This window comes from Barbus barbus (genome assembly GCF_936440315.1).
Source record: "Barbus barbus genome assembly, chromosome: 10".
Classification (NCBI taxonomy): Eukaryota; Metazoa; Chordata; class Actinopteri; order Cypriniformes; family Cyprinidae; genus Barbus; species Barbus barbus.
The window spans coordinates 16,264,869-16,336,957 of NC_136738.1; the positions used below are offsets into that span (position 1 = coordinate 16,264,869).

At 38.6% G+C, this 72,089-nt stretch overlaps 1 long non-coding RNA gene across 1 annotated transcript; it reads left to right on the forward strand.

Annotated features, from left to right (window-relative positions):
* The first annotated feature begins 33,197 nt into the window (after window positions 1-33,197).
* On the forward strand, window positions 33,198-42,262 carry LOC306876211. Its single transcript, XR_013784806.1, has 4 exons — window positions 33,198-35,713; window positions 35,879-35,923; window positions 36,111-36,148; window positions 41,698-42,262. It is a non-coding gene; the product is annotated as an uncharacterized lncRNA (long non-coding RNA).
* Window positions 42,263-72,089: the final 29,827 nt, after the last annotated feature.

Here is a 72,089-nt window from a genome sequence, read left to right on the forward strand (position 1 = left end):
TTAATTTGGTTTAAGCCAGGTTTCAATCAGGCAGAGTACATCAAAATTATTATCTGTGATCATTTCATTTACAATAACTGCTTTGGGTGCGATTGATCTAATATTTAGGAGCCCAAGCTTTAAAAATAGTTTTTGTTCATTTATTTTGCATTTTTAATCACGATCAGATTTTTTCTAGATCCTGCATTAAATTTATATTTTGACCTCGCTATTCGGGGAACAGACACAGTCTGTATAGATTGGACAATGCAAGTACTTCTATATTTTAAGTGGGTAGAACAAAAGTCATCATAGCAGTTATCTGAGAATTGGCTTACTAGTCAGATGGAGCGTAGCGTCCTGGAGATGTTGTCCGACAGGAGTTCCGCTCCGACTCTGCAAGGAAAGGATATTGAAAAGCAAATTTGGTGTGTTTTATACTGTATATTGACTATTAATGTATTGCTCATTGCTACTATAAAATAAATAGCAAAACTTGAAGAAAAAAACAACAACTTTACATTTCTTGCAATGCAACTGCAACAGATAGATTCAAGTGGAATAATAAAATACAATCAAATATAAGAGCTTCAAGCTTTAGTTTCATCCTTGAGGATCTCATAGTCTAGAATAGATGAACAGGTGACAGCTGCAAAAGGAAGAAAATAAGATATTTCTGTCTGTCATGGTCATACGAGGACAAACGTCTGTTTCTTCATTTCAAGTCCATCAAGGTGTTTATATTGAAGCTTGTGTCTGTTTTTCTCTCAGGGTGATCCAAAGTATGAAAATTAATGTCATTTAATTTTTCCGACTATCTTTTCCAGCGCTCTTTCAATTACAACCTTCAAATCTTCAATTGAAACTAAAAAAAATCTCTGAAATCTCTCTTCCTTTGCAGTGTCTGTGTGAATACATGGAAAGGTCAGAATTAAATTAGGAAAGCTATAACCATAGGTGGAGAAGAGAATGTCAAATTACTTTATAAAAGAAAGAAGAGAAGTAGAGAAAGAGGGAATAAGGGTTCCCTATCTGTCGGTCACTACTAGTTATGTCGTGATGATATTAGGGGATTCACTTGGGAGCCCCAATCACCTCTGATATTAAGAGAAAACGTCAATGAATATTGGCTAGTGGATTTTGCATACCTGAGCCACTCCCCGTGCATATGGGTATAAATAGGCGACAGGTGCATCCACTCATCAGATTTTTGCTTCGAAGCCAAGTGGATGAATGTGTTGATCTCCACAAAGCCTTTCATCATCTGTCTGGAAGGTGTTCTGGTTGGCCTCAGGGTGCGAACAGCAGTGTCCCTGTCTACAGCGATTCCGCTGGGCACTTCAACTAAAAGAGCAGATTTCCTAAAAGAACAAATCACGGTCGGTTCACGTCTTTTTAAATACGCTGTTCCGGACTGTCCTCTTGGTTGCGGTCGTTTCCTATCTTCCGTCGACAGCGAAAATCGTTGTCTTCAGTGTCTGGGCATCCAGCACGCTGAAGCTGCGTTCGTAGATGGTTTAACCATGGTAGCACTGCAATCGCGCCTCTCTCTCCTCACTGGGATGGGAGGGGCTCCCTCTGTCACTTCCGGCGCTGGCTTCTCTGCCATGAGCAGAGAACCATCGGCTAGTGCTCTAGGCGATCTGAGGATTACAGTGAGAGCCTTTCCGCCGGGCCAGTCCCCATGGACCTTTCACTCCTCCAGCAGCAGCTGTTCTGTGCGGATCCCCAGTGATTCTGCTGTGCCGTTTTACGGTGTGCTGATGAAGTCGCAGACGGCCCCTTTTTATGGCCAGAAGCGGTGCGTCTGCCTCCCCCATCCTCGCTACCTTCGATGGTGGGGCGGCTACGGGTGACGCTGACATTCCCCAGGCGGAGAGTGTGGTTGCGGTGCACCTGTGCTTACAATACGCTGCCACTTGGAGCAATCGTCCTCATCCTCATGCCGCCCCTGCCCTGCATTCCACGGCTATCCTGCGAGTACACCAAGCCAAGGCATTAAATGCACGAGGGTAGTACCAACCTGAGGTTGACGCAGGAGCTGCACTCCGAGACTAACCTTGCCCTACGGGCAACGGAAGTCACAGCACAGTCCCTTGGGCAGGCGATGTCCACACATGTGGTCCAAGAACTCCATCTATGGCTCAGCCTGCTGAGAGGGGCGAAGTCGACAAAGTACGCTTTCTTGATGCTCTCGTTTCCCAGGCTGGACCTTTTGGCGAGGACTGTGCCCAGCAGTTCTCGGCAGTACTGAAGCAGACCGAGGCCATCCAACACGTCTTGCACCGGCGTGATACAGCCACCGCTCCGCTGCAGGGCAAGCCCCAGTCTGCTCGTCGCCGTGGGTGCCCTCCTGTGTCCTCCAGAGCTGCTCCGCCCCGGACTGAATCATCACATAGGCCGGTGTGTCGAGCCTCTCGCGACACCCCCCGTGTTCCAGCTGGCCCTGATATCGTCCAAGGAGGCGATAAAGCGGCCCTGACACGGGCAACCCGGAGATGTAGGAAGCTGCTCGATCTCAGGAGATGGCGAGGACAGCGCCGCTCCTTCCCCCGAAGGAGGGCAGGGGGAGAATAATTTAATTCTGTCCCACATTCTCAAAGAAAGAGCAATTTCCTTTTCCTGCCTCCTCACTCTCATCCACGACGCCCCCTCTTGCCAGCTGCCAAGAGATTGAGGTTGGTAGACGAGATGCCTCCCCACGGGGACCTGGGGAGTTCGACGAGGATGTGTCAGAACACGACGCCTTCTGTACCATCAAGCTCTGCTCCCCTCCGCTGCACCACCGTGGGTATGTCGATTGTCCCTTTGGTTCCACTCGCACAGAGTTTGGGGGCGTGGCATGCGCTGCCCAACCCATCCTGCTGGCTCATTCGCACAATACGACTCGGCTATGCGATTCAGTTCGCCAGGCGACCTCCCAAGCTCAGTAGCACTCTCGAGACTTCGGTGGCAGTCCGAGACGCACTTGTCTTGTGCGAGGAGATTGCTGTCCTCCTGGCAAAGGATGCAATCAAGCCCGACCCTCCAGCTGAGATGAGGCAGGGGTTTTACAGCCCTTACTTCATCATGTCCAAGAAAGGCGGAGGCCTTCGACCAATCCTGGATCTGCGAGTCTTGAATCGGGCCCTGCACAAGCTCCCGTTCAAGATGTTGATGCAGAAGCATATTATCAAATGCATCCAGCCCCGGGATTGGTTTGCAGTGATCGACCTGAAGGACGCTTACTTTCATGTCTCGATCCTTCCGCGACACAGACCTACGGTTTGTGTTCGAGGGTCGGGCATGGCAGTACAGGGTCCTCCCCTTCGGGCTCTCCCTGTTCCCCCGTGTCTTTACGTAAGTCACGGAGGGTGCCCTTGCCCCGTTACGGAAAGTGGACATCAGGATCCTCAACTGTCTCAAGCATGGCCCATGCACAAGAACAGTTGTGCGATCACAGGGATCTGGTGCTCCGGCACCTCAGCCAGTTGGGGCTTCGAGTCAACTGGGAAAAGTGCAAGCTCTCCCCCATGCAGATAAACTCTTTTCTCAGAATGTAGTTAGACTCGGTGAGTGTGGTGGCGCGTCTCTTCAACGAGCGTGCCCAGTCCATGCTGACCTGCCTGAGTTCCCTCAGAGGCAGGATGGTGGTACCACTGAAACTCTTTCAGAAGCTCCTGGGGCATATGGCATCCGCAGCTGCTGTCTCGCTGCTCGGATTACTTCATATGGGACTACTTCAGTACAGGTTACACTCTCGAGTCCCGAGATGGCATGGCGCTGCAGCATAGTTTGCGTGACCATCACGCCAACGCATTGCTGCTCATTCAGCCCCTGGACGGACCTTGTCTTTCTATGGGTCGAAGTGCCTTTAGAACAAGTGTCTCAGCATGTTGTAGATTGATGCCTCCAGTATGGGCTGGTGCACTACATGCAACGGGCAGGCAGCCTCGGGCTTCTGGACAGGGCCTCGACTGCTTTGGCACATCAACTGCCTTGAGTTGCTGGCAGTGCTACTAGCCTTGCAGCGGTCCGCCCACTCAATGTCTCGTACATCAACCAGCAGTGTTATCTACGATCACGTCACATGCCACGTCTCCTTCTCTGGAGTCTGGCCTAGCGCAAGTCGCTGCATGCCGTCCACATTCCTGGGGGAGCGTAATCGTGCAGCCGATGTGCTCTTACAACAGCTCACATTCCCTGGAAAATGTTGATAACATTCTGACAACGATCCAGCTGTTCTGGAGTTGAGTCAGGGAAGCTCAGGTAAACCTGGTTGCCTTCCGCGAGTCCTCACACGGTCAGTTGTATGACTCTCTGACCGAGGAGCCCAGTGAGCCTTCCCGCACAAACACTGTGCAAGGTCAGCGAGGACGAGGAACAGTTCTTGCTTGTTACGCCACTTGGCCTACCCAGACCTGGGTTTCGGAACTCATGCTCCTCATGACAGCCCCTCCTGGTGCATCCCTCTGAGCAAGGACCGTCTTTCTCAGGGGCCCGGCACCATGTGGCACCCGTCTCCAGATCTGGGAACCTGGATGAGACGCTGCAGATGTGAGTGTTTTCCACCGGCAGTGGAAGACACTTTCACTCAGGCCAGAGCCCTCTCTATAAGGCAGGCTCTTGCCTTGGGGTGGAGTCTGTTCGCGATTGGCTGTTCGTATCACGAGAAGACCCCCTAAGATGCACGATTGGAGTATTGCTTATTCCTGCAGGGAAGGTTGGAGCGTATGCTGTCACCCTCCACCTTGAGAGCATATGTGGCTACTATCGTGGCCCATCACAATGCAGTGGATGGCGGGTCCCTGGGAAAGCACAATCTCATCGTGAGGTTCCTGAGGAGTACCAGGAGGTAAAATCTTCCCAGGTCACCCTTGGTGCCCTCCTGGGTTCTCTCTTTTGTCCTGAATGGTCTTCAGAGGGGTCCCCTTGAGCCGCTGGACTCAGTGGAGCTGAAGTTCCTGTCTGCTAGACAGCGCTCCTGACCACGCTCACTTCCATCAAGAGGGTCGGGACCTCCAAGCATTTTTGGTGAGCCTTTGAGTGCCTTGTGTTCGGGCAAGCCCACTCTCACGTTGTCCTGAGACCCTGGCCTGGATACGTGCCCAAGGTTCCCACCACGCCCTTCCGTGATCAGGTGGTGAACCTGCAAGCACTGCCCTCGGAGGAGGCAGATCCAGCCTTGGCGTTGCTGTGTCTCGTAAGAGCATTGCGCATATAGTGGACAGCACCCGGAGCTTTAGGAGCTCGGAGCAGCTCTTTGTTTGCCACGGAAGTCAGCAGAAAGGGAAGGCTGTCTCCAAGCAGAAGTTGGCCCACTGGATAGTGAATGCCATCGCCTTGGTGTACCAATCCCAAGGCGAGCCGTGCCCCCTAGGGGTGAGGGCTAACTCCACATGGAGTGTTGCCTCCTCCTATGTGTTGGCGCACGGTGCCTCACTGGCAGACATCTGTAGAGCTTGTGGGCTGAGCAACACTGAATAATTTCGCAAGATTTTACAATCTCCGCTTTGAGCCAGTTTCTTCCCGTGTGTTGGGTAACAGGTAAATGGTAGGAAGAGCTGGCCGCTGTCACGATTGCTGCGTCATTCTCCCTCACCCCGGGATACGAGCACCTTTTTCCTCCTCCAGTTCAGTTCCCCGGACGGCGAACCCTGGTGGAGTTCCTCCAGCACCCCCGGCAGTCAGACTGGGCGGAGCAGTCTGACGCCAGGCTCAGTATTGGTGTTAGCTTACCCGGGTCTCCGGTCAGCCCCTGTACTGGGCTAGGTGTCCATATGACTTGATTCCCTTCGGGTAATCCCATATGTGTATTCTTCCACGGTAAGGTTTCCCTCATGGTAAACCAGTGTCTTCCGTTAACAGAGCACTCTGTCAGGCTCTGCTGGCAGCCCTCCTCCCTACGCCTACGTAGGATCTACCCCAGAGTCCAGTCGTATGTAGTACTGCCCCAGGCCTGGGTCAGTCCATGTCAGTGTTTCCACATGTCACCTCCCTATGGGCAGGATGTGGCCTCTGTAGCGCACTTCTCCGGAAGGCCCATCATTACTGCTAAGCTGTAATAACAAATAGGAAAGACTTAAAGCTATCTTTCATTGAAGGTCGAAATCTCTTCCAGACTCTGTGGGGAAAGGAACAGCGGCTTGGCTATCACCAGCAGTGATGTACTCACCTCTGGTCTCTGCAGGTACCAAGATCAGCAAATCTGTGCTGGGGCGATGGGAAGGTTGCGACCTTTGCATGGCATCTGTCTGTCACGCGCTTGCTTGTCAACATTTGCATGCCTAAGGTTGTGACGGGGTTCAGGTTTTGGCGCTTTCCATGGACCCCTAATGTCGTCACAACATAACTCGTAGTGACCATCAGATAGGGAACTTCTCGGTTACGTACGTAGATGTTATGTCCCCATGCCACAATCTTGAAACCATCGCTGGGTGCCAGGGACACGTTCTCGGCTCCTCAGCATAAAACCTGATGAGTGGATGCACCTGTCGCCTATTTAGGTATATTTACTACTTTAGGTATGCAAAATCCACTAGCCAATATTCATTGGCGTTTTCTGTTAACATCAGTGGTGATTGGGGCTCCCAATTGAATCCCCTAATGTCATCACAACATAATGTCTCTGTTCCCTCCATCAGGGAACGAGGGTTACGTACGTAACCGAGACGTTACGTATGCCGAATCAAAGCAAAATCTTTCTAACATGAGTTATTGGCTCTCTTATATTCTTATGAATGTTTCACCCATTAAAGTCTGTGCTTCTTATTTGACTTGGTGTGTGTGCGTGTGTGTGTGTGTGTGTGTGTGCATGTGTGCGTGTGTGAGTGTGCAGAAATTCTACAACCAAACGCAAGTCTAAAGAAGCAAAATATTCATAAACTTTCTGGCATGTGTATGTGAAGCTTGATTAAACAGCAGCAAAATACAGCAAATAAATAATTTCCCAAAGCATATTTCCCTGTCTCCTTAATCTCTCCCTGCAGCAAGGAATAAGAGAGACAGACACTAGGGAGCAGAATTACTCCAGAAATGTAAAAGAAATGGGCAAGAATCCAATGGAAGAACAGAACATGTGGAGATCACAAATCTTGTCTCATTCAGTGAGGGAATCTCTTTATATTTGAAGGATATTCATCAAATAATAATACTACTAATAATAATAATAAAAAAATTGTATTGTAATATATAAAATGTAATTTATTCCTGCGATGGAAAAGCTTAATTTTTAGTAGCCATTACTCCAGTTTTCAGTGTCAAAAATCATTTGAATATGCTGATTTGATCATAATAAGAGCACCAATGTTGAAAACAGTACTATATGTAAACAGTATGTAGTACATATAGGCCTAATATATTCTGTATTCTATATAAAATAATCTACACAAACTGAAGGACCTCATTCATTTGTCAGTTATTTGTTGTATTCGTTAAACATGCTCTTGAAAGCATAGTTTGCTTCAGTATGTGTCATTCATAAAAGCTGTCATTCATAAGGTTGCTAGATAATGCGTGAGTAAGGATATAACAGCTCCTCCCTGTCAATCAGTGGTCTTATTGCTCAGTTTCCCCTCCAGTCTCCATCTCTGTCATGTTAGTTTGAGCACCTCTAGTGAAAGCCTGTTCTCTGCTCTTCACAGCACACACTCCAAAGCTTTTACCAGATGACAGCAAAGAAAAGGGTAAGAAATGAAAGACTGGACAGCTACACACACAAACCCACCAACAAAGAGATTGGAGCATGACCAAATGCACAAGGATGACGTTACACTATGTATGCTCCTTACACCAGTGCAAGTACAAAAGCACGTCCAAAATAAGCAGAATAAAAACCCTCCATCTGAAGATTAGGCTTCGAGGAATACAACACAAAAAGAAGAGAGAGAAAGAGACATCTGTGTGGGTTATGGGTTGCACAACATGTTCTCCTTCACCAAACTCCCATTTAGAGACCCATGACAGTCTCATATTTACAGTCTGAGGAAATACATCGACACCCAAGGGACCAAAAGCATATACACACCTGAATTTGTTTACGTTCTTAATGTGACATTTGTGGTTTGGAGGAAGGTTGTAGGTTGTCTTTCTATTTCTATGCTCAGCAGTGGAAGTCTGTGAGGGAGTTTTCCAACAAGGCCTGCTCTTAACACACTTTTAATGAACCCCGAAACCCTGATTATCTGGATCAAGTGTGTTCGATTACAGATATTAACAAAATATTAATCTTCATCCATTTTTGTGTACTACCAGAGCATTTACTAAAGAACTTACACAACTGTTCAAAAGTTTTGTTTTGTTTTGTTTTTTTAAAAAAATTACTCCTCAACAATGCATCAAATTGATCAAAAGTGGCAGTAAATACATTTATAATGTTACAAAAGATTTCTATTTCAAATGAATGCTTCTTTTGAACTTTCAACATATCGAAAAAACAAGAAAAAAAATGTATCATGGTTTCCACAAAATGTTTAGAATCACAACTGTTTTCAACATTGCTAATTAGAAGAAATGTTTTCTGAGCAGCAAATCAGCATATAGAATAATTTCTCAAGTATCATGTGATTCTAAATACTGAAGTAATGGCTGCTGAAAATCCAGCTTTGCCATCACAGGAATAAATATATTTTGAAATATATTAAAATAGAAAATTATTTTAAAATGCAATAATATTTCAGCATATTGCTGTTTTTACAGTATTTTTATCAAATAAATGTGAGCGCAAGAGACTTCTTTTCAACATAAAAAAAATAAAAATGACCAGCCCTAAACCTCATATGTTCTTGAATAACCTTGAATCATTTGAATATTCATTATGATTGGTAAGTTTGCAAATCAGATGAGCATTTATACTGTCATTTGTGACATTTGTGCTGTGATTAAATCTAGCATAAAAGGGGAAAAAAGCCACAATATACAGCAAGCATTTTTTGTTATACTGTGTATAAGTAAATAACTTATTAAAACAATAGGTTATTTTATCACTGATGCTGTTACAGTCTTTTTAATTAATGTTTGAGAAGACTCCCCTTGCTCCTTTGATGGACAGACACTGATTTTCTCTAACATGATCAATGTCTGTCTCTCTGTCTTTCTTGTTCAATGCAGTACAATGCAGTTTTAAATGTACTTAGTTTCAAATAATTAAACTTTAGTGGCTTTTAATCTTAGCATGTTATTTTATCCTTACTTGACAAATGACTAGTTTAAGAGTTTACTAAACAGGGTTTTCAGTAAATCCCAGTGTGTGTGTGTGTGTGTTTAGCCTCAAGTTAAATGGACTGGGTGTTGTTTTAGGCTGGCAGCTGTTGATCCTGATTTGTGAGAGTTAAGCTTTGATAAACGAATTGCATCCCCTCCAATACACCACAGCCACCAGTGCCCTGCATAAATCAATAGACATTACTGTCACCACCAATCACCCTCACCTCTGTTTCTCTCACATGTACTCAGGCCAGCATTTACTCTTTCCATGCTTGTGTTTGTGTGGGTGTGTGTAATCTCCGCCATCTCTGTGTGAAAATCAATTAATATTCAACTCTTGTTGTTTGAGGTTATTTTGTAGTCATAATCACTATATCCAAATATCTGCTAAACAGCCTTTCAGGATGTAACATTTAGATGGCTTGTTTACGTTATTTACTCTTTTTGCAGGTAGCATTGTTACACCAGTAGCTGGCAACAAATGACTGTCTTTATGAGTGAATCATTCATTCATTCAACTGTTTCAACCAAAAACCCAAATTCATTCAGGAATGAAGTATGATTCATTCAAATGATTCATCCAAATAAACAGATTCATTCTGTAACATCATATCTGTTGGTCACAAACCCTCGAAAATTGATTCTGTCGTTATTTTTAACTGTTTTCTTTGGTATAGCAAAAATCCACAAAATAATTGGCAATGTTGTTTCTAAAATGTTGGTGTCTTCTCTTTCCCAATTTATATAATGATGACATTGAGTTGTTTAAAGTTACAATGAAATGGAAGTAGAAACAAATAATTTTCTTCCATAGTGTGACAACTTGGTTTTATGCATCGGTTTCCGATTAGTTTTGGATATGTGGACTTTGCAAAAGTGAAGGCATATGAACATGAGCTTGTAGAGAAGATTAAATGATTGGAGAAGTCCTGCATACGTCACCAGAGAGAAGTTTGACATTTGAAGGTCCATTACATTAAACATTACATTTTCAAAAATTAAACATGGATAAATTGTTTACAATGCATATAGCAAACATTTAGAAAATACATAGGGCGAATTTTCATTTCAAGCCAACTGTAAAAATAGAACAATGCCAGAACAGATCAAATATCTTTGCACAAGCCCATAACCTGCCTTCTTGGGATTTTCAGTGCACCTGACCATCGCTGAAGCTTTCAAAACCATGTCAATGACAAGAAAATTGTCTTTTTTGAGAAACTAATGTTATTTAATATCCCCTATTAAATGGAAAATCATAAATGGAAAACACTCTTCATATTTTAGATAATGGTTCCCAATGTGGAACAGTGTAATTTGTTTTGAATGGTTTCTACCTAATGGCTCTCTGAGGTGTGTCTTGGGACACTGTTAATGGCTGAAGAGCAGGAAAGGAGAGGAGAGGACTGAACAGACACACTTTATAAAGCAATTAGAAGTGACTGCTCCATAAACAAACAAGTTATCTTCAGTAGAAACACAGAACTAGATATAGTGGACACAAAGAGGAAAACATCCAAATCATCTATTTGACCTTTGGAGATCTTTGAGCCACTTCGTTAGTTTTTACAGACAAACAACTGAAACGCAAAATATATAGGCCAATATATATATTTTTAATCAAAATCAAAAATACTTTTATGCACGCAACACATGTCTGATTCATTATTTATTGTGTCATTATTTATTTGTTACTGCTTTGAACAAAACCTAATCGATCCATCAATGAAAAGTGTGTCATTACAATGAATTGATGCTGGGCTTGAGGTGATCTACATGTCCTTGCCTGTCACAAGACTGGACTTTAATATGAATGAGCAAATACGCACATGTTAAGGGAAGTGAAACATGGAAGCCATCAATTATGCAGTGGGATGTATTTATATTCAGAAAACAGGAACATTGCTATCCATATATACAAGACGAGTTCAGATAACATGCCTTTAAGAATATATTACACTGAGATACAAAAATTCTTGACATGCTGAAAAGATAGCTGTAAAGATCTTTTACTAATATAAATTGATTGATACATTATCAAATTGTATTTTTGCTTGATCGATTACACACTCATTTTGATGAATAATGTATAAGCTATTTTGGCACAACTAACAAAAACAAATATCTGGAACCAGATGGTTCAGCTTGTTTAATGTATAAAATATTCTAGCAGTTTCAGCAATGTGGACAAAGTACCTATTTGTCAGGGTTTGTTGGCTGGCAAAAGCCAGCATGCAATCTTAATCATGCATGATTTTACAGTTGTCACAGTGTCACAGTCAAACACCACAATATTGGCAGCATTCGGTCTCTGAATTGTCATTACATTCCAGTGTATACAGGAAACAGCAGTCCTCGCCCAGTGGCCATTAAAAAACAAAAAAAACAACCCCCCCCCCCCCCCCCCCCCTAATTTAAAGTAAGTTCGAGGAAAGTTGGTTCAGAAAATGGTTTCATACTAAAGAATAAAAATAAAATCTATAAAAGGAATTTCATTTAAAATACATGCTTGTGTAGATTTTAATTGATTGTGGCAACTGTAATGCAAGAAGGTTTCATATGTGGTCTTGGACACCAGAATAAGATATCTATGTTTCTCTTTGGTAAGGACCATTTCCCACTGTGGCTAAAATATTCATCAGGCTTTGGCTGCATGATGGGATGTCTAGGGACAGATGGCCAGCACGGTTCCGCACAGAAGCCATGGGCGTGATTGTGTCCGGCCCGTGGAGCACGTTTGTGAGGTTTAATGGGCTGACTAATCAGAGCGAGAAATAGATGCATCTAAATTAGGCTCTGGGATCACTAGAGATCAGTCACACACACACACACACATAATGAAAATCCTTTGAAAAGCAGTTTGTAATGCAAGCTCTCAAAGCCTCACACCTATAAACAAAAACATGCACACTATTCTCATCCTTTAAGGACATTTAATCTGCATTCTAGAAAGAGACGTGCATGATTTCAATGTGCTGCAGTGTATTGTGATGTAATGCCCACACTGTTGAACAGGAGTAAAAGAAACCCAAGTCATTAGCCAGTTCAATTCCATATTCATCTTACGACTGTGAAAACGCCAAAATAACAAATAACTTGTCTCACAAAACCGACGCCACTTCACACTGCTCTCACAGCTGCTTTGACAAATGTCGCAGAGCTGTCAGTGTAACACAAGGCCACCGTAACAAGCTGACAAAGCCACATTTGAAAACCCACAGAAACACACACATTTCTCAGATGCCAAGAAAAAACCCTCTTGACACGGCGAGGTCCAAACTTCCGAGGAGAATGTATCTATAAAACCACAGACAGAATAATATTCAGTGCCAGAAACTCTGCATGAAGTCAAAGTTTAAAGGGGTCATATCAAGAGGAATCCAATTCTGCTTGATCTTTTGAAATCATTTGAAAATAGTTCATTGTACTATACTGTAAGTTTTAGGACAGCAAATTTCCATCTCAGTAAAAAAAAAACACATCTATTGACATTGACACATCAACACATGTCAGCACAACCTGTTCAGGGTTCAGAAACTTGGTTCATCCAGTCTCAGTCACGTAATTACAAAGAAATGGGGCAAATTCCAAAAGATCAGAATAAATAATGATAAAAGTAAAATGAAAGATAGTTTGTCAAACTATACTGTTCCTGGCTGTGTGTAGCACCTGCAACTCTTAATCACAGTACAGGAACAAATTGTATTTTTAGGAAGTTTCGAAACATTTCAGTAAATAAATAAATAATTGATGCATGGAAAAATTATAAAACTCATTTAAGCACTTTTCAAGTGTTGTCAGATCTGCATTAAAATGTGTAAATGAAACGCTCATATTTTATGTGGCTGGTCTCACATAGTAAAACATGATTTCTTGGCAATAGGAGGGGGAAATGGGAAACAGATTGTCAATACAAGAATTACTGGCTTTGCAATATATGGGCATATTAGATGCACAACCACAGCAAAACCCTGAGACTTACATCTCTCTGATCTCTCAATGACTTCCAAACAGGCCTATAAGAATTCAATCAATTTCTAAATTGATTTTTCTCCATGGACAATTTGCTTGGCTATTAGCGTGTCACCCATAACTATGTGCGGGATTTAAACCAGAAGGAATGTGTCCATGTGAGAGTGTTCAGACCCGTCTAGATAACCCCCCACACACACACACACACACACTTACCCACCCATAAAAGGCCATGTAATTTGGTTTCATAGGGAGGAACAGAGAATAATAAATGTAGAGTAAATAAAGCTTTCCACTATGCAATTGCCAATTATCTGGGGTGGATCCAAGTGTCTTAAGTATTAAAACAATAGCATTGAAACCCCAGTATGCAAAATCATCAAACAATTAAATATTCAACAGAAAAAACAAAACAAAAAAACATTTAAACTCCTGTGGTGGCAAGGCTGAAAAGAAACATTCTTATTATTGTCAATGTTCAGAACATTTGTGCTGATATTAATATTTTTCTGGGGGTTTTTTTTCCCTGGAATTTTGGATTATTTATTGCTGAATAAAAGTTTTTTTTTTTTTTTTTTTTTTTTGTTAAATCTCATAAACTTTTAAACATTAGTGTACAAATTAATACAAAAGCAAATAAAAACCATTAACCCATACACAGAGAATACATTCATTTTGAGAACAACATGCAAGATAATTAAACCCAAAGTAATACAAACTTCAGATTCATGAACAATTAATAGTGTAAGTGACAACAAACCCCCAACAGACTGTTTAAAAGACAGAGAGAGAAAGAGTGTGAAGCATGTTTGTGTTTGTCAGAGAGATCAGAGAAGAGAAGTACTAATGTGGAAACAATCCAAAGTAGCAAAAAACATCAGACGATGACCCGAGAATGTCAACCCAGCTTGATATTTCACTTTATTTGTGGCTTTTTTTGGCCCTGTAACCCCACTTATTGATTTTTCAATAGTGAGCATTAAGTCTTTTTTATCCTTGTCAATTTGAAAAGTAGAAGAGAAAAAGAACATTTCTGGTCTAAAAAGTTTATTACAGCACATGTTGACATCTGTGTTTGTGGGTATTTGTGTGTATGTGAGTACATTTAACTAGTGATGAATGTCTTTGTCTCTGTATGCGTTTGTTTATGGACTGCTTCAGTGCTTTCTTGAAGAACAATGTAAGGATATTCTTCCTATATTATCTAAAAAAATCTGAATATTGTGAAAAGTTCTATTTTTGTAACTTATTTCAAAAAGTGAAACTTTCCCATATTCTAGGTTTCCCATATTCTTTACATGTAAAGTAAAACATTTCAAAAGTTTTTTTCTGTTTGTTTGTTTGTTTTAATTTTGATAATTATTGCTTACAGCTCATGAAAGTCAAAAATCCAGTATCTCAAAATATTAGAATATTTACATCTGAGTTTCATTAAATGACCATCCCTAAAGTATAAATTCTGGGTATCACTTGTTCTCTGAAACCACAATAATTGTGAAGAATGCTGACTTGGCAATGGTCCAGAAAACATTCATTGACAAGAGGAAAAAAGGAACTGGACTGTAGCTCAGTGGTCCAAAGTCCTCTTTTCAGATAAAAGTAAATTTTGTATTTCATTTGGAAATCAAGGTCTGGAGTCTGGAGGAAGACTGGAGAGGCAGAGAATCCAAGCTGCTTGAAGTTCAGTGTGAAGTTTCTGAAGTCAGTGATGATTTGGAGTCCAGTGACGTCTGCTGGTGTCGGTCCATTATGTTTTATCAAGTCCAAAGTCAATGCAACCGTCTACCTGGAGAATTTGGAGAAACATATGCTTCCATCTGCTGACAAGCTTTATGGAGATGCTGATTTCCTTTTCCAGCAGGACTTTAGCACCTGCCCACTGTGCCAAAACCACTTCCAAGTGGTTTGCTGACCATGATATTACGGTGCTTTATTAGCCAACATGCCTGACCTGAACTCCATATGGAATTTATGGGATATTTTCAAGCGAAAGATGAGAAACAGTCAATCAAACAATTCAGACGAGCTGAAGGCTCAATAGTGTCTCAGCAGTGCCACAGGCTGATCGCTTACATGCCACACATCACTGATGCTGGAATTTGTGCTAAAGGAGCCCCGACCAAGTATTGAGTGCATAAATGAACACACTTCAAAGAACTTGAACTTCTGTTTTGCAAATCCTAGGAACTTTTTCACGATATTCAATTTTTTTGAGATGCACCTGTATATATAATTCCTTTACATGTTTTTATTTTGTCCTTGACAGTCTATGATTATATGTGACAAATGGTGCAGACCTCAAAGACAGCATTTCTAAAGGGAACGCTGGTGTTAAATACTCCACAAAACCAATGATACACCGCTGCCCTCTCCTTGACCTTCTGTCACACAGGCAGAGCATCTTCCACGAAGGAGATATCAGGTTAAAATAGCTGATGACATTTTCCCTAATGAAGTCGACATTGCTGAGTGGGAGTGGTCAGGATCACTCGGCAGTTCCTGCGGGCGACGGAACAAAAATGGCCACGCGTTAATTAGGTAAATGTCACACACTCAGAGATGCGGCAGACAACAGCTCCTGTCTACCTGCTGCGAGAAATATTGCCAAACCTTGAAAAGACGTGACCTCATTAATTTCTCCAGACGTCTCCATAGTTGCACTAGATATTTCACTTTTTCCCCACTCTCTTTCATGGCTGTTGTCTCACTTCTAAAGTACACAAAGTTTCTGTGACAGAGTGTGAAAGTTTCACACTTTACCAGGCCTGGCTTTCTTCTTCTCTTTTTTTATTTGTTGGTTTATTGTTAATCAAAAGGTTCCGTTAAACAGGATTACTCTGATGTGACCAAAGAGAGACAGAAAGGATTAGACTTCTTTCAGGACCTGCTGGAATCAATACAAAGACCAATCCATCCTTCTAAAGCAAATGTGTCACACGTTCATCCACATCCAATATCCAAGTGTGATATAATGAAACAACAAAGGGAAACAATTTTTGAACTGTAGAGGCATTCTTGGCCTTAGTTATACTTGTGTAAATAAAAAAATAAAAAAATAAAAAAAATAAATTAAACTCAATTAAATTAAATTAAATTAAATTGTAATTGTTAATGTTTATTACTATTATTATTGAATTAATCAACAACAACAACAAATTTTAAATGTGTATTTACACTCGTATGACGAATCACAGATAAAATGATGAGCCAAGAGAGCAGGACAGGCCAGGATTAGAAAAGAACAACGGTCAGAGAAGACAAATTGAGTTGATGTGAGGAGAACAGGGCAGGTGTTTGGTGAGAGATCAGTGTTAGCTTACAGATATACACACGTTAGCTAATGTAATCAGGCAATAGCAATGCTAGTATTGATACTACCAGTAATATAAACTAATGTGTTGATCAGGCGTGTCACACTCGTTAATATCCGACACTAACGTTACGTGATAGTGGTTTCTCATCACCGCAGGAGAGAGAGAGAGAGAGAGAGTGAGAGATATAAACACGTTTTTGATTCATAGGTGCTTGTGTGGGAAATACGAAGCCATGGTCACAGCTGAGGAAAGTCAGTGCTGCAGGGAGTTAGATACCGGGTCTTAGTGGAGAATGTGACCCCCACACTTGATGTGCATTGTCTGACTCTACACCCAGGCTTTGAGGCTTGCTGTCTGAACCCATATGTGCTACATATAGCCTATATGAAATTATTATTATAAAAGTTAACTCTATTTAGGCCATGACTACCTATAAGTAACACTTTTTGATGCCGTTGGTATAACACAATCAATAATGACATCATACAGACAAGTTGTCCGCTGGGCCTATGGTGTTCTGAGCAGCTCTTACCTGCATGTGTTGTGTCAGCCATTAGAGGATAGTTTATAGAAGAAGGAGGACTTTATAAAGGTTTTGAATGGCCCCATTTTGTTGACAATCAATAAAAACTAAATCACAATCAAGCAGAGCTGCATTTGTAGTTAATTCAATTCAGTTTTATTTATACAGCACTAAATCATAAATATTATTTAATAGCACTGTTAATACCCAACTCAAAACACAACATTTCAACTGCTAATATATATATATATATACAAACCCGATTCCAAAAAAGTTGGGACACTGTACAAATTACAAATAAAAAAAAGGAATGCAATAATTTACAAATCTAATAAACTTATATGTTATTCACAATAGAATATAGATAACATATCAAATGTTAAAAGTGAGACATTTTGTAATGTCATGCCAAATATTGGCTCATTTTGGATTTCATGAGAGCTACACATTCCAAAAAAGTTGGGACAGGTATCAATAAGAGGCCGGAAAAGTTAAATGTGCATACAAGGAAAAGCTGGAGGACCAATTTGCAACTTATTAGGTCAATTGGCAACATGATTGGGTATAAAAAGAGCCTCTCAGAGTAGCAGTGTCTCTCAGAAGTCAAGATGGCAAGAGGATCACCAATTCCCCCAATGCTGCGGCGAAAAATAGTGGAACAATATCAGAAAGGAGTTTCTCAGAGAAAAATTGCAAATAGTTTGAAGTTATCATCATCTACAGTGCATAATATCATCCAAAGATTCAGAGAATCTGGAACAATCTCTGTGTGTAAGGGTCAAGGCCGGAAAACCATACTGGATGCCCATGATCTTCGGGCCCTTAGATGGCACTGCATCACATACAGGAATGCTACTGTAATCGAAATCACAACATGGGCTCAGGAATACTTCCAGAAAACATTGTCGGTGAACACAATCCACCGTGCCATTCGCCGTTGCCGGCTAAAACTCTATAGGTCAAAAAAGAAGCCATATCTAAACATGATCCAGAAGCGCAGGCGTTTTCTCTGGGCCAAGGCTTATTTAAAATGGACTGTGGCAAAGTGGAAAACTGTTCTGTGGTCAGACGAATCAAAATTTGAAGTTCTTTTTGGAAAATTGGGACGCCATGTCATCCTGACTAAAGAGGACAAGGACAACCCAAGTTGTTATCAGCACTCAGTTGAGAATCCTGCATCTCTGATGGTATGGGGTTGCATGAGTGCGTGTGGCATGGGCAGCTCACACATCTGGAAAGGCACCATCAATGCTGAAAGGTATATCCAAGTTCTAGAACAACATATGCTCCCATCCAGACGTTGTCTCTTTCAGGGAAGACCTTGCATTTTCCAACATGACAATGCCAGACCACATACTGCATCAATTACAACATCATGGCTGCGTAGAAGGAGGATCCGGGTACTGAAATGGCCAGCCTGCAGTCCAGATCTTTCACCCATAGAAAACATTTGGCGCATCATAAAGAGGAAGATGCAACAAAGAAGACCTAAGACAGTTGAGCAACTAGAAGCCTGTATTAGACAAGATTGGGACAACATTCCTATTCCTAAACTTGAGCAACTTGTCTCCTCAGTCCCCAAATGTTTGCAGACTGTTATAAAAAGAAGAGGGGATGCCACACAGTGGTAAACATGGCCTTGTTCCAACTTTTTTGAGATGTGTTGATGCCATGAAATTTAAAATAAACTTATTTTTCCCTTAAAATTATACATTTTCTCAGTTTAAACTTTTGATATGTCATCTATGTTGTATTCTGAATAAAATATTGAAATTTGAAACTTCCACATCATTGCATTCTGTTTTTATTCACAATTTGTACAGTGTCCCAACTTTTTTGGAATCGGGTTTGTATATATGTAGATGTACCAAACATATACTACCAAAATAAATACCATCTGACCCATTTAAAAACATTTAACAATCTTTCAGTCTGGGTATCGCACTAATGTGTTACAACAGCCTCATCATGTTGATCCTCTGGAGGGATCTGGAAAGAGGAGCAGGTGTAGTGGACATGAAAGTGCTGTGTTCTTGTGGAGCCTGTGGTGACCTGCAGTATTCCTCTCTCAGACGGCATTTGCTGGGAGAAGCAAACACAAGTTTAGATCACATTCACTGCTGACCATGCTTTTCCACTTGGCCTCCATCACATCTGCGCCTCCATTAGGAGTGGAAGCTGTGGTCCAGTAGAGGTGGTTCATAACAGCTGGCCTCCTCTGCTTCAGATCTTCACACTCCCATCTCCCAAAGCCTTAAAAACACAAAACATGACAAAAAAATGACCAATTAGCTGTGCAAACAATGTCACTAAACTGTCACTAGACTTGATGGTAATACTATTAGCAAAATTAGGTTAACAAGCTATTAGCAAAATGAGGTTAACAAGCTTACAAGCTAGCAGCAGTGCTTTACAACAACTTGTACACATCTTGTTGTGTAATTATTTAAATAATTATGTTCACTGATTTAGTAGTTAACAAATGTTAAAAAAAACAAGACTTATGGTGCACAGTTGACATTTTCGTGGAGCTGCATCGCTGCCGCATCCATGAGCATCATGTCTCCCGCCGGCGACCGAACACAGGCTGACCGGGACCCGATGAAGTTGCCGTGTTCACCGAAGGAACCGCACAGTCTCACTAAGTTCTTGCTTCAGCATCTCATGTGAAACTCATATCGCCTGGATGATAATCCTCCGGTGTAAAGTGATTGTTAAGTTACACACCTCCGCGGTGTTTGAAGCAGATGCATTAGTGAAGTCCAGTCTCTTCAGCTGCACAAACGCACCGAGGCCCGGAAGATACCGTCCTATTTCTTGTTAGGAAACCTGTGGACTCGATGTCCTGACAGGCTGGAGTTTGTGCAACCTCCACAAACACAATACTTTACCATGAACTCGATCGGACTCGACTCAGAATCGAACATTAAGGACTCGGACTTGAGTCCAGCTCGGCACCTTTTGGACTCGAACTCGGACTCAATAGGTTATGGACGTGGTCTCGACTCGGACTCAACAAAAGTTGACTCGAACCCAACACTAATATATAATATATATATGCAAAGTAGTGCTAATGCATCTGTGCATCATATTGCAAAATTATGGAATTTATCTTTTAAAAAACTAATAATTCATTTGAAACTAACCAATGGGTTATGTTTAAAGAAATTATATTATGTTTCCTCCTGTAAAGCAGTACTATGTCTGCCACACATTCCACATGAATGGTTGAAGTGGTGGGTTTATGTGTCCAAACATTTAATAATTTATGGAAAATCTGATGGACTTCTCTATGACTCAGAAGAGATCATCTGCTATGACATTTACAAACAGACTACAATTATAATAAGTTTTTTTTTTGCATATTTACCATGGATTTTAGGAATAGAAATGTTTGAATTATAAATAAAGAATCATACATTATTTATTTTTTATTATTTATTTGCATGAGTAAACCATAGTTGGTATTGGTCTGAGACAAATAATGAATATAATTAATGATTGTAAAATGCAATAGGAGTAAATAAAATAAAATAAAATAATACAAATTTGAGAAGTCTTGCTTTCACAACAGGCTAGTCAGGCGAAAGCACTATAAACTTCATATTCTGATGAAACCAACAGCAACTCAGAAGACCCATTAGTTCATGACATTTACATTTCTATTTTTTAATATAAATAAAAAATAATATAAAATGCTCAGCTTTCATGGAACACTAAACAGTATTAAAAAAGAAAAAAAAGACATTCTCTGAAACAATAATCTCCCTCTTACTTTCAAAATACCGTTTCTGTTCTTTCACAAACAAAAATGCTCAAAAATGCTTTATCTCTCAAAGGACATCAATTGCTTAGTCGATTCTCAGACATAATTTTGCTTTAATTTTCCATTTTTTGACGATTTAACAACAGTTGTTTTTAGAAGCTGAGGTGTGCATTGATCGTTTGTGTTGATTTTGATGTTGAACGCATTCATCAGAGGCGTTGTTTACTCATATGAACAGCCGCTAATAACGAGGCCCTCAGCAGGCCTGTGTTTGCGTCCTCCATCAAGCTAATGAAGTGCAAGGTCAAATCAGAAGAAAGACAAAGACTGAAAAAATAAAGTTTGAAAAAAAGAGAAAAATAAAGACTTTGTCTAGACTCTAGAGGTACTGAGTCCTTATACATGAAGAGTGTAAGTCATTAGAAAATCTAATTTTGTGTTCCACACAAAAAAGAAAGTCATACAGGTTTGGAACAACATGATGGTGACAACATTTATTTGTAGGTGCCTATAAACTTGAGGAACACTATCGCTTTCATAAAACTGAACTCTAAATTTAAGTGTACACTTCCGTAAATGTTCTGTGGGAGCTGCTCGGTCAGCACAGCTGCATTGTTAAGCACATTATTATCAGTTTACTGTGGTATACTGGTGCATCTGCTGACCATGTATCACACTTAATTCAGTTTCCCCTTGCCATTCAATCCCATGCAGCTTCTTACCTTAACCAGAAGGCCCTAATTTGTGTCCATCGTGCATTGCGTTGAGTGATGTGCTGGACAGTGCACATTCTACAGGCTGACTGGAGCTGTATTCAGCAGATGATATGGAGCAGCATCCTAATGTGATCAAATCTTCCCCTGGATGCCCAATTCTTCCCTCCCCGCTCAGACAGTTTATTTTTATTAGTGTTCCTCACTAAGGCAAGCATCAGTGTTACTATTTCTCATACACTCTATCTGCTAAATGCCTTAAATGTAAATGTGAAGCTTTAAACAGCTCATAAGTATTAGAAAGCCTGACAAGAGAGAGGCCAGGAATTAATGGGAATAGCATCAAATAGACGAACAGCTTCACCAGAGACATTTAGCAGACATTTCTGCTGTCTTATATAGTTTCTTTTGACCATGTGATGCTACGCAAGCTGTAACATTTAAATTGACCACTTGACAGACCACTGCACCACCCTACTGATAGTCAGCAACTTCTAACTTAAAAAACAACCTGACTGAAATCAAAACAGGCAGTAAAGCCTCTCTGAATTCAGTTTGAACCTGTCAGCATCTCCTGGAGGCAGTTTAGTTATTACAACAACCAAAAGCAGAAAATTAGAACTGTAATTTGAAAGAAGAGTCTGTAGGCAACGTTAGCGAGCTAACATTATTTATGCTGTAAAAACAATGTCCAGTAAAATACCACAATAATAATAATGAGTTATTGTCATTGGTAATCGAACTGTCCAATAGTTCATAAGATAGGAATAAATGAATATTCAGAAGGCGATTATCTACAGAATTAATGCCGGACAGGGTGATTAGGACCGTAATGTAAAACAAAGATTGACTGTAGATTTAGCCAATTCTTACAAGGCGACTGATCAAGCAAGTCAATAAGACATGAAATATTACATATTATAAAGACATAAAACTAACACAGCTATGCAAGAAATCAGTTGGCATTATATTAGAATGCTGTAATTAACTAAACCAAATAAAGTCATCTGGCTGTATTGAACTGCTGGCTCTAAACAAAATAAATGCTTTGGTTACACTTTATTGTGATAGGCCACTTCAAACATTCTACTTACTATAATAACTTTGCATCAGCATGCCATTAGAATAATAGTAGACTGTTAGATTAGGGTTAGGTTTAGTAGAATAAGTAGAAATATAGCTGCAAGCAGCGATGACGGGCCCAAGCCGTCAGTGCATACGCCCCCCCGGTGGCATCAGGAAAACGGTGCCCAGCGAGCACACGCATTACAGTAACCCTCTGGCAGATTGGTTTTAAGGGATACGGCAATTAAAGGGTTAATCCAAACCATCAACTCTGTGAAACACACACACACAGAACAACATATATAACTTTGTAACACTTTACAATAAGGTTTCAGTTTTTAACTATATTAATTAACATGAAGAATAAGTATATAGTATTTATGGTAGCACTTTCTATGAAGCCCGTATTTATAATACATAATAAAGTTATTCGTAAGGCATTATAATGAATGCATAATGCATTATAAATAACTTTATAATATGTTATATCATCTCAAGAATATTCATAAAAACAGTTTTAATGTATTATAATAGTTACTTATTTGTGGTTATAGCTTTTAAGAGTATGATGATTTATAACACACAATGAACATGATCCATCTGTTTAAGTTACAATGGATTATATTTTTCATAGTTATAATGTATTATAAATCTCATATCTTGCCACATCACTTGTTACTTTACTTAAAGCAGACAAAGACCACTTATAAGTAATAATAATAATAACAATAATATATTTATATATTTTTTTTCTTCAAACAGCCAGATATCAGATATCTGATCAGATGCATATGTAATATGACACATTTTCTTTTGAACCATTTCTATTTTAATATCAGTTTGATTATTTTGATGGCACCCTTTAGACAGCTGTTGATAAGTAACTCTGCAACTACATGTCATCTAGCAGTCATAAGAGTATTAGTAGTGTGTCTGCTGAATATACTGTATGCTAACACTTTATTTTGATGGTTCCTCAACAGACAAACTGAGTATAGGATACTTTACAAGTATGTGAACATTCTACCTACCCTACCTAAGTCTACTAATACAATTAGTTTTATATAAACATTCATGCGCTCAAGAGATGTCGTAAGGTATTTATAGGCAGCTATAAATGATTTGTTCTCGAGCATATATATAATGTTTAATAATTGTATTTTTCATACTTTATTAATGATCAATTTAACATTTCTAAATTATTATGTTATTTACAAACCAGTTATTTAGGAGTTTTCAGTGGATCATAAGATCACTTAGAAAGTGTAAATTATTAATAAATTATTTAAATGTACATTTATAAATCATATTATTTAGACACATCATAATAATTGTTCAGTGTGTTAATAAATGCTTTATTAACACATATTCCTGCTGTAATTCATGATTAAGTCAGGTAGTTATAAAACATTTAGCAGTTACCAGCCATCTTTTTGTGTGAGCTCATCTAAAATGAGGACTATTTATACCTTGTGAAGCATTTACAAAGCATATTTAAAGGCTCATTTATCTTCCAAACAGAAAAGTTAGACAAAAGGGATACAGAGCACAGAAATATTTTTTCACGGTGCAAAAAAATTAAACAACTTTACACTTGATAAAAAAATAAAGAAAAATAAACCTCTGCAATTTCATTGAAAAAAGTAAATAAATAAAAATTAAAGTGTACAGTTGTACAGTTTCATTTTTTGCATCTTGAAAAAATATTTCTGTTCTGTATCCCTCCGTGTTGTGTTTATTTATTTTTTCTGTTAGGAAGATGACTGAGCCTTTATATCTCCTTTGTAATAGATATGCCTAATAAATAAAGAACAAGCCATTTATAGCTGTATTTAAAAACTGCTTACTACTGACTATTAATGTTGCCACAATGCTTTATAAAGGATGAACTAACTATTTACTAATGTTTACCTAATGATTCATAGTGTGCATTTATTATAAAGTGTTACCCTATTATGTTTGTTATGATTATTCATGAGATTTTATAACACATTATAAGGTTTTTTATAATGCATTATGCATTCATTATAATGCTTTAAGAATACCCTTATAATGTATTATAAATACGGGCTTCATAGAAAGTGTTACCGTATTTATTAGTGTTAGTTAATATTCAAAACTGAAACATTATTAAGATTTAAAGTTTTATCTGTTAACATTAGTTAATGCACTGTGAATTAACATAAACATTTTGATTAACATCAACAAACGTTAATAAATGCAGTGGAAATATATTTTTCATTGGTAGTTCACAGTGTTAATTTCGTTGACGAAGACGACGACGAAAAATATTCGTCGACGAACCTTTTTTCGGTGACTAAGACGAGACGTTGACGAGCTAAAACTAACATCTGATGATAAAAACTATGATGAAATGTATGCGCGTCTTCGTTAACAAGACGAGACGGGACTAAAATGTTATTTGAGGACTAACGGACATTCAAAATACATCCTATAGGCTAAGTTAACTGTCTTGTCTTTCAAAATATGTGTCTCTGTCATTGGATAAGGTGCGTTTGCATATCTAGTCTCAGTATGGCAGCCGCAGTGGACGGATAACCTACCAAAACGCGAACTAGCGATCTGAAACAATGGCCTCAGCACCCGAAGGGTTAGGGAGTGGGTGACCAGACGTCCCGTTCCCTATCAAGGGAACTTCGAACTGCGTCCTCTAGAGGTCGCTATGGGGAACTCCATCTACGTGACCTGTGTCTGAAGCATATATACAAAAACACCAAATATTGGCCGGCGACAGCCTATGACTTCACTCCTGGTGCGCCACAGTATAAAAGGGCGCCGGGAGAAAGCATCATCCTCTTCTTCGTCTTCAATGACTGTTTTGTTTGAAGTGTGCATCTTTCGAGGTAAGTATGCTTTACTTTTGTAATGGCGAGCACTAGCAAGGCGTTTGAGAGATGTGTGCATCCGTGTCCACGTTATCGGATGCTTGATGACTCACATGATCTTTGCGTCTTTGGTTTGTGCGCTGCATGTACTGCGAGCGTTTTTCTAAAAGCTCCGCTCTCGTCTGTCTCTCTTTTCGAGGAAAGAGGGGCAGCCGTCTGCTTCCCGCGGTTCAGGACCCTCCGCTGCTGAAGCACGGAGGAAAATGAGCTCATGGGGTTTGCAGGTGGTTCTCGCCAATGAGTTACAGAAGGGATTTTCCTTCTCGCGCTCGTCTGCCGTGAGCGAGGGCGAGCTGTTGGATGACAATGACGCGATTTCGCTGACGTCATCTGAGAAAAAGAAAAACGCTGGAATGTGATACATATGCAGCAGCAGGTCAGGCTGTCGCCTCATTACACACTATGGCAGTGTTTCAGGCATATCAGGCTGATCTGTTGAAAGACCTGGATAAAAGTCAGGGTTTGTAAAAAAAATAATAATAATAATTTTTTACCTGACGAGGTTGCTGAGCTGTGCCGCACCACTGATTTAGCTCTTTGAGCCATTAAGCAGGCCGCCTCTGCTATGGGCAGTTCTATGGCGACCATGGTGGTAACGGAGAGACATCTGTGGGTGAACCTGGCAGATATTGAGAAGAGAGAGAGGGGCTTTCTTCTCAGTGCTCCGGTTACTCGTTTGCTCCGTCCGAGTTTCCTCTCATATGAGAGTCGAGTCTCCGCTCTCGGAGCTCTGTTATTCAGAAACCTCAGCACGTCAGGCCTTTCTCTAGGCCTCCTTGTCAGGTTGCTCTCATAGTTGGTCGAGCTAGCATTGCTCTCCTCACTTTAGAGGGTTATTTATGAGCATATTGCTCCCTTTCTGAGCTCTCTTTGTTGGGTGAGCTGGCATCGCTCCCTTTATTTAGAGGGTCACTTATGAGCGTGTCGCTCCCTTCTGAGTGTCTGAGTTCCCTCTCATGTTGAGAGTTGAGTTCTCCGCTCTCCAGAGCTCTTTCTTGGTAGAGTTAGCATTGTTCCCCTCATTTAGAGGATCATCTATGAACATGCTGCTCCCTCCAGAGAGCATCTGACAATACGGTTTCTAAAATCCATATTTGGTAAGTGCGCACGCTAATCTCTGTGCACTTTTCTAAAAACCACGCTGTGGTAAGATCGCACACCAAGTGTTTTGCGGTCTTTTCTAAAATCCTGTATGGTATGGGTTACGCGCTGCGGCTTCGTGCCCATTCTTTGAGTTGGTTAGGCCCGTTTTCTCCTTGGGCCCCACTCTACTTATATGTGCTGAGTATCCTCTCTGTCTTGGTAGAGCTAGCATTGCTCCCCTCATTTTAGAGGGTCGCCTATGAGCATGCTGCTCCCTCAGGAGCTCTCTTTGCTGGTCGAGATAGCATTGCTCCCCTCTCTTAGAGGGTCACTTTTGACTATGAGCATGCTGCTCCCTCCAGAGAGCATCTGATAGAGAGTAACGTTATTTAAAGCTAGAGCATTTGGAGAATAGAAATTTCAAATCCATGATTATGGTAAGTGCGCACGCTAGTCTCTGGGCACTTTCTGAAAGCCACGCTGTAGTAAGATCACACACCAAGTGTTTTGCGGTCTTTTTCTAAAAATCCTGTATGGTATGGGTTACGCGCTGAGACTTCGTCCCATTCTTTGAGTTGGTTAGGCCTCGGTTTTTACCTTACGCCCCACTCTACTTATGTATGTGCTGAGTATCCTCTCATGCTGAGAGTTGAGTTCTCCGCTATCTAGAGCTCTGCCTTGGTTGAACTAGCATTGCTTCCCCTCATTATAGAGGGTCACCTATGAGCATGCTGCTCTTCTTGTGGTTCGAGATGGCATTTCTCTCCTCTCTATAGAGGATCACTTATGAGCATGCCGCTCCCTTACGAGCGTCTGAGTCCCCTCTTACGTTGAGGGTTGAGTTTTCCCCTCTTCAGAGCTATGCCTTGGTAGAGCTAGCATCGCTCCCCTCATTTTGGGGGTCACTTATGAGCATGCTGCTCCCTCTAGAGCATTTGGAGAATAGAATTTTCATATCCATGATTATGGTAAGTGCGCACGCTAGTCTTTGTGCACTTTCTGAAATCCACGCTGTGGTAAGATCGCACACTGAGTGTCTTGTGGTCTTTTCTAAAAATCCTGTATGGTATGGGTTACGCGCTGAGGCTTCGTCCCATTCTTTGAGTTGGTTAGGCCCCGGTCTCCTTGGGCCCCACTCTACTCATGTATGTGCTAGTATCCTCTCATGAACTGAGAGTTAAGTTCTCCGCTCTCTGGAGCTCTGTCTTGGTAGAGCTGGCATTGCTCCCCTCGCTATAGAGGGTTACTTTGAGCATGCTGCTCCCTCACGAGCTCTCCTTGTTGGTCGAGCCGGCACTGCTCCCCTCGCTATAGAGGGTTATCTATGAGCTTGCTGCTCCCTCCAGAGCATATGAAAAGAACGATGTTTATAAATCCATGTTATGGTAAGTGCGCACGCTAGTCTTTGTGCACTTTCTGAAAGCCACGCTGTGGTAAGATCGCACACTGAGTGTTTTGTTGTCCTTTCTAAAATTCCTGTATGGTATGGGTTACGCGCTGAGGCTTCGTCCCATTCTTTGAGTCGGTTAGGCCCCGGTCTCCTTGGGCCCCACTCTACCTATGTATCCCCAGTGATACTATTTGTACGGGGGCTACTACTAAGGATCTGTTGATACAGTTCCTTCAGCGAGCTCTTGTAGGAGCAAGCAGTAGCCCCTGGGTGACAGGCCAGGCTTAGTTACTATCCTAAGCGCTTGGTCGTATCCCCTTAAAGGAATCCTTCTTTCTGATTCCAAGCCTTGAGTTTTACCCTAGGTCCACGAGGTAACTTTCATACCCCGGAACTTACCTCTATCAGGTAAGTTCCGGGGTATGAAACTCAGGCCTTTGGCCGAAGGGGATAATGTCACTGACAGCCGTCAATTCATCCCAGGGACAACTCCTTTATCGTTGATAAGAGTTGATGCTTAGTGCTCGCCTTTGGAATGGCATGCACTTCCATCAGCATGGCGGCGTGGGTATATCGTTCCCCATAGCGACCTCTAGAGGACGCAGTTCGAAGTTCCCTTGATAGGGAATGTCTCAGGTTACTTCCCAGCAGGCACACAACGTCATATGACGTTAATATTAGGTTGGATTTAGGTCGCGACGTCAGGTGACCAAAATTCAATGTCAAGCCAACGTCTAATGACAACGTTGATTTGACGTCCAAGACCGACGTCAATTGACGTTGATATTTAGTTGTTTTCAGGTTGTGTTGGGAAGTAACCAAAATCCAACGTCGAGCCAACGTCTAAAGCCAACGTCATATTGACGTCAAATACTGATATACAGTCGTCGGGTATGGCAACCAAAACCCAACGTCGCCTAGACGTCATAATGGTAACGTCCACACAACGTCAGATTCTAACATCATTTGACGTTGTTTTTAGGTTGTGGCATTAACTAACCAAAATCCAACGTCGAGCCAACGTCTAAAGCCAACGTCATATTGACGTCAAATACTGATATACAGTGGTCAGGTATGGCAACCAAAACCCAACGTCGGCTAGACGTCATAATGGTAACGTCCACACAACGTCAGATTCTAACATCATTTGACGTTGTTTTTAGGTTGTGGCATTAACTAACCAAAATCCAACGTCGAGCCAACGTCTAAAGCCAACGTCATATTGACGTCAAATACTGATATACAGTGGTCAGGTATGGCAACCAAAACCCAACGTCGCCTAGACGTCATAATGATAACGTCCACACAACGTCAGATTCTAACATCATTTGACGTTGTTTTTAGGTTGTGGCATTAACTAACCAAAATCCAACGTCGAGCCAACGTCTAAAGCCAACGTCATATTGACGTCAAATACTGATATACAGTGGTCAGGTATGGCAACCAAAACCCAACGTCGGCTAGACGTCATAATGGTAACGTCCACACAACGCCAGATTCTAACATCATTTGACGTTGTTTTTAGGTTGTGGCATTAACTAACCAAAATCCAACGTCGAGCCAACGTCTAAAGCCAACGTCATATTGACGTCAAATACTGATATACAGTGGTCAGGTATGGCAACCAAAACCCAACGTCGGCTAGACGTCATAATGGTAACGTCCACACAACGTCAGATTCTAACATCATTTGACGTTGTTTTTAGGTTGTGGCATTAACTAACCAAAATCCAACGTCGAGCCAACGTCTAAAGCCAACGTCATATTGACGTCAAATACTGATGTACAGTCGTCAGGTATGGCAACCAAAACCCAACGTCGGCTAGACGTCATAATGGTAACGTCCACACAACGTCAGATTCTAACATCATTTGAAGTTGTTTTTAGGTTGTGGCATTAACTAACCAAAATCCAACGTCGAGCCAACGTCTAAAGCCAACGTCATATTGACGTCAAATACTGATATACAGTCGTCGGTTATGGCAACCAAAACCCAACGTCGCCTAGACGTCACAATGGTAACGTCCACACAACGTCAGATTCTAACATCATTTGACGTTGTTTTTAGGTTGTGGCATTAACTAACCAAAATCCAACGTCGAGCCAACGTCTAAAGCCAACGTCATATTGACGTCAAATACTGATATACAGTGGTCAGGTATGGCAACCAAAACCCAACGTCGCCTAGACGTCATAATGGTAACGTCCACACAACGTCAGATTCTAACATCATTTGACGTTGTTTTTAGGTTGTGGCATTAACTAACCAAAATCCAACGTCGAGCCAACGTCTAAAGCCAACGTCATATTGACGTCAAATACTGATATACAGTCGTCGGTTATGGCAACCAAAACCCAACGTCGCCTAGACGTCACAATGGTAACGTCCACACAACGTCAGATTCTAACATCATTTGACGTTGTTTTTAGGTTGTGGCATTAACTAACCAAAATCCAACGTCGAGCCAACGTCTAAAGCCAACGTCATATTGACGTCAAATACTGATATACAGTGGTCAGGTATGGCAACCAAAACCCAACGTCGCCTAGACGTCATAATGGTAACGTCCACACAACGTCAGATTCTAACATCATTTGACGTTGTTTTTAGGTTGTGGCATTAACTAACCAAAATCCAACGTCGAGCCAACGTCTAAAGCCAACGTCATATTGACGTCAAATACTGATGTACAGTGGTCAGGTATGGCAACCAAAACCCAACGTCGGCTAGACGTCATAATGGTAACGTCCACACAACGTCAGATTCTAACATCATTTGACGTTGTTTTTAGGTTGTGGCATTAACTAACCAAAATCCAACGTCGAGCCAACGTCTAAAGCCAACGTCATATTGACGTCAAATACTGATATACAGTCGTCGGTTATGGCAACCAAAACCCAACGTCGCCTAGACGTCACAATGGTTACGTCCACACAACGTCAGATTCTAACATCATTTGACGTTGTTTTTAGGTTGTGGCATTAACTAACCAAAATCCAACGTCGAGCCAACGTCTAAAGCCAACGTCATATTGACGTCAAATACTGATATACAGTGGTCAGGTATGGCAACCAAAACCCAACGTCGCCTAGACGTCATAATGGTAACGTCCACACAACGTCAGATTGTAACATCATTTGACGTTGTTTTTAGGTTGTGGCATTAACTAACCAAAATCCAACGTCGAGCCAACGTCTAAAGCCAACGTCATATTGACGTCAAATACTGATATACAGTGGTCAGGTATGGCAACCAAAACCCAACGTCGGCTAGACGTCATAATGGTAACGTCCACACAACGTCAGATTCTAACATCATTTGACGTTGTTTTTAGGTTGTGGCATTAACTAACCAAAATCCAACGTCGAGCCAACGTCTAAAGCCAACGTCATATTGACGTCAAATACTGATATACAGTCGTCGGTTATGGCAACCAAAACCCAACGTCGCCTAGACGTCACAATGGTAACGTCCACACAACGTCAGATTCTAACATCATTTGACGTTGTTTTTAGGTTGTGGCATTAACTAACCAAAATCCAACGTCGAGCCAACGTCTTAAGCCAACGTCATATTGACGTCAAATACTGATATACAGTGGTCAGGTATGGCAACCAAAACCCAACGTCGGCTAGACGTCATAATGTAACGTCCACACAACGTCAGATTCTAACATCATTTGACGTTGTTTTTAGGTCGTGGCATTAACTAACCAAAATCCAACGTCGAGCCAACGTCTTGAGCCAACGTCATATTGACGTCAAATACTGATATACAGTCGTCAGGTATGGCAACCAAAACCCAAAGTCGGCTAGACGTCATAATGGTAACGTCCACACAACGTCAGATTCTAACATCATTTGACGTTGTTTTTAGGTTGTGGCATTAACTAACCAAAATCCAACGTCGAGCCAACGTCTTAAGCCAACGTCATATTGACGTCAAATACTGATATACAGTCGTCAGGTATGGCAACCAAAACCCAACGTCGGCTAGACGTCATAATGGTAACGTCCACACAACGTCAGATTCTAACATCATTTGACGTTGTTTTTAGGTTGTGGCATTAACTAACCAAAATCCAACGTCGAGCCAACGTCTAAAGCCAACGTCATATTGACGTCAAATACTGATATACAGTGGTCAGGTATGGCAACCAAAATCCAACGTCGGCTAGACGTCATAATGGTAACGTCCACACAACGTCAGATTCTAACATCATTTGACGTTGTTTTTAGGTTGTGGCATTAACTAACCAAAATCCAACGTCGAGCCAACGTCTAAAGCCAACGTCATATTGACGTCAAATACTGATATACAGTGGTCAGGTATGGCAACCAAAACCCAACGTCGGCTAGACGTCATAATGGTAACGTCCACACAACGTCAGATTCTAACATCATTTGACGTTGTTTTTAGGTTGTGGCATTAACTAACCAAAATCCAACGTCGAGCCAACGTCTAAAGCCAACGTCATATTGACGTCAAATACTGATATACATTCGTTGGGTATGGCATCCAAAACTCAACGTCGCCTAGACGTCATAATGGTAACGTCCAGACAACGTCAGATTATAAAATCATTTGACGTTGATCTTCAGTTGTTTTTAGGTTGTGGCATTAACTAACCAAAATCCAACGTCGAGCCAACGTCTTAAGCCAACGTCATATTGACGTCAAATACTGATATACAGTCGTCAGGTATGGCATCCAAAACTCAACGTCGCCTAGACGTCATAATGGTAACGTCCACACAACGTCAGATTCTAACATCATTTGATGTTGATCTTCAGTTGTTTTTAGGTTGTGGCATTAACTAACCAAAATCCAACGTCGAGCCAACGTCTCAAGCCAACGTCATACGGACGTCAAATACTGATATACAGTCATCAGGTATGGCAACCAAAACCCAACGTCACCTAGACGTCATAATGGTAACGTCCACACAACGTCAGATTCTAACATCATTTGACGTTGTTTTTAGGTTGTGGCATTAACTAACCAAAATCCAACGTCGAGCCAACTTCTTAAGCCAACGTCATATTGACGTCAAATACTGATATAGAGTCGTCAGGTATGGCAACCAAAACCCAACGTCGGCTAGACGTCATGATGGTAACGTCCACACAACGTCAGATTCTAACATCATTTGACGTTGTTTTTAGGTTGTGGCATTAACTAACCAAAATCCAACGTCGAGCCAACGTCTAAAGCCAACGTCATATTGACGTCAAATACTGATATACATTCGTTGGGTATGGCATCCAAAACTCAACGTCGCCTAGACGTCATAATGGTAACGTCCAGACAACGTCAGATTATAAAATCATTTGACGTTGATCTTCAGTTGTTTTTAGGTTGTGGCATTAACTAACCAAAATCCAACGTCGAGCCAACGTCTTAAGCCAACGTCATATTGACGTCAAATACTGATATACAGTCGTCAGGTATGGCATCCAAAACTCAACGTCGCCTAGACGTCATAATGGTAACGTCCACACAACGTCAGATTCTAACATCATTTGATGTTGATCTTCAGTTGTTTTTAGGTTGTGGCATTAACTAACCAAAATCCAACGTCGAGCCAACGTCTCAAGCCAACGTCATACGGACGTCAAATACTGATATACAGTCATCAGGTATGGCAACCAAAACCCAACGTCACCTAGACGTCATAATGGTAACGTCCACACAACGTCAGATTCTAACATCATTTGACGTTGTTTTTAGGTTGTGGCATTAACTAACCAAAATCCAACGTCGAGCCAACTTCTTAAGCCAACGTCATATTGACGTCAAATACTGATATAGAGTCGTCAGGTATGGCAACCAAAACCCAACGTCGCCTAGACGTCATAATGGTAACGTCCACACAACGTCAAATTATAACATAATTTGACGTTGATCTATAGTTAGTATTAGGTTGTGGCAAAAAATAACCAAAATCCAACGTCAAGCCAACATCTTAAGCCAGGTTCATATTGATGTCAAATACTCATATACAGTCGTCAGGTATGGCAACCAAAACCCAACGTCTCCTAGACATCATATTGGTAATGCTCACTCAGTGTCAAACTCTAACATCATTAGATGTTGACTTCACAATCACGTCATACAGCCATCGAAAAATATTGGTATGTTATCTGATCAGAGTATACATTTGTTATTTGTGTGAGAGAAACCCTATATCTACTGAGAAATTTGAAATGAGAAAAAAACAAGAGCATAGAGAAAAGGGTCTGAGAGGACTGGAATGCATACATTCCATGCAATTTGTAGAAAACATACATTTAAATATGGAAAATGTAGAATCCTCAATTTGTCAAATGTGCATGTCTGCGTTATGGAAACACCTTGCTGTGAGGTGACTGCATAACCACGGAGTCATTTGCTGTTGCAAGCAATACAGTGATGAAATGAATAAGAGTACATTCATTATCATAGGCCTCAATTATTGTTGAATTAGTCGCACATCAACATTTCGTTTACATTTTCCCATACCACGAATGCTGTAACAGCATTGCCACTGCAGTCAACAGTGTAATCTGTAGACAAATGTTGCAATTATGACAGTGTTTTTAGTAAGTGTTACTGTGGACAAAGGAATAAACCTAAACCAACAGGTGGTGTAACACTTACAGCAAAGGGTCAGATATAGAAAATGCCACAGTTGTAGGCACAGCTGCATTTAGGCATAAGAGTGGTTATACAGTTGAGGCAAGGGATTTGTTAAAGTTCAAAAGGGTCATCATTGGTCATGTGAATGAAACTGTAATTTACAAGTATAGCCAGACGTGTACACACCTTCTCTGTACTCCTAAACCTAACCCTATTTTAACTATAAATTCATATGGAAATTATAGGTGAATAGTGAATGGCACAGATGTGCCTGCCCCTGGTTGTGAGCATAAGTGAAAACACAATTTTACCAATTACTTACATGTAACAGCCTAAAAAAAAAAAAATCAATACATATTTGCTATCTTTTGTTTAAAACATTTTTTTCTACAGTTACAAAGTTGTTTGACGTCTCTCTATGTTGCTTTGTTCGTGATTGGTTAATCTGAATGTCATCCAGGAATCTGACCAATGACAGCAGGGCACGCCTCCTCCCGCTCAGATTTGAAAGTTCACCTCAGTCGTTACTGCAGCTCTGTTTATCTGCAGTCCTGCTCCGTTCAGTGCTCTAGGAATGGCTTTCACATGATTGTCTCATATCTGACAGATGAGTTATTATTTTGACCGATTTTGAGTTATGCGGTGTCGATTGAGAACACAGACACAATGGCTATGGACACATAATGGAAACACAGAAGGTAAGTACCTCTTATAATTGTTTTTTTGTTACTGTTAAAGTGATATGATAATCGCGATGACATAATCTGTTTCTGTGTTTTGTTATTATGTTTTAATACTGTCCAGATAAGGCTGTGTGACAATGTCTTGGGAATGATTAAAAGTGACTCGTTGTTGTTGTTTTTATATCGCGAAATGTAAATATATCCGCGTAGCGTTAGTACTACAAGTTCTGGAGGTTTATGTAATAGATACATATACATGAATGACAGAATAAATAGCGGGAGCTGGACCTTAATATGAGTTAAGTACTGAAGGCCGCCTTTTGCTGATCTTATTTTTAATAACAGAATGAAATAGTAAAAATAACAATATTGTTATTTTATTGTCAAATAAAATGTCTCACTCTGGAACATGAACAACTGACATGTGTTCAACAGAGAGATCATGAAACCACCTTAAGAATACTATGTAAACCATGCTTTCGGATCCAACTTACTGCTAAGTGTTTGTATAAAGCTGGTGAGTAACGTTAGCCAAACTTTTTGTAAGCCTGTCTGTCTCTGTCAGTAAGTCAACAATTACTATTGTTTTATTAAACCTGTTAAATATTCGTGTGTGTGTGTGTGTGTGTGTGTGTGTGTGTGTGTGTGTGTGTGTGTGTGTGTTTCCCCTCTCATGGTCCAGAGGTTTTGGGATTGAAAATCTTCTGCCATATGATCTTCTGTAAAAGTGAGTATTCATAATACTTTAATGATCATGTGCCGTTATATGTGAACATGGGCAAAGCAGGCAAACTCTGCACCAAGGCACCACTCTGATTCAAACTTAATTCTTGAGTTTAGCTCACTCAAAATCAAAACTCCCTCATCATTTTCTAACCCTCATGTCTTTTTTAATCTTCTTTTGTGTTCCACAGAAAAAAAAAGTCAGTTATGCAGGTTGGAAAAGACATAAGTGAGTAAATGATGACATCATATTCACCTTATTCTTCACATAAAAATGGCCCATTTATAGATTTTATGGGTCTTGCTTCCAGATATTTTTACTTTTTTAGCTATACAGAACTGCTCGTTTTGCTGCTTGATATTGCAAATTGGTTTGTCATGCCATATTATTTTAGTGTATTATCTTAATTATGAACACACTGGTTTGTAATACAAACAGTTTTACTATTTACTGCATGTTGTTATTGTTATTTAAGGCTAATGAACTTGAAGTCTCGCCCATAGGCTTACTTCTGCGTTTAGGAATAAGGTGGATGAAGTATGAAGATACTTGAGTAATTTAATGATCTCCTCAAGTACATTTGTTAGACATCACCGACGTGTGATAGAAAAGCAGTGTAAACAGATTAATAATTTTATTAGTTATAAATATACAGGTATTAGCATTTTAGCAATTGATAAAAATATTATATTTATTTTTTTTAGTGTACTAATTGCCATTTTTTACATCTGGGAAAAGTTATTTGTTGTGAATACTCATTTCTTTATTTGTATTTCCTGTAGCTCAAATAGTAGAGCATGGCGCTAGCAACGCCAAGATCATGGGTTCGATTCCCAGGGAAAGCAAGAGCTGATAAAAATGTAGAAACTGTAACTTGAATGCAATGTAAGCCGCTTTGGATAAAAGCGTCTGCTAAATGTAAATGTGTTTATAATTACAAGTAGGTTTAACTTGTAACTTGCTCAAGGGTACTGTTGTAACCTTTCTGGTTATTTCGGATCGAACCACACAGACACCAGATTGAACTTCTTCTTCCATCCTTTATCTCCGCATTCTGCGTAATAACGTTGATGACGTCACATCAATACACAACATCCCCCCTTTACTTGAATATGAACTTACCCCAACTAAACAAGTTATCGTTCACATTTTCTTACAACTTAAGACAGTTAAGAACATTCAAAGTACATGTAACACTGTACATCTTAATAGAACATCAGCACTGCTTTCTGAACAGGTGCACCACACCACAACAATCTTAAACTCTTAATTAGATTTTTACTTGTTTTCCTTCTCACATAATCTAGCCTTTATCAGTCACTCAACAACATAGTCTCTAAACCTTTCAGGAAATCTGATTAGTCTCTGGGGTCTGCAAAGTTTAGGAATCTGCTCCTCTCTCTGAAATGTTTCACAGTTCTCTTTGCCTTCCTCTGAACTTTCCTTTTGCTCTTTATCACAACTCGGCTCTCGAGCACATATCATTTCACCATCCAATGTTGGTGTTTCCGCAGACAGAAACTTCTTGACAAATGTCGTATTCCGTGTATACTTTGCTCCAGTGGGTGACTGAACGACAACGCTGTTACCTTCTCTGCGTACAACCTTGTGAGGAGTGCTATGAAATGTTGTTGTGAATTTGTCTGTTTTATCCTGTCTCACAAGCACTTGATCTCCAACCTCTATGTCTGATGTCTTAGCACCTCGTCTGTGGTCTGTGTATATCTTGGCCTTTCCTTTCTGCTCTGCGTCTTTGTCTCGAGCTTCAAGGTCACTGTGTGGAGTTGTAATGTCTGGTAACTTTCCTCTGATCTTCCTCTGAAAAAGAAGCTCTGCTGGGCTTTTGCCCGTTGTGGCATGTTGTATGGACCTGTAGACAGTCACATATTTGCGTAGCTCTTTTTTCCAATCCTGGCCCTCAGTTTGGGCAATCCGTACTCGTTTCATCAGTGATGCATTTTGTCTTTCCACTTCTCCATTTGCTTGCGCCCATTTTGGAGTTGTTTTGATATGGTGTATTCCGTTCTCCTGACAAAAAGCCTGAAATACACTGGACTGGAATTGTGGGCCACAATCTGACCTGATTGTTAAAGGAAGTCCGTGCCGACTGAAAATATCTTCCAAACGGTCGATCACTTTTTCCGCCGTTGTTGACTTGAGGATTGCATATTCATAGTACCTGCTGTAATAGTCAACGACAACCAGAATCGAATGTCCATCCGGTAAAGGACCAAGTAAATCTGTGGCTAAGTTTTGCCATGGCCCTTCAGGCATCACTGTGGGCGACAGTGGTTCAGCAACATCTGGTCTCGCTACCAACTGACAACCGTGACATGTCCTCACAAGTCTTTCTGCAGCCCTGTCCATTCCGGGCCACCAAACCTTTGTTCTCAGGTGTTGTTTTGTTCCTACCACACCAAGATGACCCTCATGTGCCAACTGTAATGCTCTTCCTCGCAGCGACTGTGGCAAAACAATTCTTGTTCCCCTGAGTATTATTTGGCCAATGGCACATAGCTCACCTGCAATATGTTTGTATGCAGGACAGTCATCAAAACAACCTGTTTGAATAGCAGTTCTCAGTCTCTGTAATTCCACATCATTTGCTGAGATCTGCTCAACTTCTTTGGTGGTGAGGGCGCTGGGTGTGGCACAAACTGCTATAAACCGCACATATTCCTCTGCTTTATGTGTGTGTATCTCACCTTTGGCTGATGGGCCCAGCAGCCGTGACAGAGGATCTGCAATGTTATGTGTTCCAGGTATGTGAATCACCCGGAAGTCATAAGGCTGTAATCTCAAGACCCACCTTTCGATTCGTGCGCATGGTTTTGAGCGAGGGCTATAAATTGCTTCCAATGCTTTGTGGTCTGTGACGAGATCAAACTTTCGACCATAAACATAAGGGTGCAATCGTTCACATGCCCACACCAGAGCAAGTGCTTCGCGCTCAGTTTGTGAATACCTTTGTTCGCACTCTGTCAAGCTCCTGCTCACATAGCAGACAGGAACCATTCCTTCACGTTGTTCCTGAACCAGTACTGCCCCAACACCTTTTGGTCCAGCATCAGCAATGACTTTTGTTGGTGCGTCCTTGTCGAAGTAAGCCAGTGTTGTTGCCTCGGCCAACTTATCTTTGAGAGTTTTGAAAGCCTTCTTCTGGTCAGTTCCGAAATGAAATTTGGTGTCTCTCTTTGTCAGTCTGCGCAGAGGTTCTGAGATGCTCGCAAACTGAGGTATGAATCGGCTACTATAGCCAGCTAAACCGAGGAAACTTCTCACCTCTGAAACGTTTTCAGGCTCTCTTGCCTCCACAACTGCTCTCACCCTCTCTGCCGTCGGTCCTATGCCTTTCACTGACAGCAGCATGCCCATAAACACCAATTTGTCCATGTTAAACTGGCACTTCTCTACATTCAGAGTCAAACCGCAGCTTTCCAGTCTCTTTAGTACTGCATGCATTCTTTTCTCATGTGTCTCTTTGTCAGGTGCATGGATGATGATGTCATCTGATATGTTCTCTACTCCTTCGATGCCAGCTAGAACAGTAGCTATTTCATGCTGGTATTGCTCACTAGCTGATGACACTCCAAACACCAGTCTTTTGAACCTATATATGCCATTATGAACGGCGAATGTGGTGATGTCTCTTGATTCTGGGGTCAATTCCAGCTGATGGTACCCCCATTTCAGGTCTAGTTTGCTGAAAACGACTGACCCATTCATTCCTTGCAACAATTCATCCACTGTGGGGATCGGGAACCGCCCACGAATGATTGCCGTGTTTGCTTGTCTCATGTCCAAACACATCCTTATTTCCCCATTCGCTTTGGGTACAATGACAACTGGGTTTACCCAAGGAGTTGCTCCATTGACTTTCTCGATAATGTCCATGTGGAGCAGCTCATTTATTTTTTTCTCAACAGCCTCTCTGAGGTGGAACGGAACGCGCCTAAGGGGCTGTGCAACTGGCGTCACTGTGCTGTCAATGTGTAGGCTCATTTGTTTTGTATTTAGTTTGCCTACTCCACAGAACAATTCGGGGTACTTCTGGCGTATCATGGACTTCACATCGCTTACCACTGCAACATTAGCTCCAATCCTCAGCACTCCTAATTTAACTGCTGTGTCTTTTCCGAGCAATGGCTCCCCTCTCCCGCAAATAACTGTAAATTCAGCTGTTGTGCTGCATTTTCCGATTCCAACTTCACACCAGAAAATTCCTTTCACTGGTAGGGGTTCACTTGATGAGTATGCATACAGTTTTTTGTCTGATTTGGCAGAACTGCATTTGATCTTTTTTTCCTTAAGCATTTCCCACGTTCCTTCATCCACTATGTTGCTTGTTGCTCCTGAGTCAACTAACATGGGTAGTCTGACACCTCCAACTGAGAACGTTATTCTGTCCATGCTGCTCTCTTCTCTTACAACAAATGCAAAGTCTTGATTTTCCACATCTGATTCAACTCTTTTCACTGTCTGTCTCACACTTCCCTTTGTTTTACACATTTTTGCAAAATGATCTCTTCCATTGCACTTTCTGCATGATTTTCCACGTGCGGGACATTTATAATCTTTTGCGAAATGACCTGTCTGTCCGCATCTGTAGCAGGTTTTGTTTGAATCAGCATTACCTTTACTACATTGCATTCGTTTTTTCTGATCTCTCACTCCTTTTCTGGATACCAGACTCACCGTCTCTTTCACCTCCGTCTCTGGAGAAACGTGCAACGCCGCCATCTGCAGTTCAACACGTTCGCACTGCGCTGCGATTTCTAGAGTACGAGCAAGTGTCAAAGCCGTTCCTTCCTCCAGCAATTTTCTACGCACATACTCAGAGCTGCACCGACTCAGAACAGCATCCCTTATTTGGTTGTCTTTATCAGCTCCAAAATCACAATCTTTTGCCGCTTGCCTTAAACATGTGGTAAACTGTTGCACGGTCTGTCCCGTTTTCTGCTTTAGCTGATAAAACGTCTGTCTTGCAAACGCCGTGTTTACCTGAGGCACAAAGTATGCGTTCAGCGCTGTTACTGCTTGCGCGTAGTCTGTTGGCCCTCCTGTGTCAGCGAGTGTAGAGAAAATATCCTGCACATCTGTCCCTGCGTGATGTAAGAGCAATGCTCTCCGTCTTTGCTTTGTAGCGTCGCGTGTATCGTCAGCCAGGATCAAACCCTTTCCATCGGCAAAAAGTTCAAATGCATTTAACCATCTTGTCCACCGCGGACCCAATGTGGCTGGATCGCTGTAGCAGTCAAACTTGGGAACAGTACCGTCCATCTTTAACGCGCGCCGCCCCTCTCCACTAAACTTTTCGGTTAATCGAGATAAAAAAAAAATCGGCGTGACACACGTCTAACTCACTTTCAGATTTAACTAACGAGTGAGTCCTTGTTGCAACATCCTCGTCGCCAATGTTGTAACCTTTCTGGTTATTTCGGATCGAACCACACAGACACCAGATTGAACTTCTTCTTCCATCCTTTATCTCCGCATTCTGCGTAATAACGTTGATGACGTCACATCAATACACAACAGGTACCTCAAGCCCTGTTTACACTAGTGGGTTTCCTGCCAGGACTGAGACTCGAACCCATGACCTTCAGACTACAAGTCTGCCTCTCTAACCATTAGGTCACAGCTAAATAATTAAATTAGTCAGAATATCTCATAATGTCAAATGTTGTTTAAAGAAAAGGTACACAAATGGAATCCTCCTTTTTAAGGACTTTTCAATAAATCTGTTGTCTTTTTTTTTGCATTTATTTAACCCCCAGATGCAGCAAGGATCCAGCTGATTACTTCAGATTTGGAGGACTGCTCTTTATCTACTGTGTCTGTCACTTCTGGTGCAGAATCATGGACCTTTATTTGTATGTTTTGATTTTACTTTTTATTACACTTGTGTAGCTAGTATTCAGGATTAAAATACAATGTAATTTTTTTCCACATATATTATCAGAGCTATATTGGAGCCCAAAAGGGTCAATAGAATATTGATAAAAACACTATAAACCTGATTGGGATAATACAAGCTAAAGTACAGTTCCCTGCACAATCTTTTTAAAATAAAAAAATTATGATACTAACCCTAATTTTTTCAATTGCTTCTCAAGAATTCCTCTTCAGGAAATTTGTTTACACAAATTTACATCTGAATAATGAAACAGTTTTAAAGAGATACTCCACCCCAAAATGAAAATTTTGTCATTAATCAATTACCACCATGTCGTTCCAAACCCATAAAAGCTTTGTTCGTCTTCTGAATACAATTTAAGATATTTTGGATGAAACAGCGCATCCCTGTGTCAAGGCTGATACAGAAGAGTGTATGTGTTTTGCGTCCAGGGCATAATCTCCAAAATAGCGCTGTGCTGATGCAGAGGAGACGTTACGGTGCCTAATTGTTGAATAAAGTCATTATTTTTGTTGTATTTCTATATAAAAAGTATTCTCATCGCTTCATAACATTACATAACATATTCTGACAATGTGTTTCATACTTTTCTGGACCTTGACAGTGTAATTTACTTGGCAGTCAATGGGACAGACACAAGCCTCCCGGGTTTCATCCAAAATATCTTAAATTGTGTTCCGAAGATGAATGAAGCTTTTACAGGCTTGGAACAACATGGGGGTAAGTGATTAATGACAATTTTCATTTTGGGGTGGAGTATCCCTTTAAGCCTGGAATACACTACACGACTTTTAAAAATCTGAACAGATTTTTAAATCACCAGGCATCATACACTTACCGATTTTGTAAATAATGACAAAGGAAAGCTGGGCATCATATATAATTAGGCCTGGAATACACTACACGTTTTTTGTCCTGATTTTCCGCCAATTTACAGTCTGGAGAAGTTGACACTAGTTGCCGAAAGTCAGAGCCAGTCTGTAGATTTGATAGTCACAGACTCCGGTTTTTTAGCTTCAGACTCAGATTCTATCCAGTTGGAGGATATCAAAAATGTTTGATATTTTCAGCCGATTTTAGAACGTATATTGTTTCCATTTGTCACGCGTCTCCAAGGCTCATGTTTCTGAGTGAGTTTGTTGTGCTCGGAACAACTTTAAAGTCTGGTAGTGTATGATCCTCGGTCATGTTGTGTATGATGCCCAGTTTTCCTTTGTCACGATTTACAAAGTCAGTATATAGCCAGGTCCATAAATATTGGGACATCAACACAATTCTAACATTTTTGGCTCTATACACCACCACAATGGATTTCAAATGAAACGAACAAGATGTGCTTTAACTGCAGACTGTCAGCTTTAATTTGAGGGTATTTACATCCAAATCAGGTGAACGGTGTAGGAATTACAACAGTTTGTATATGTGCCTCCCACTTGTTAAGGGACCAAAAGTAATGGGACAGAATAATAATCAAATCAAACTTTCACTTTTTAATACTTGGTTGCAAATCCTTTGCAGTCAATTACAGCCTGAAGTCTGGAATGCATAGACATCACCAGACGCTGGGTTTCATCCCTGGTGATGCTCTGCCAGGCCTCTACTGCAACCGTCTTCAGTTCCTGCTTGTTCTTGGGGCATTTTCCCTTCAGTTTGGTCTTCAGCAAGTGAAATGGATGCTCAATCGGATTCAGGTCAGGTGATTGACTTGGCCATTGCATAACAGTCCACTTCTTTCCCTTCAAAAACTCTTTGGTTGCTTTTGCAGTATGCTTTGGGTCATTGTCCATCTGCACTGTGAAGCGCCGTCCAGTGAGTTCTGAAGCATTTGGCTGAATATGAGCAGATAATATTGCCCGAAACACTTCAGAATTCATCCTGCTGCTTTTGTCAGCAGTCACATCATCAATAAATACAAGAGAACCAGTTCCACTGGCAGCCATACATGCCAACGCCATGACACTACCACCACCATGCTTCACTGATGAGGTGGTATGCTTCGGATCATGAGCAGTTCCTTTCCTTCTCCATACTCTTCTCTTCCCATCACTCTGGTACAAGTTGATCTTGGTCTCATCTGTCCATAGGATGTTGTTCCAGAACTGTGAAGGCTTTTTTCGATGCCGTTTGGCAAACTCTAATCTGGCCTTCCTGTTTTTGAGGCTCACCAATGGTTTACATCTTGTGGTGAACCCTCTGTATTCACTCTGGTGAAGTCTTCTCTTGATTGTTGACTTTGACACACATACACCTACCTCCTGGAGAGTGTTCTTGATCTGGCCAACTGTTGTGAAGGGTGTTTTCTTCACCAGGGAAAGAATTCTTTGGTCATCCACCACAGTTGTTTTCCGTGGTCTTCCGGGTCTTTTGGTGTTGCTGAACTCACCGGTGCGTTCCTTCTTTTTAAGAATGTTCCAAACAGTTGTTTTGGCCACGCCTAATGTTTTTGCCATCTCTCTGATGGGTTTGTTTTGTTTTTTCAGCCTAATGATGGCTTGCTTCACTGATAGTGACAGCTCTTTGGATCTCATCTTGACAGTTGACAGCAACAGATTCCAAATGCAAATAGCACACTTGAAATTAACTCTGGACATTTTATCTGCTCCTTGTAATTGGGATAGTGAGGGAGTAACACACACCTGGCCATGGAACAGCTGAGAAGCCAATTGTCCCATTACTTTTGGTCCCTTAACAAGTGGGAGGCACATATGCAAACTGTTGTAATTCCTACACCGTTCACCTGATTTGGATGTAAATACCCTCAAATTAAAGCTGACAGTGTGCAGTTAAAGCACATCTTGTTCGTTTCATTTGAAATCCATTGTGGTGGTGTATAGAGCCAAAAATGTTAGAATTGTGTCGATGTCCCAATATTTATGGACCTGACTGTATGTATGATGCCTAGTGTTTTAAAAATCTGTTCAGATTTGAAAAGTCATGTAGTGTAATCCAGCCTTTAGAATTAATAGTCGTTTGAAACTTGTAGATGTTTTGTATTTCTTGTGCTGAGAATATTTAATTCAACTCATTAACTTCTCATCAAACTGTTCTGTTAATTGGTGCAGTATTTTAAATGTTGAAATGTATTTGAAATGTATTTCCTTTCAAATTTGCACTGTTTTACTTCAAAAACTGAATGATTGCATTTTCAGTTTTGTACAGTATATGTAGAGACTTTGTATTTTGTCTTTCAAAATAAAACTTTTATTAATTTACAATTGTCAGCATCCTTTAACACTATAATTTTTTGTTTTTTAATAAGCTGTAAAATAAGAAGTGTTTCTCTGTAGAACGTTTAGGCTAGTATTTTACTTTTAGCACTTTATTGAATGCGTTTGATCATAATAATCTAGGAAAATCTGTGAAAGGACAGTGTTCCTCTGTACACGGTTTAGTGATATCACTTTATTTAATTGGTCAGTAAAAAATCCATAAAGTAAGTTTTACACTGTTAAAAAAATAAAGAAACGGTCAAATGACTGGCAGTAACGGTTGCCAAACAAAAAACATAAAACTGAAGTAAATAAAAAAATGGGACAAACCACGCTCATATCGATGTAATGTGGAATACCATTCATATGCCTTAAATACGGGATGATTCTATGTTAATGTCAAGCCTTGTTTGCAAATGTGTGCTAATATTGCCAACTTACAAAATAATGACAGACTGCTGATATTACTGAACTCATACTGTGAAATATCCCAAAACATTGCTTTTGGTACCATATAAGAGTCATAATTTGCTCAGTCAGTTGTTTGTTCTCTCACTTTTGTGTACATACAACAGACCCAAGTGAATGATTAGAGATTTTTCCTCACTGCCTTTTAGCATTAACACCAGGAAGGTTTTAGGTTTCGCAATATCAGTTTTGTCTTCAGAAGATAAAAGCATAGCAATTTGGGTGGGCCCATGATCTTCCATCTAGCACCACAGTACAACCAATGTGACATCTACATTAGATATGACAAACCTAACACAAACTATAACAAGCGGTTCATAATGTGTTATGTATAATTAATTATTTGGACATTTAACTCCTCTTCCTTTTGTATTCACAGGTTGATAACAAATGTGGTAATGGCCAGTTTCGATAGGGATGTAATGCAGTGTTTGTCCACTGTTGGAGGCTGACAAAAATCAGGTTGACATCAGAACTTAATGTAAGATTGACCTCAACCTCTAATGTTGGATAGATGTTGCATTTTTCATTTTCACCCAAAATACAACATCTGTCCAACGTTGGGTTCTGACGTTGGGTTCTGACATCAATTTGACGTTGGGTTCTGACGTCAACCTGATTTTCATTTTCAACCAAAATACAACGTCTGTCCAACGTTGGGTTCTGACGTCAATCTGACGTTGGGTTCTGACGTCAACCTGATTTTCATTTTCAACCAAAATACAACGTCTGTCCAACGTTGGGTTCTGACATCAATCTGACGTTGGGTTCTGACGTCAACCCGATTTTCATTTTCAACCAAAATACAACGTCTGTCCAACGTCGGAGATTGACGTCAATTTGACGTTGGGTTTTGACATCAGTCTGACGTTGGATTCTGACGTCAACCCAATTTTCATTTTCAACCAAAATACAACGTCTGTCCAACGTCGGAGATTGACGTCAATCTGACGTTGGGTTCTGACATCAGCCTGACGTTGGGTTCTGACGTCAACCCGATTTTCATTTTCAACCAAAATGCAACGTCTGTCCAACGTTGGAGATTGACATCAATCTGACGTTGGATTCTGACGTCAACCCGATTTTCATTTTCAACCAAAATACAACGTCTGTCCAACGTTGGAGATTGACGTCAATCTGACGTTGGGTTCTGACATCATTCTGACGTTGGGTTCTGACGTCAACCTGATTTTCATTTTCAACCAAAATACAACGTCTGTCCAACGTTGGGTTCTGACGTTGGGTTCTGACATCAATCTGACGTTGGGTTCTGACGTCAACCCGATTTTCATTTTCAACCAAAATACAACGTCTGTCCAACGTCGGAGATTGACGTCAATTTGACGTTGGGTTTTGACATCAGTCTGACGTTGGATTCTGACGTCAACCCGATTTTCATTTTCAACCAAAATACAACGTCTGTCCAACGTCGGAGATTGACGTCAATCTGACGTTGGGTTCTGACATCAGCCTGACGTTGGGTTCTGACGTCAACCCGATTTTCATTTTCAACCAAAATGCAACGTCTGTCCAACGTTGGAGATTGACGTCAATCTGACGTTGGGTTCTGACATCATTCTGACGTTGGGTTCTGACGTCAACCCGATTTTCATTTTCAACCAAAATGCAACGTCTGTCCAACGTTGGAGATTGACGTCAATCTGACGTTGGGTTCTGACGTCAACCCGATTTTCATTTTCAACCAAAATACAACGTCTGTCCAACGTTGGAGATTGACGTCAATCTGACGTTGGGTTCTGACATCATTCTGACGTTGGGTTCTGACGTCAACCCGATTTTCATTTTCAACCAAAATGCAACGTCTGTCCAACGTCGGAGATTGACGTCAATCTGACGTTGGGTTCTGACGTCAACCCGATTTTCATTTTCAACCAAAATGCAACGTCTGTCCAACGTCGGAGATTGACGTCAATCTGACGTTGGGTTCTGACGTCAACCCGATTTTCATTTTCAACCAAAATGCAACGTCTGTCCAACGTCGGAGATTGACGTCAATCTGACGTTGGGTTCTGACGTCAACCCGATTTTCATTTTTAACCAAAATACAACGTCTGTCCAACGTCGGAGATTGACATCAATCTGACGTTGGGTTCCGACGTCAATCTGACGTTGGGTTCTGACGTCAATTTGACGTTGGGTTCTGACGTCAACCCGATTTTCACTTTCAACCAAAATACAACGTCTCTCCGACGTTGGGTTCTGACGTCAATCTGACGTTGGGTTCTGACGTCAACCCGATTTTCACTTTCAACCAAAATACAACGTCTCTCCGACGTTGGGTTCCGACGTCAATCTGACGTTGGGTTCCGACGTCAATCTGACGTTGGGTTCTGACGTCAATCTGACGTTGGGTTCTGACGTCAACCCGATTTTCACTTTCAACCAAAATACAACGTCTCTCCGACGTTGGGGTCCAACGTCAATCTGACGTCATATTGACGTCCGGTGCCTGCTGGGTTATGTAACCGTGGTTCCCTGAGAGGGAACGAGACACTGCGTCCTCTAGACTTTAGGCCATGCTTCGGATGCAGCTTCAGATGAAGAAGTGGATGATGCTTTCTCCCGGTGCCCTTTTATACTGTGGCGCACCAGGAGTGACGTCATAGGCTGTCGCCGGCCAATATTTGGTGTTTTTGTATATATGCTTCAGACATGGGTCACGTAGATGGAGTTCCCCATAGCGACCTCTAGAGGACGCAGTGTCTCGTTCCCTCTCAGGGAACCACGGTTACATAAGTAACCTGAGACGTTTTTCCCGGGAGTCACAATTCATTGTCGATTAATTTAAAGTCAGTGAAGGTGCGATAGGCGGAAACTCGCTGATAGAAGTGCTCTCTCTCGCACACGCTCCACTTCTTCAGTTCTTACACAGCGCGTGATCAGTTCTCAGTGCTCAAATACACACACAGCAGTCCAACTGTCTCTCATGTAGAGTATCTCACGGAAATACAGTCCGTTATGGTTTAAGTGAGCTTAAACAGGTGGGTGAAAACTGAATGTATGTCAGTAGGCTATTACATACATACCTTCCGTCTTAAATGGACAGCATTCCTAATTATCTGTCAAAAATGTTAACCAACAAAAGATGTTAAATAAATTGATACTTGTTAAGTAAACCTACTGTATCTGAAAAATGAGTTTAATTTATATCTCTACCAAAAAATGAAAATTTATTCCAGTTTTTCCAAATTCAATCCTTGATTCAAATTTCTCATAACTAAGCTTAATTGATTTGGTCTAAAGAGAGAAGAATTGATGACTATTTTTGTTAGAATACTACATATAAAATAGCTACCAAAATAAATGTTGGTAACTGCAGTTTGACTAAAAGTAATGACTAAAAGTTGACAAAAATGCAATGACTTTTCGTCGACTAAAACTAGACTAAAACTATGAAAGACTCAAATGACTAAAATGTGACTAAGACTATTAAGCATTTTCGTCTCAAGATAAAGACTAAGACTAAATCAAAAATGCCTTCCAAAATTAACACTGGTAGGTCATGTTAGTTAATGCATTTACTAATGTTAAAAAATGAGACATTATTATAGTCACCAAAGCTTTTAATGATTTATCTAAATTTTTTAACAATTTGTTTTCCATGAACTAACATGAATAATTTTTACTAATACAAATATAGTAAAAATATATTGTTGAATATATTTTTGATATATTTGTGAACTAACCAATGTTAAAAAAAACTATTATTAACTGTTGTTAGTTAACATCAACAATAATTATATCATTTATTGATGTTAATGTTAATGTTAAGTCCAAAATGTATTAATATATTATTAAAATTTAAAGTCATATCTTTTGAACACGACTATTTTTCTAACATTAAAAAGATTAATAAATGCTGTAAAAAAAAAATGTTTTTTGTTCATTGTTAGTTCATACTATCAATGAAGAAATAACATGCTGTAAAAATATATTTTTCATTGTTAGTTCATGTTAGGTAATGCATTTCCTAATGATAACAAATTAAACCTTATTATAAAGTGTTGAATTTAATTTTCTCTAATTGCAATATAAAAACATTTAATATGGTGCAATTAATGAATGGAGGAAGACAGTGATAAAGACCAAATAAATAAATAAAAACTAAATTCGGTACACAGCTTGTTAATAAAATATAATATGTTGCAAGCAGCTGAGACCAGAATATATATGCAAACATGCTAAACAACATGTTAAGCATTTTACTCCCATAGAAAACCATTATAATGAAAATTTAAAGGTTAAGAAATAATTTTAAAAAGCTAAACTCAGTCCACACCTTACAGTGATACTGTATAAAAAGGACAAATTCGGTATACAGGTATAATATGCACTATGTGAAGGATTTCCTTCCTCTCCTTTTCATTTCTTTTGTAGCTCGGAGTTCCGTTCCATCTCTCACTGTATCCGCTCGCACTCAGAGCCACTGAGTCACGTGATGGCATGACAACCAAACACAGCGTAGCAGGGGAGGAGCAGCAATGTTTGCATAAGAGATGTGAAAAGAGCGGCATATGCACCCAGACATGTCTACACTGTGTTGTATGTATTAAGCAATGTTATTATGTGTATAGGAGAAAAAAATAACCTAAAGTATCGATCTTATCAGGCTAGTATCGATCCGATACCAATACCAACGTTGGCATCGATACTATCGATATTAGGATCGATACGCCCACCCCTAACATGAAGCTCTCACACAGAAGCAGAGTGAAACAGCTGTCTGATAGTTTTTAAATGTTCTGCTCTCCATAGTGTATTGTAAATTCATGAAATTAATCACATATCCTCAGACTGTCTTGTTCTGTGTATGTAATTGTTTTATGAAGTGTTTGGAAGCTGCTCTTAAAAGATAAAAAAAAATGTGTTCTCTTTTTTACTGTAACTTTAATAAATTGCCATTAAAACACCGTTCAAGATATCCTAAATCCGTCCGCAATTTAGCATCTTCAGTATCTTGGCATCATGTGAAAAATGTTTGGTATGATTTACGTGTTTCTGCTTGGAGGAGTATGAATTTATTTACAGCCCGTTTAAAAAAAAAAAAAAACATATAAAAAAAAAAAATAGCCGACTTCCTGTTGGTCGTAGCTAATGACTGTAAATTAGAAAGTTGTCCAGATTAATAAGAACAATTTATGTCCCGAGTTTGGTGTCTGTAGCTAAAACCAACCCCCCCATTTTTGACAAAAGGTGGCGCTAGAAGAGTGCCTCTTCCACGCCCGTTTATGAGGTTTTTACAGTGTCTAACTATCATTAATACTGATATGTGTGTTGAGTTTCATGATATTCTAAACATCTTATCTGCCTCAAAATCACCAGAAACGAATTTTCAACTTTGACACGTTGCCATGGCAACATAATTTTAGATATCAATATTCCCTTCACAGTTTTACATCGGCCGTGCTTTGACATTATTCTGATGAAGTTTGAAGCAAATCGAGTAAAATTAAGATGCTAAATTCAAGGCATTTTGAAAACGACACACTTCCTGCAGCCAGTTGGTGGTGCTATAACTTTGACTCATCACATCTATGCGATCGGCATCATACAACGAACGAAACCAGTGAAGTTTCATCAACATCATACAATGTATGTGGACGTTATTAGGCATTTCCTGTTTCTCATTTTTCGCCATAAATTCATCGCCTCGCCACGGGCAAACCGTTCGAGATATCAAAAACATCTTCGCAAATTTAGAATCCCTAATGTCCTGAGATCATGTTCACCGAGTTTGGTGGCAATCGTTTGGAAATCCTCAGAGGAGTATATCAAATTCCAGAGCATGTGCTTTTTAAACAGCCCTAAATAGCCGACTTCCTGTTGGGCGGAGCCTAAGACATACAGCGCGAAAGTTGTTTGGCTCAATGTGATCTATATGTGTACTGAGTTTCATATGAATATGTGCAAGTATATGTGAGCTATCCATCAAGTTTTCTGACAGTTTTGCAGGGGGTGCCGTAGAGCCCCTGTGCTACGCCTGGGTCCCAGCCTCTGCGCCATCCTAATGGCCGCAGATTCCAATGTGCGTGCCAATTTTTTGAGCACGTTAAGGCCCCCGAAAGTGCCCGGATAGTCGAAATAAATAAATAAATAATAATATATTTATTTATTTATTTATTACTGTGTATATGTATGCACTGTATGTATGCACTGTATGTATGTATGTATGTATGTATTCTTTCTTTCTTTCTCTTTCTTTCTTTCTTTCTTTCTTTCTTTCTTTCTTTCTTTCTTCCTTTCTTTAATATAAATGACCCCAAACATTTAAAACATAGTATACTATATTGATTTAATAAGAATACCACATTAATCTAATTTGTAATATCAAATGTTCAACCCATAACAAACACATTTCGCTCAGGCAGTGCTATGAAATTAGGGCAGGTCGATCTGGATGACTCAAAAATGGAAGACTGGGCAGGGCTGAAGCTGAGGAGTTGTTAGGAAACCTGTCCTTTAACAATCATAATATTCCCTTCTATTGCCACTAATGGTGTTTTAGTAAATATCCTATTTCTTGAGGAGAGGAGACTGCTTTTTGGCTAACAAGTTTATGGGCCTGTATTAGACTCGTACTCTGTCTGACCAGAATGATCTGAATGACCAAACACGCTCCTGTGCTAAATTCCAATGACATTTATGATGGCAAACTTGCCTGCAGCACTCTACAGATAAACAAACGAATAAATAGATGATAATGAAAGATCAACATTACATTCAGTTGTGCAGTTCTCAAGAGGCCTGCGTCTCATAAATCAATCCCTCTTTTTTGCTCCTCATGTCTGGTTTTAATGACCTTTCCCTCTTATCTCAATCTGATCTCTTCATCCTCAATCTCGTACAACACTTCCAATCAATCCTAAAAGCTTTTAACCGGCTAAAACTCTATCTGTACGGATCTGGCGGCCATCCGCCCATCATAATGAGAAGAATGGCTGACTGCCTTTCTATTGTGCAGGATCTGATAAGCATTGAAATGGATGAGCTTCAATCTCAGGACAGGACATACAGTGCTGTATTTCACTAAAGAACCTATGCTTTATTCAATAGGATTTCCTGAAAAGTGGATGAGATTTCTTTGGTAGCTTGTCAGTCACAGGTGGTGAAGGAGCAGGCTAGTTCACTAGAGTAAAATGAGTTTTCTATATGTCAGTCACAAACAACATCTCAGTTTCTGATTAACATATTTCTATTTAGTAAAGCGTGGTATTATATGAAGGCCACCCATTATGTGAGCAGGTATATGACTAAAGTCTGTTGAATGTTCAGATTTATTCAATTCGATTGACTATAAGGCCCTTGGAAAACTTGACAGAACAGTGACATAGTAGCACTGAATGCCATTTTGTAGGTTTAGGTAATGCTGAACTATATAGCCATAATCTAATTGAAAATCTACAGTGTACATTTGCTATGTATTTTTTGTGACACATACTGCACGCTACATTATGCCCTGTGATTATAATGTCAAAAATATGACTCAATGCACTACCATACAGTTCCACTATAATGAAAAGCAAAACCTCAATGAAAAAACAGGAAATTTTAGTCTCTGGCCAAACCATATACAGAGGCATACTGTTTATTATAATTACGCTTTTTGACTTACAAGAAATCACAAAATGGCAGGGACGGATTGGTCTATATTGTTCTTTATAAAACTGACTAGAGTCATTTTTGTGAGGGGAAATCAAACATTTAGGACAAGTCACTTGTTTGCTTGAAGCACCAATGGCCCATATGAGAGAGACCTCATTAAATCACAGTGGACTATAAAAGTATCTACTCCAAACATCAGGCTCTTTCCTGGAAACCACTTCTGGAAACTGTGATTGACGTGGCTGGAAAATTGTGACACAAACAGAGGGCCAAATAACTAAACTAATATACAGTTTTACAAAACATAAAACTGTTTTTATGTTTTATGGACAATCCTGAGACAGAAGTGCTGATCTCTAAACTGTCCTCTCATCTCTTAACATTCTAATTATTCTATTTCATCCTACATTTACTATTAGATATATTTGTAAATATATTAAATTAAATATACAAATTGTATATTTTTTTATTTCTAATTCTAATTTATATCTCATTAATGATTAATGTATTGTTCATTTAAAAAAAAAAATGCTGAATTGACAAAGTCTTAGTTTATTTATATTTCATTAAATGTGTTAAATTAACTTTTTTTTGGGGGGGGGGGGGTATGTTAGTATTTTTAAACTGAAACTGAAATAAAATTGTAAAACACATACATATATTAGGCTATATTTCTCATTACAATTTAGTAATTTAGTAATACTTGATATAAAAAAAAAATATATAATGTAAAAAAAATAATAATAATCTAAAAAAATACAGTAAATGACACACAAGAAAAAAATACTACAACTTTAACTAAAATGAAAATGGAAATTATAAAAATATAAATATAAAACTGATTTTAAATATTAATAAAAAATAAAATATAGTATATCATTTATAATAAAATAACCAGGGGAGAATAACAATTCATTGTCCAGAATTCATACTCCAGTGAAATTCTTTGATTTACAATTCAGTAAATTATTTTACAGTAAATTAACTCACAATCAAGAATTAAAGTGTGATGATAATTCTGCAATTTTGCACTTTGAATCAATACAAGTTTGAAATTACATGAAAGTGAATAAATAATTACCATTTATGACTGCACTACTCAAATTGTTAAACTTTGATCCATAGCAAACATTTTTTTTTTCGGGGGTCTACTCCAATGCAATTACTTTACAACCAGACAATGTTAAAACATGTAGACCAGCTCTAGTCATATAAACATTCTGTTATAGATTCAATTTAACAGAAACAACATGAACACGTTTCTTAGTTCATGACATGAGCTGGAATGACAGCATTTCATTTTGATGATTGTCGTGCCGTGTTCCTTTAACTTACTGGAGGTCTAATCTTGCTTGTTTTACTTATATTCAGTAAAATGCTGTCTACTGAAGTGTATACATACTGACTAATTCCCCCTGCATGAATAGAGGGGTCCCTTGTATTCCAGAGCTAAAATTATGATAGAAACAAACACATAGCACTGCAGTCAAAGTCTGCCTGCATCATGCAACGCCAGCAACCAAAATATTTTTCTCAAATTAGCAACATAAATGTCATTCGTTTTCAGTTGAAACCCCAGCTTCACCTCAAATCCTGACAGCAGACGGCGAACATTGAATATAGCCATGATTACACTGTGACTATTGTAGGATTAATGAGATATCCACATCTTTATTTTGCACAAATATATTCACTGTCATTCCCAAAGGCCTGTTTTTTTTTTACATATAAATCTGCTTCACTTAATCATAATGATAATTATGAAGATTGAATTATGTAAGAACACTTAAAAATGAGACCTGTGAGTTTATGTAAAGCTGCATGTCTCCAAGCCATTTGCAGATTAATGCTTAATAGGAAAAAAAATATCATTCAAGAGTCTAGTATTAATTTGGTTTGTGAAAAACTATTTTGTTTGTCCAGTCACTATCCTTTAAAAAGATGAATAACTTAAAAAGTCTCTGAATAAACTTTAGTGCCCCTATTAAGCTGCCACTTTTCATTTGACTCTTGCTTGTGCATATACGTGCTGTATGCATGGAAAAGGGGATGTTGATGGGTTTGCAATAAGAGTGCCCCCCCCCCCCCAATAAAAGGATGATACCTGAGCTTTGTTAAAATCAGTGTTGTTATTGTTAATTAAAGCTAAAAAATAAAATAATTGAAATGAAGCTGCATTAAAATAAAATAATACACTAATTTAAATCAAGATTAGATAAAATATAATAATACAAAAATGAAATGTTTAAATTGGCAACTAACTGAAATTAAGATGTTTTTCTTTGTACGTATTTTATTTTGATGTTTTTTTTTATTTTATTGTGTGCATATAATTTTCATTATTTTGTGTGTGATTTTACATTATATTTAATATATATATTTTAAATAAATAGATTGAAGAAATAATTCATTTGAAATTGTAGAACTGAAGGAGAAAACATTTTCCTCAATCCATTATCATTACATTAATATATATGTGACCCTGGACCACAAAACCATTTCCAATTATGTCAAAATTCTGAATTATACATTATCTGAAAGCTGAATAAATTATATTTACATTGTTGTATGGTTTGTTAGGATAGGACAACATTTGGCCGAGATACTATTTGAAAATCTGGAATCTGAGGGTGCAAAAAAATCAAAACACTGCGAAAATCGCCTTTAAAGTTGTCTAAATGAAGTCCTTAGCAATGCATTTTACTAATAAAAAATGAAGCTTTTATATATTTATGGTAGGCAATTTACAAAATATCTTCATGGAACATGATCTTTACCTTATATCCTAATGATTTTTGGCATAAAATACAAATCTATAATTTTGACCCATACAATATATTTTTGGCTCTTGCTACAAATATACATGTGCTACTTAAGATTGTTTTTGTGGTCCAGGGTCACATATTATTAAATATAATTTAAAAGTTTTATTTAAAAAGTACAAAATGTAATGAAAAATCATATACACAAAATAATGAAAATGATATGTATAAAACAAAAACATCAAACCAAAATATGTACAAAGAAAACAGATGCAAGACAACATACAGAAGAGGTACGAGTACACAGATGTATATATAAATATTGCACATGAAAATTACATTGTGCAGTGTCTGATAAATGAAGCTAAGCTGAAGTAGTAAATATAAATAAATACTAAAACTGAAGACTAATACAAATGACAAAAACACATAGAACTTACTAAAACAAATTTACTTACTGAACTAAATTAAAACAAAATGTATAAATATAAAAATGTTAATAGCACATGTTGTTTTGCACATAAAAACATACTAAAATAACACTGGCTATAAGAAGAAAATAATTTCAGAAACGAAAGCACAAAACATTTTTAAAACTACAGGAAAACATTTAAATTAAAGATACAGGGTAATTGAATAATCAGAATTGATATTTGTGAAAACTGATTATCATACAATATTTTACTTATTCAGTTTCTCTCAGTTTTGTTTAAAAGTCAAAGCAGGGCAGGAGCTGCAAATTTGCTATTAGCTAAAGCTAATACAGAGCATCTGCTACATGGAATAATATGTTATTTTGTATAGCACAAGTAAAAGACAGCAATGTTTCCAAACTCCATGTCCCATCAAAGCACTTGCCATACCTTAAAAAAAATGACTCTTGTTTAACTCCAGCCCAAGCATATGATTTGGCCTCTTCATAACCTTTAACCTGTGCTAACAAAACATATAAGATCCAAACAAACAATCTACGAAATCTCATCTCATTTTCTGCCTGGCAAAACATAATGTTATAACAGAAAAACACACACTGAGCGCATGAGCTGTCACATCGCGTGTCCCGTCTGAGGTAACTGCCATTTTCTTTTTCCACTGCGTTCTCCTCCCTGTCTGCACCCTGCAGAAATAACTGACCCTCACAATCACAGGGAAATTTAACGCTTGCTTGTCAACAAATCTGACGGTTACTTTTTCCAGCGCTCCACTTCGTGTCCGAGAGTATATTTGAAGGCCGCCTCGATTTTGTGTCTCAGCGAACACTTTACACCACACACACATCATGTTAGCTGTCTGGAGCCACAACACGCTGGCATCTCTTCCACCTCAACACCCAAAGTTCTGCAGGGTCATCTTCCGGAGGGCTGCAGTGCCTCGTCACCTGATCCGGCGTCTCACGGTTCTGTCGCTGCTCTGAAACAACCCTTGGTCCCACTCTGCTCAGGCAGAAACACAGCTGATAGATGCGCTGAGACACCATGGCGGCCCACGGCTCACCCCTCTCATGTGCTGCTGTTTTACTCATGAGAACTACTTAAACTAGCCTTGACCGGCTACCTGCCGACAGTCAGTATTAAACTATGCCTGTACCTAATACAAAACCAGATTTAACCAGATTATTTGTGCAGCATTTAATATAATGTCATTCCATTGATTTATGTTTAGAATTTTGTATTAACTGACTTTTAAGGTTGGCTTGTTTTTGGGATTGCATTTATTTGTAGGTATAATTCGATATAATTTTAATATGTTTTTTCCAAGGTTAGAGGCAGATTCCTTGCGGGTTGTGTGAGCTCTATTGGCTCTGGCAGGTGAAGCACAGAAACCGGAGGGGAGCCACTTTATGGGTGATGAGCAAAGGACACAGAGGTCAAAATCATGGAGGAGAAACATACCAGGGTCACTGCCGAATCACAGTCACCACAATGAAACAGAGACAAGCGCTTTCTTGAACACAGCAAAATATAACACTATATCACATGAAAACATAAATCATATATACGGTATACATAAATAATACACACACAGAGACAGTATGTTAACTGCAATATTTTCTGTAAATATAAACACTTTGCTATATGACAGATCTGTAATAAGCTTAAAATAAAATTAAACATGGCAATTTCAGAATTATTTGTTGTGACTAATTTTGCAGTAGTAGTAATCATATGTATCTTACTCGCTGCTTAATGAAATATTGGATTTGAAATTAAACTGTAACTGCTGCAAATGTATTATTATTATTGTTGTTAATTTTGTGTTTCATGCTGTCCATATATGTTGGACTATGCATGTAGTAAAACACTATTTTATGTTTCTTGAAAAAAAAGTAACACTTTTCTTAAAGCCTTTATGTATAATGCATAATAAAAGTAGTTTTAATGCATTAATTATGCCTTGTAATGCACCTTATAATCCATTGTACAGTCTCATGAACCACATTTAATACATTATAACACTTATCAATTCATTGTTACACTATGCATTTTAAATTCTGTTATAATTATTTATGACAATATATAATGTATTACAATGGACATTATGAATAATTATAATGCATTATACCCTTTAATAACCCTTAATAATGCATTATACATAAATGCTTTAAGTGGTGTTACCAAAAAAAAATTGCTAAATCAAAAGTTCAATTAAATAATTCCTTTCTGCTTAAAACAATTTTGGATTTAAAGTGAAACTATTTCTGGAACTGTTATAAATCTGATATTTATTTTGTGCATGAATAAAACAAAAATATTGTAATTTTTTTTAATTGCTAAATTAAAAATATTTCATGTCTTTAGTAAGTCTGTAATCAGTGACACAGCAAATTTGCATCTATTAAGGCCAGTGAGGGGCTTGTGAGGGTCTGCTCATTGCTCTGTGTCAATAGTAATTAGACAAACTAGTAAAAGTTTCCTAATGACCATCAAAAACATTATGTCAATAGCGACTCCCTCAGTCAGACAACAGCCCAAGGGACCCTGCGTGACAAGTCAACACATGAAGAAGAAAACTGTGGAAAGTACATTATTTTTAGAGCCACTTCTGTGTGGTTTATATCACATTCATGTTTATGTACATATTATTATGTGCATTTGTATTTACTGAAACTGAATGTTTTTCCTAAACACACACACACACACTTAAACTGAAGTGGTTTTTCAGTGAGGAAAGAGGCAAAACCTACAGTGACATCCAAATGACAGAAAGCAGCGGCAGCTTTTAAAATGGACGGATGAGCTTAATTATTTACAAAGTGCGTATGAATTATTCCAAGTGAAATGTCAAGCAGCAGGACACCCATAACTTTTCCTCTCAGCCAGTCTCGCAATAACATGACAAAAAATCGCGGCAAAATCATTTTAATTGGATTCACTCTACCCAACACAAAGTGCCGATGATGAATATCCTTTTAAAGAAATTCATGAAAGACCAAGTGTCTACAACAAGAAATGAGGACTTTGTATGGTTGCTAGTTTGGTATGTTTGGTCTCTTGGTTTTCAAATAATCTCTAAAATAAAAACAAAAATGAAATCTGAGATGATAATTAATTTGAAGAAGTGAGGGAGGTTATTAAAGAAACAACTTCAATCCATTAGTATTATATATTAAATATAATTTAAAATCTTTATTTAAACAAATATAGAATAATATTACAAATCATATTATGCAAAATAATATTAAAATTAAAATTATATGCACAAAAATAAAAAATTACAACAACATACAGAAAAGAGTACACAGATGTGCACAGATGTATATATTAATATTGCACATGAAAATTATACTGTGCAATATCTGATAAATATTGCAGTGTGAAAATACACTATGAGGCAGTGCTAACAGTTCATAAGAGAAACTGCTCTTGTGAACTATTCAATGATAGGATGACTTGCAGGATCTGAAATTATTTGTTGCTTTTCTATTTTATCGCCACCTGCGTCCTTTGCACGTCATAAATGCGTCAAAACAGGTTTTGCAGGGAAATAAAAAAACAGCAAAAATATTAAAAAACATAATGACACTGATCAAATCAACTCCATCACTGACCACAATTCAGCAATACAGCAACTTGTTGTCATATTACACTTTCATTCATATGCAAAACACATTTTAGGGTTTCTGACCACATGTGTTGTGGGTGCAGCATGTGTGTTATCCGAGACTTTACAAAACCCCTTCCTGTCATCTGCCAAACTCTATCACTCACATCCACCATTCCTTCATCTGCTGAGGGTCAAACGCTAATGAACGATTCCTTTAATCAAATCGATAAATCATGAAGGGTCAATCAAGTTAGCCGCACGGAAACCAAAAAGACATCATCCATATGATTCATGTGGTAAACAAAAATGTTATTGATGTTAGCCATCTAAAAGATGAGTCATAACAGCAGAAATGCATTGTTTTTGTACAAAAAAAGTTGAAATCTCCTTGCAATTCTACTGCCCTCTGTTTCTTTGCCTTGATCTCGGCTACAGGACCATAATCAGGTCTGTTTCACATAACTGGCGATTACGGTAAAGCTCAGATCCGGTTTCAGCACTGAGGAGCGAGAGGGGGGCACGGAAGGGCTGAGAGAGATGGAGGGCGTGATAGAGGAAGAGATGAACAGGGCCGGGAGGGGGAGGCGCTGCACACATCTTGGCCTCAGCAGCGACACAGAGATGACAGGTCGCCTGAAGACACTTCCATTTTAGCTACTATTCACTCACTCCAACCACTGCACTTTGTTTGAACCCGAGAGAGAAGGAAAGAGACAGAGGGGACATTCACAGAGCAGCAGATTACTGTTGTCAGACCTGTTTTAAAGTGCTAAATACGGCCATGTTCACAGTGTAATCTACATTTTGAGAGAGAGAGTTAGGTTAATGTGTTGTGTGAAATGAACCACACAAGACAGCTGTCTGTCACATCATGCAGTGTGATGCATCACACACATTTGTCTCTGTTTTCACATGGGGTTCCACTAATTTACAAAGACAAAGATGTGAATGCCGCGTTATCTGAACCAGTAGTATGCAAAGTGTTGGTACACACACACATATCTATAAAAGCTGTAAATACATAGGAGATTTGATATTATATACATATGAATAAATAAATAAATATATATAATATATATATATATATATATATATATATATTAGTGCTGTCAATTCATTGTGATTAATCGCATTCAAAATAAAAGTTTTTGTTTACATAATATAAGTATGCGTACTGTGTATATTTATTATGTATATATAAATACACACACATATATATTTTGAAAATATTTACATGTATATATTTATATTCTTATATTGTATATTATATATATAAATATGTTTAATATATTAACAAATAATTTTTCTTAAATAATTATATGCATGTGTTTGTATTTATACATACATAATAAATATTCACAGTTTATAAACATTTCTTGTCTAAATTATGTTACCTTTTAATCTGAGGTGGTACTTAGTGTTAGTGGAGAGCCACTGATGAAAATAATTTAAAATATGAATAAGTGTTCAAATGGATTGCTTTTAAATAATACTAATAATAATAATAATAATAATAATGATAATATTAATGAATATTTTAAAAAGCATTTAAAGTCAGATAATTAAGATTTAGTATTTTTAAACCAAATTACCTTTAAAAACATAAAATCTTATTCATCTGACTTTAAATATTTATTATTATTATTATTACTATTATTAAATGCTATGTTCTGATTTACTCATTTATGAATGTATTATCTTGAGTCTTCTAGTGTTATTGAAGTTAAAAGAAGTCCAACCTTTAAAAATGCGTCAATAAACAAGTCACTGTTGCATGTGCACTTAGTCAAACTGAAAAAGTAGAACAGGGAAACAAGGAAGACAAACAGCCTTTTTATTTTGTCATCCCTCGTTCTGTCCGCCGTGGATCTGAGGTAATCTGTTTTAATGAGGACATCTATTGAGACGTGGGCCGGGCAATTGCCCTAAAGAGTCATCAAATAAAAACAGAGGAAAACAAATGAAGGTAATCAGTGAAAGGAAGGAGTGAGAGAGGGAACTGAACTTTCTTTGCAGGTTCTCAGGGAGAAAGAGAGAGAGGGAGAGAGAGGGAGAGAGAGAAAGCGATGAGCGAGAGTCTGTAATGGTATGAGACAGAGCCAGCATTTCCTTTCATCTCTCGAGGGGGACTCTGACAGAAACAATTCTCGTATCTCCTGGCCCTGTTTTCGAGCAGGCGCAATGTTTACGTACAAGTACATTTCTCCTCTCAATTGGTTCTCTCTATCTCCTCTCACGCAGCATTAACTGAAGATGAGAAACAACCGGGCCGAATTGAGAAGAAAAAGTGAGAGAGAAAAAGTTTTCCTCATGTACGGTAATCCAGAGCTAAAGCGTCTATGCGCTTCGCCTTCATAATGTGACTATACGTTTGATCATGGCTGCTGATTGGTGGAGAATCAGCTGGATTTTCTCCCTAATCAGGTTCAGAAGCGTCTGATGTAACCTAAGAAATTCCTGAGAGCAAGCAAAGCACGATAATGTAAACGTGAACACTGGAAAGAAAACGGTGGGTTTTTGCTGAAACTGAGAACTAAACGTGCCGCCTGAGCCACGAGGTTTAAGCAAGTGATGCTAACAAATGAGAGTTTTAATGCCGCACAGCTGGTGAAGTCATATTACCACATTTATTCAGGATTATGAGATTCAATAAGAAATTTTAAACGGCCAAATTTACCCCAGGCATGCACACACATGCCTACAGAAAATCCAGTAGCCGGGCTTGAACGGTGGTGCAATATGGGCCATATTAGACCGCAAACCCCCCGCCCCAGGCAGGGGCTCTGGAGCAGAGCTTTCTGGAACTCAAGAGACCCCCTCCCATCCGCGGCGGTCCGTCTGCCACCCTTTGTGCGCAGCGACAGGGTATTTGCACCGCTGAGGAGAATGTGAGCTAATGAAAGCAAAAGCCTGTGTTCACTAGAGTATAAAATTCACATTTGGCCAGTGCAGGCTGTGCAATCTGATATTATGAGGCTGTCAGACACACACGCACATACACACACATGCAGTGGCAGGGAAAAGGCTAAAAAGAGAGAAAGAGACGGATAAAAAGAAAAGACAAACAATGAAGGAATTGAAGGAATGCGTCCCGGGATTTCAGCGCACGTTCTCGTGTTTGGAATAAAAATATCGTACAAACGACAAACTAACTTTTGGAGTCGCGACTGCCATCAAATCAACACAGAGGGCATGTTATTAATTGTCTCCGAAAAATTCTGTGATCACAACGAGGCGCTGTGGTCATTTCAAGATGGTGGCCGTGCTGGATGACAGCGTCTCTGCTGGTGAGGATACAGGAAGAAATCGCAACAGGAAAAATGAGGTATCATGTGTCGCCATCTTGATTTTTGTGTGTGTGTGTGTGCGCATTTTAGTGCTGCTTGTTTTCTCAGGTTAAAATGTGGGTCCATCTGGACAAAAAACCAAAAAAAAAACGAGGTCATTCAGAGGGTAACGAAGTGACATGCTAAACAGGAAGAAGCAGCATCCAATCACAGTTTAGCACTGCTTAGCAAATCTGATTGGGTGAAGACTATCACAACACAATTTGGCATCACTTGATAGGGCTGCATCACAATGACGCATCAACCTTCCAAATATAAAATATATGTGCCAACATATGAATATGAAAATTGCCATGTTTAATACTATTATAATATAATATAATGTAATATAATGTAATGTAAGGCAATGCAATATAATGTAATGGAATGTAATGTAATATAATATAATAAACTAGAAATGTTTAAAACTATTCCATTTTTTTGGGCCAAGACTCTTATTGTACAATATAATTCTTCATTTTCTTATGTTAAAAGTAAGTCTTTGTGTAATTAAATTTTGTATTTGTCAGAATTTGCAATTTGTGTTTTTGTTGTATGTGCACTACTTGATATATGTAAATTATGCTGAGGGGAAGCTATCTTAAAAGGCATTCAAGTACTTTTGTGCACCCACTATCAAAATACATATAGGTTATGATATATCTGGTTTATATACACTACTTTAATAAATTACTATACAAATATTACCAACCAAAACCAGCCATTTATTCCAAATAAATTAACACATTTTCTGCAAGTTTAAGATGCTTTGGTGTCTACCAAAACTACTAAATGAAAAGTGTGTGTTCGTTGGCTGCAGATGAAAACATAACTGCAGTTGCTAAAAAAAAAAAAAAAAAAAAAAAAAAAAGAGTATTAAAAGATAATCAGTAAGCCTTCCTGATAAACATGATGCCTTTTTATGGGTCTTAGGGGCTGAGTGTCAGGACAATAGAAGCACTTTTGTTTGGTTCAAAAGTTCAGTTGCATTACAAGCGCATGACCTATTTTCCATGCTGAAAGTTTGGCATCAATCTTTCTCATTCTGCACCCTCCTCTCAATTTAATGCAACTGCACTAATCACAATAAACTAGGCCATCAGTTACCACGCCTACGCCACCGACTACATTCCAGCACTTGAAGGGCTATAAAGAAGGTATTTTGTTTATTAATGTTTCATGGTTTTACTATTTAGCACAGCAGATATGAGAAAACTTTAGTTGTTATGCAGTTTTAATTTTTAAAATTAAAGTTATCAATTTTAAGTGTCAAACCTAATAATAACAAAAACAAACTCCAAATGTAGGTAAAAAAAAAAGAAAAGAAGGAACATGACAATGTCATGAATTGCAGCGGTGATCCTGATGGAAGTCTAGTAATGATGTATCATCAGGGATGAATTTCCATATCAGTTCAGAAGCATCAAAAGGACTCATCCACCATTTCTCTCATGGAGCGAGACTGATCTATGCAAGGATCAAAGGTTAAAAAAATCTGACCAATCAGATGAGTTATAGCGGGTTGACTTTTTTTATGAGACCTAAATTAGATGGTGGTCTGGGTGAATCAGTGGGGCATTCATGAGAAGTCGGGTTGCAATTACCATCATGGAACGGCAGAAATTACAGCCATACCTTTATGATTGCAGACTGGCGGGTTACACACGGCCAGCCTCATATCAATACTACTGTTCAGGTCTGGTTTCAGGGTCACACACACATACACACTCTCTTAAAGACATGGCAAGCGCATACTCTTTAAGAGAGTTTTTCAGTAAGTTCCCCCAGCCCATATCTGGGTCAGCATCGCATGAGTCCGTTGAGGAGCGTAATTACAGGCCAAAAGCTGGGCTGAACATTTCTCTCTCTTTCTCTGTCTCTCGTACCCTGGAGTGGGGAGCGTTGGTGCCGCACACTTTATGTAACGGGGTGAAAGACGGGCAAGTGTATGCCTCAGGTGGGGACAGTTCGGTTGAGTGGCTCACATCACAGTGCATTCTCTCTGACCGACTGTTCCTCACCATAATGCTATCCTGACCCATTTGCGTAGCACAACACAGACTTTATAATCATATCGCATTTTTGTTGATTTGAATTTTCAAAGGCATTCAATTATATTATCTTAATGATGACATAAAACAAATGTGTAAAAACAACAGTAACAACACAACAACATTTTTTAAAAATCTATATCTTACAAGACTTAAAAATGAGATTAAATTCTTATATTATCCTAATAATTTTTTACTGATGATAGCATCTTTTTATTTTGGGAGCTAAAATACATAAGTATCAAATAAACTATAAATTATTAAATGATGACCACAATCTGTATAGAGTTTGATAAAACTATTTAATGTACAAAAGTGTTTATTGATGTATTCAGTATGGCAAAATGTATATAATTTTATTTTATATTATATTATATTATATTATATTATATTATATTATATTATATTATATTATATTATATTATATTATATTATATTATATTATAAGCTATGTATAAACCAAGCAATACCTAGATAATAATTCCTGGATAATGTTTTGATTGTTTAAATAATTATTGAAATATGTTATAAAATTCTGATCTGTTAAATACTTGCTCTCATTTTTTTTCAGTCTATTGCATTTATAAATGTATAAATAATAATAATAACAGTAATACACATAAAATCATAAGTATTGCATTAAATAAAAATAAAAGGTTTTGAAATTAAAATCATTATTTAAATAACGTTAATATTCCATAATTTTCCACATACTCAATATGGTAAATATGAAAATATAGAACTCAAATTCAGGTAGTAGATAGTGTGAGAGATGAAACGTCAAATTACAAATGTCAAATTGCACATGCTTGGGTCTCAGTTGCTTGTGGTCAGTATGTTAACATGTAAAACGACAATGAAACTGTTATTACGCTGCATTCCTCGCTATTTTACATATTTTCCCCTCATCTCTGATTTCATATGATTGCCTGAGATGACAGTAACAGAGCGCGTGCACTCCTCTACTCAAGAGGCTGCACTTTTGATGCTGGCTTGATTTCGGAAATGGAATGAAATGCTGATTGCTGAATCATTTCTATTGTTTATTTTAAATCTCTCAATCATGCACTTAAAGTAAGGAGAGACCGACAGAAGCAAGACTCAGTGTGTGTGTGTTTACGAGAGATGTTCACGGTTACATATCTATTTAGTGCATTATTTATTTAGTTTAAAATTACAATAAACATTTCAGGACATACTTTGAGTTTTCATGCTTTGTGTAAAAATTCTAAGGTGACTGAATGTGAGTGGACCTTGTTGTCTAAACTATGAACAACACAACTGAAAAACAAAAAACAAAAACAAAGGAAAAGGATTCATTTCTGATTTTATATTATAAATTAAATTATTTTGACTTTCTCCAAACTAAATATATATTTTGCACAGATGGTCGGTGCTCACAGAACTGGTCAAAAATCTCTTTTGCTTTGATCAGAGAGGTCAACAGGTGCGGTTCACCAACAACAAATGTCTTTTCCTGTTTGTCACGCATCTCTCTCCTGAGGGGCCCCTAAACCTCTTGTGGGGGAGAACAGCAGGACCAGACATCAAACTTAAAGACCCGAAGACCAAATTCTGGCAGCTTATTTAAAAACAATATTTTACAAATATTCTCACATATAATCAATTATTGTTTATTTAAATAAATCATTGTTTATGCCCCTAGATCATTAAAAAAAAAACTGTACCATGCATTTGAATATAATACAACCAGGAACTTATTCAGGAAGAAAAAAAGGAATAAAAATGAATTGGAGTAAAAGACAAAAACAAAATTATTACAGTATATAGTTTAAGACTCTGACATTTAAACTACAACCTAAACATAAATACAAATGATGTTACTCTATGTCTCCAAAATTTAGATAACACATTTATTTCATGGTTTATTTCATTAAATGCTTAAAATTGTCTAGTTTATAAAAACAATATTAATATTTAAAAAATTCAGCTTTGCAAAACCATTCGGGCAGAATTAATCATTTTACATTTACATCTATTCATTTAGCAGATGCTTTTATCCAAAGCGACTTACACATTTCTTTCATTTTCTCTTTATTTTTAATTTTATGGATGTTAAAATATGAATGAAAAATAAAACGTAGCAAAAAATATCCTTAATTATATAAACATATTCAAAGAAATATTTAAAATAAAACATTTAGATGTCAGTTTTCTTCTTTTCTATGTTGTTATGTTATCAAATGCGCCTAATGTTCTACTATTATAAAATAATAATAATAAAAACATAATATTAATATTTGAAATATCCAACTGTCTGGCAAAATCCTGGCAAAAAGGTTCTAATGATGGGGATAAAAAGTTTAAGAAATCATGCAAAATAAGAATAAACTGAATATATATTTAATATAGGAATGTAAAATGTAAAAGGGGCCAAGCAAACTCACTGACTACATTGTAAAGCAAATTAACACTGTTCTATTTGTTGACCTAACATAACGTTAACCACTTGTAAGAATTACATTCACAATTTTGGTCAAACACTCTTCAGTAAACACAGAAAAGATTCATGCCAGACACAAATCAAATTCAGACAAACCGCCAGGTCTCAAGGCCACAGTTATTGAAGCCATTTGTCTGCTGCATGTGTGTGAATGTATTTCGTGTGATGTGTGTGCTAAATTCTGAGAGTGTACAGTAGACGGCACACTCACTCCACATTAGCTGCTGAAAATTCAAATGATGAAACCCGCTCACGGCACGACAGCAAAGCGAGCGAGGACACACACTCTTTGACCGAGCAGTGACCAGCCCAAATGCATCATTGTTTATTTAGTTCACTTTTTAACACAAACAATCACACACCCCTCCTATGGCTTTAGCTCTTGACTTGGGATTTGTTTGATCCAGCTAACCAAAATTTACCCGTGATCTTCTATGAAGCCAACCGAATGCTGATACACGCATATCACAAATGTCTGTTTGATTGTATTGGCGTGTGTATGTTTGTGTGTGTGTGTGTGTGTGTGTGTGTGTGTTTGTACGTAATGGAGGAGAGGGGGGCTGGCTTCACAACAGTGCTTTGAATCAATTTGTGCCATCGGCTGGATCGTTACTGAAATAACAGTCTTGTTGATGGAGATGTATTTAGTTTAGTCAGTGATGCACGACATGCATTATTGAACTACCTGGCAACCTAATCAAAACCAAATTATATTCATATCATAAGCACAGGGGCTACTGGAAACAATAGGGTCTATAATTCTTCATGGCCTATTTGTTTAAGTTGTTTATCAAGGGAGTCAAAATGTATTTAGTTATTTTGGAATATAAATTAATTGTGTCACGCTGTGTGAGTGCTGGTTGCTTATTTAATGAATTTGCTAAATGAATACATGTAAATGTTTAAACGTCTGTTTATATCAAAATCAAGGTTGTAGAATATATTGTAAATGAATATATAGGAAAGCATATATTTTAGTTTCTTTGACTGATCATCATTTCTCTTTGTGTGTGTCCATTTTTTTTATATTTTTTTTTTATTCAAACTTTTTCTTATTAGTTTTTATATGATATTATATTATATTATATTATAAGTTATGTATAAACCAAGCAATACCTAGATAATAATTCCTGGATAATGTTTTGATTGTTGAAATAATTATTGAAATATGTTATAAAATTCTGATCTGTTAAATACTTTTTTTCAGTCTATTGCATTTATAAATGTATAAATAATAATAATAACAGTAATACACATAAAATCATAAGTATTGCATTAAATAAAAATAAAAGGTTTTGAAATTAAAATCATTATTTAAATAACGTTAATATTCCATAATTTTCCACAAAAAAATGGTCCTGTGGTGTGATAAATGTAGTCTCTTAAATACAAATGTCATAAAAACTGAATGCCGAATAATTACAAAACATATTCTATTCTATTCTATTCTATTCTATTCTATTCTATTCTATTCTTTTTTTATAAAATATATTGTAATATAAATAAAGAAATGAAAAAGGGAAAAAAAGGAACCTTTATTGCATATTTAAATATAATTTATACTTTATTTTAAATTAAAAATTTTATTCTAAAAGTTTTACCAAAAAAAATAAATAAAATGTTTTATCATTCCCTTTCAATCGTACACTTTCTGGGATCTGTGAGAGCGGGGTGAAACGGTCAGTGGAACGCTGTCTGTGTATTTTAAAGTGGAGGCCGTGAACTCTAAGCATTATCACTCTAATGCCTCCACAAAGAGAGGCGGGGCAGAATCGTGTCACACAACCACATGCAACTGTCCTCATTCGCTCACATGTGATAAACACAGCATGTTTGAGTTAAGAAATCAGTTATTGGGGTTCTGAATTTTGATGGCTAAAGAATATAATGAATGTTTTTGCTGTTTTAATTTCATTCCACCACTAATCGACATTAATGAGCTTCTATATTTATATATCTAGAACAATATGTTATTGCTAACATACCTTAGGTTAAAAAAAGCCAAATTAATATAGGCTAAATTATCTATTCCTATAAAAGCCAGTCAAATGTTGGTAACAGATTTTAAAATCATTGCTTTTTAAAAGATTTGTGTTCAAAGTATGTGTTCCAGTTTAATGGTTTGGATGATGAGATTTTGCTGCCACAGTAATTAGATAAAAAAGTTAATAAGTTAAAATACTGTAAGGCATGTCAAATATATCAAACACAAAACAAATTAAAACAAATAAAGTCTGAAGTAATTTAATAGTGAATTGACGCTGTAACAATCTGCAAATGAATGAAGACATATTACAAAATGATTGGAAACATGGCATTCATGAGCTGACTGAAATGTCTTGTGGGCTGGCTGTTGATCAAGCTTGATTTTATGGATTCGCGCTTATTGAATACAGCACATTTTCATGCTTACACATCACATTTTTGTAATTATAATAGATTATGACCAAAAGGAATCACATCTGTTTAATAGTCTAATTATATAATACAACAGTTAAAAGGTCAGTGTATTTAAGTATGGAAGAAGGGTCTGGAATGTTAACCAGGGTAAATATTAATATTAATATAACAAAAAAGAAAAGAAAAATAAATTGGGGGAAAGTTAAAAATAAGATATAGAAAATTATTATTTTCATATTATTATTATTATTATTATTCCAGTCAATGGTTAAATGGGACATCACCCCAGTTCTCCGTTGTGGGCACTGCCATCTCTCACCAATCATAAGAGACACATGAACTCTCCATGAACCCGTCTGTCTAAACTCATGAAGCAGATCACTAATTTTTGGAAATTAAGCAAGTTTTAGTGGTTAAACTCGGATGCTATGATCTCTGCCCTAAAAGTGTAAATGGAAGAATGTACATTATAAAAAAAAAAAAACCCCTTGAGGCGCATTTATCTAAAAAAATGAACAGCGATTGTAAAAGTGAAGAAACACAACATATAGCAGTGTAGTGATTATATCTTTGATGGTTTTTGAACGTAGCGTGTTAAATATGCTAAATGATCAAAAATAGGTTAGTAATACTTTAATATACTAATATTTGGTTTGACAATCATGTCTACTATGCTCAACTTATACAGCATGACCAGAAAATGCAATATGGCAAAAACAAAAATAAGCAATATAGATTGATATTATTGCATGTTTTATTAACTTGTCTCTTGATAAATTCTGCAAGTTCTGTTCATTCAGCTCTCTGATTTATGTACAAAATATATTTCCCTTTATTTCAAAATAATTCACTATTGAGATCATTTTTTTCTCTGAAGCGAAATTAAAAACATTGTTAACGTGCAACGTCACTCATGCATGCATGCACACAACCTTTCAATAATGTAAAAACATAATAATACTTTTAAAATCCTCATTTTATATTAACCGAGCGTGTCTGACTGTCCTTAAAAGTATGCAAACAAATAAACCCTGCAACCGAGACAAGAGAACAACCCTCACGGTCGCTGGTCATTTTTTCCTCTAGGTAGGCAGGTAAGGTTAAAACAGGATCAGCGTGTCTCTATTCATTCAGTTTTCTCTTCATATCCATCTACAGCAAAGCAATCAAATCATTGCACAAATCTCTCCCAAATAATTGACCGACTTTTTGAGGTTCAAACAGAGGCCACGATGATCTGACAATGTCGCTTTGGTATAACAGCTTAGCTTCCTCGTCCTGTTTTTATTTTTCCCTCGGCAAGTCGTCCCTGTGCCGTGCTGTTGAACCTGCACATTTCTGACCGATGGGCAATTCTGTTGCTTTAAAACAGCAGTGGGTGATGGGGGCAAATGCCAGCTGTGATCTTACTCTTGGCAGAGCTCATGCCATCTCTAAAATATTCAAACAAACTTTACCGGCAAGACTGTGGTACTGCATTGCCAAAGCAAAAGCTATTATTAAATATCTTCTGTGTATATTTCTAACAATATTAAACCCTTGAAGAAATGCTTATATTGCAAATTTGAATTACAGCAAAACAAAAAAAGTGTTTATTTGAAAAGAAAATATAATATGACAGCAAAATATCTCATGTTATTTGAGAAGCGATGTCAGAAATATTGAAAAAGAAGATGATGAGGGTTATGGAGCTAGTCATGGCCATTTAATCAGGACTACATTCTCCAACATGAAGGGTTGATTGCTATGCAAGCTGAGGGCAGCACAGATCTGAGGGCATTTCATTGTGTGTGTGTGAGTGTGTAAGCAACATGGTAATAATCTCATAGCTGCATCATCTGCCAGGGCCTTTTAGATCCATTTCCCCTCGGCCTGGAATAGCAACAGGGCAACAGCTGGTATAGA